The 72,089-nt window shown below is 41.1% G+C and overlaps 2 protein-coding genes and 1 long non-coding RNA gene across 4 annotated transcripts; 2 read left to right on the top strand and 1 right to left on the bottom strand.

Annotated features, from left to right (window-relative positions):
- Positions 1 to 13,671: 13,671 nt before the first annotated feature.
- On the top strand, positions 13,672 to 19,766 carry LOC116190995 (ABC transporter B family member 9-like). The gene is given in 13 exon segments (XM_031520207.1): positions 13,672 to 13,997; positions 13,999 to 14,100; positions 14,943 to 14,997; positions 15,105 to 15,280; positions 15,383 to 15,604; positions 15,737 to 15,975; positions 16,079 to 16,604; positions 16,737 to 17,010; positions 17,110 to 17,785; positions 17,909 to 18,137; positions 18,245 to 18,511; positions 18,597 to 18,860; positions 18,946 to 19,766. Coding segments are annotated over 13 exon segments (4,008 nt in total). The 5' UTR covers positions 13,672 to 13,787; the 3' UTR covers positions 19,714 to 19,766.
- A 1,161-nt stretch (positions 19,767 to 20,927) lies between these two features.
- On the bottom strand, positions 20,928 to 25,344 carry LOC116190973 (SH3 domain-containing protein 3). 2 transcript variants are annotated; one of them, XM_031520205.1, is made up of 10 exons: positions 25,067 to 25,319; positions 24,294 to 24,416; positions 23,682 to 23,751; positions 23,328 to 23,473; positions 22,941 to 23,042; positions 22,587 to 22,784; positions 22,431 to 22,493; positions 22,254 to 22,340; positions 21,467 to 21,541; positions 20,928 to 21,300 (listed from the first exon to the last, which is right to left on the bottom strand). In XM_031520205.1, exons 1-10 carry the CDS (start codon positions 25,124 to 25,126, stop codon positions 21,181 to 21,183), a joined length of 1,044 nt encoding a protein of 347 aa, XP_031376065.1. In that variant the 5' UTR covers positions 25,127 to 25,319; the 3' UTR covers positions 20,928 to 21,180. The 2 variants fall into 2 exon arrangements, with proteins under 2 accessions (XP_031376065.1, XP_031376066.1); XM_031520206.1 differs by lacking the exon at positions 20,928 to 21,300 and adding an exon at positions 21,635 to 21,723 and having other exon boundaries at positions 25,067 to 25,344.
- Positions 25,345 to 35,474: 10,130 nt separating this feature from the next.
- Positions 35,475 to 38,839, top strand: LOC116189160. The gene is made up of 2 exons (XR_004152351.1): positions 35,475 to 35,809; positions 38,601 to 38,839. It is a non-coding gene; the product is annotated as an uncharacterized LOC116189160 (long non-coding RNA).
- The last annotated feature ends 33,250 nt before the right edge of the window (positions 38,840 to 72,089 follow it).

The raw sequence follows: 72,089 nt of genomic DNA, 5'->3' as shown, positions 1-72,089 counted from the left end.
TCCTTCTCCCTCTCTCTCTCTCTGTGCTCCTTCTAGGGTTTTCACGTGATCTCTATTACCAGTCAGCTATCTGTTCATATCAAAGTCCTCTTCTTAACTGAGAATAATTGTTATCGATCAGGAGATATCCTGCCGGAATGTGCTACATTGATCATTAATCCCATCTTTCTTTTAAAATTCTGCAGTTCTGTTGGATTTAAACAGATATATGTAAATATATATATATATAAGTCCCGACGGGTAGGGCAGTGTTCAGGGGAAAAATTGGATGCGATGGCCCGGTAGTGTTATGAACACCGTCTAAGTGGATGGAGGTTATCGACTAGAGTAGAGTTATCCTTGTGCATTATCGTTCGTCTAGGTACAGCAGTTGGGATAGGAGATAGATCTATAGAGAGTCTTACTGAGTTTGTCTGTCTACTATTATTGTTAAAACCAGGTACAGCAGTTGGTTAGGGATGTGCTAAGAACCTGCAGGGAAACACCGTGTGAGGAATCTGCCGTTCGTCCAGGTAAGTCTTAGATCTTGATCTTGAGAGAAGCTGGGTAGGAGAGTTAGATACGGATTATCATCTTCAAACCATCTCTAGGCTATTGGTTCTATAGATCTCTAGAGCTTTCGTCAAGGATAGGTATGGAATACCCTAAGGGTAGGAAATTGATATGCAAAAGTATGGAAAGTCTTGATAAATGTTTGAGAAGACTGGAAGGTTTATTGTTTTTGAAAATATGGGTTTGTTCAAAACTTCTCCACATGCATGCGTAGGATATAATCATAAAATCGATATTATTCTGTCTATAAAAGAGGATCTTTTCATGATAGAATTAACCAAAAATTATCTGAATTAGATTCCCAGATAACACAATCTGTGTCGGTTGTCCCTAGGGTAGACACAGTTGTTAAGGAATTTAAGATAGATTACGATAAGCTTAGGAGTGATTTCCTAGCACTCCATAATGACGATAAGAGGAGATGGCTCCATGAGTCATTCTCTGAAGAATATACCAAGTCTCATATCAGGGTTAGTTGGACAGCCTTTGTGCTAAAAAACTCCACAAATATCCTGTTTTGGGATTGGTTTGAAAATCATTTCGTACCAGAAAGAATGGTATGTGTAACTCAGAAAACCATAAAGTGGGATCTTGCTAACGCAGACCCGGTTGAGTCAACACATCCACCCTTAGGTACCATCCAGATAATCCATCAAAAGGCAGAGGTCAAGGCCTCTCCATTCAAAATGAAAGTGGACGATTCACTGGCCCCCAAAGATATTAAAAACATCTTTGAACAAAATAATTTCACAAACCAGTGTCTCCACACCATAGGTTCCCAGTTGGATAGGATAGAACAAGAAGTCACCAAGCCTGTAGCCAACCAGGTAGGGACCTCTAGTCGTCCAAGCCAATCAAGGCCTTCACCCATAGAGTCTCTCAAAAAACCTCCTTTTAAACCCCATGAGATCCCAATCTCTAGGAAACAAGAGTTTAGACAGGAGCTAGAGAGAAGAATAAAAAACATAAATCTCCATGAAAATTCCACATTCACAAGTTTGCCCAAAATGGTCATCCCGGACACTCCCCTTTCAGGAATAGAGCCAGGAACCCCATTAAGAGCAACAAAAATTACGGCACAAGAGTCTCAGGGCTCGAATGTCAACGCCATCCATAATTCTGGAGATTTAGATGCATTAGTGTGGAAGGAACCCCATAAACCTTACTACACTACCATAAGCGCGCCAGACCTAGTTTTGGAAGAAAAACCCAATATTGTCCAGAATAGGTATAGTGCCAATGCCATATATGAGTGGAACATAGACGGGCAGTCTGAGTACAACATACTGAGCGTCTTGCAGCAAATGACGATGGTGTCCAATGCTTACAAGACCCAGACCCGATTGTCGGACCCAGCCATAGCACACATGCTAATAGCAGGGTTCACCGGCCAATTGAAAGGATGGTGGGATAACTACCTATCGCCCTTTCAACAAAATGAAATCCTGACCAGCGTCAAGACAGATGAATCTGGTGAGATCATCTGGGATGCTAACAACGATGACATCCCTGACGCCGTAGCAACTCTAGTCTTTGCCATCTCCCAACACTTCGTAGGAGACCCCTCTCACCTCAAAGACAAAAACCTAGAGCTGCTGTCAAACCTAAAATGCAAAAGACTGTCTGATTTTAGGCAGTATAAAGACACCTTCCTCACTAGGGTCATGTCTAGGGAGGATTGTAACCAGCCGTTTTAGAAAGAAAAATTCTTAGCAGGTCTGCCAACCTTGTTAGGAGAACAAGTCCGAAACGAAATCAAATCCATAAATCATGGCCAGATACCTTACAAAGAACTGAGTTATGGAGAGCTCATCAGCTTCATCCATAAGGAAGGTATCCGAATGTGTACTCAGCACAAACTCCAAAAACAATTGAAAATGGAAAAGGCCCAGACCAGGAAAGAGCTTGGCAGCTTTTGCCAGCAATTCGATCCCTCTTTTCAGGTCGACAAAAAGGTCGAAAAAACCATAACCTGCAGTGGGGACTGCAGCAGAAAACATAAGTCCAAACATTTCCATAAAAAATCTAGGTTTCCCTCAAAACCACAGACCACTGATAAGGAAAAGGGAAAATCCAATTCCCCCTTTAAGTGTTTCAAGTGCGGGAAAACTGGCCATACCCAGAGGTATTGTTACCTCAACAAAAAGATTCATCAACTGGAAATTGATGATGACATAAAAGACCAAGTTTGCAATCTGTTGATAGAGTCCTCTGACTCTGAGACGGACTACTCATCTGCCAGTGAGGAGAGCCTGCAAACTGATGAACTGGACTGGTCATCCGATGAAAAATCCATAAATGTCTTAACTAGGGATCAGGAATTCCTGATGGGAATAGCAAATCAAATCCAGAACCCTCTGTTAAGAAAACAATATCTTGAGAAGTTGCAACAGGGCACTCTCGAAGGCGAGATCAAAACCCCTGATTACAACCTCTCTGAAATCCTGAAAAGGCATGACCAGAAGCGAGCTCATAAAACCTCGTTTGATGCCCAGAAGGAAATCGATAATCTCAGGAGTGAGATTGCTTGTCTCAAGTTTGAGCAACAACAGCACTCCACCATAATTGGACGTTTGGAAGAGCTCTTTGCTGAGGCAGAAAGCTCTGGACAAGTCCTCATGAAACAGCACAAAACCCAGAGGAAACTCTGGCCCTGGATCAGACAAAAAATGACCAGCAAAGAAACCTAACCATGATAGGGGAACTTTCTCCTAACAGATGGTTGATCAGAGTCACGCTCGTCAAAAACCATAATTTGTTTATCGATGCAACTGCTCTGTTTGACACAGGTGCAGATGAAAACTGCATTAATGAACAACTCATTCCTGCCAGATTCTATGAAAGAACAACTGAATCACTTTCTTCGGTTAGTGGTACTAAGCTCGACATCCAATAAGGTCTTGGGCGAGGTAGAAGTTGAACAGAATAGAGTCCGGTACAAAACATCATTCCTCCTGGTTAAAAGCCTTAAGCATAAGGTCATACTAGGAACCCCATTCATCCAGCTTTTAAAGTCGTTTCTTGTCACAGCATCTGGCATTGAGACGCACAAGTTTGGAACCAAAATAAAATTCCATTTCATCTCCGATAAATGTATTTACAAAACAGACTGATACATTTTGCGCAGGATATGGCCGTGGAATCTGCTCAAGAGTGGTTACACCATTGGCTGTTAGAACTGTGGCAAGACGAAAGTCTTGAGAAAATTCAAAATGATATACAGGACGGGGAAACAGACTCTATGGACCGTATCTTCACTGCATACATCCACAAAATCTGTGCCCTCATCGATCATCCTGTATCCAGCGTGTTATGTGCTTTCTTTGACAGGCATTGCAAAGAGATTCCTCGATGCAACACAAAACCCTGTTTTCAGCACATTAACTCCACTTTAAAAACCCGGGAGGATTATGAGCTATTCATAGGCCACCTGGCATTGCAGGCTCCAGTAAGAGTCCATTTAAACATAAATTTGCTATAACCATTGTTTCATGTCTGTATACAGGAACATGGATCTCCCCTGGTTTGACTAGATTGACAAAAGTTCCTCCTCCAGGAACAAATCACATAGACATCAGGATCTGCCTCCTAAGAAGCGATTCTGCATAAAGTCCAGCCTCACGGCATGGCGGCCTGACCCCAGGCAACAACTCATCTTGGATGATTTATGGTCTTCCATAAAAAATCCTCAAAAGGGTGAGGTTTCCATAAATGCGTTGGTCCTCCACATGGAGGAACAAAGCAACAGCAAAGCTTCCATGCAGCAGGAACTTTGCCTGAAAATCGATTCGCTGCAACAAGAGCTATCCCTCCAAAAAGCTCAGACTCATGCTTTCCTCCAGGACAGGTTAGTTGAGTTCGATAATTTCACAGAGCACTTTGCAGAAATGCAGAGAGAAAATCATGCTCTGAAGAAAAAATTAAAAATGAGTGAAAAAAGGAGAGGTATTCTGGAAAAAGAAAATGAAGGCTTCAAAAAAGAAATAGAAAGCCTATGTGCGGAAAGAATAGAAGTCTTAGAGTTTTCTGAGTCCTGCCTCAGAGAAAAAGACGCTCTTGATGATGAAAACAAAAAATTAAAGCAGGATTTGGAGTCCCTATCAACTCCATCGATAAATCAGTCTGTGGTTCCCCTCATCGGAAACCAGACTGAAAAACTGTTTTGGGAAAAACCCATTGAGGTAACTCTCAGTGGCATCTTCCCCCGAGCAGGAGAAATCATGTTCCTTTCAAAACTTCCTGAAGATATTGTCTTAAAAATTTCTGAGACGAGTCTCCAGAATTTTACTACAACCACCATTTCCTTTTTCAAAAGGCTCCTTCAGTTCTGTGCTTGCTCACAAAAAGGAATTGACGGATGGTTTTGGAATTGGGAAAGAAAAAACCATTTTCAAAATGATTTTCCAAAACCCTGTGACCAACACGAGGAAAATGATGATTTTGAAAGAACTGACATCCTACTCATGAATGGTTGCAGGCATATCCTGGAATTCTCGATCCCCAGGATAAGTTTTTATGTTTTCCCTTTAAAAGATAAATTTTATAAACACCATTTCGAATTTTGTGATCTTCTGAAATATGGAATTCTCAAATCCATAATCTTGAAACCAGAGGATGAACATCGACCAGAGTATCAATCTCTTTTCGGAGATAATGCATGGGGACTAATCAAAAAGTCCTTGCGTCGATCGGCCAGCCTCTTCATCAGCATAGAATCCTCTCCACTAGAGTGGATTTCCCCCATAAAAGTCCAACCTGCTATCCATTACATTTTCATCTCTCCGGTAAGTTCGAGGAGCATTCTCACTCCGGAAGTAAAGTTCTGGCCAGCAGATGGATCGATAACCAACCAGATCAGCGATTGGCGAGCTTGGGTTCAGGTAAATGAATGGCACTGGCGTAATTACCCAGAGCATGTTTTCCAGTTCTCAGGTAACTGCCAAAGGGTTTTCCTGCATATCTCTCTCATCGACTTACCAGCTCAACCAGGGTTTAGCACAAGACATGCTTTCCTGATTGATAAGTTCGAGGAAGAATTCTTACTGGAAGCCCAGAATGATCATCGACAATATGGCATCTAGCCCCAACAACCGAGAGCGTCCGCCCACAGCAACAGCACGTGGACCATTACCGGACAAAAAACCTTTCGGCCCAAAAGGCTATGCCCGACATAGCCAGCGCAATCTCCGGAAGCGTCCCACCACTACTCACAGTGGTACCATAACGGACAAAAAACCTTTCGGCAAGCGTGCCCGACATAAAGCAGCCTCCTGTCACTATTTGCGACAAAAAAGGTCACTGTAGCTACAGTCATTTCCCACTGGAGTCAACAGTAACCCCGCATGTGAGTGCACAGTGTAAAGCTGCACAGCGACAAGGCAATCAACCACTGCCTATAAGAGGCATCTCCCTCCTGCATCGAGAGGAGGACTCACACCCGCAACACATAATTCTCTCTTCTCTCTTTCTTCTAAAATGTAATCATCCGGCTCCCATAACCCGGATCCTCCAACCCCCATTCTGTGTGTAAGTTCCAGTGTAAGCATGGATTGAGTTCTTTCGGACTCTTTCCTTTTCATTTTGATGTCTTTTTCTTTTGTTTGTTTTAACCGCATGTACTCCCTTCAGCCCATCATGGGCTAAGTATTTGAATAAATCTTCCATGTCTATCGTATATTTATCTTGACCGTCTATGCATATCATATCCTTATTCTTCCTGTATTCCATGGTTATCCCCTACGTTGAGGTCTTGGGTGCAAATGGTATCAGAGCCAAGAATAGGTGGGGATAGGATGTATATTCCGTTAAGATTCTCAGATCCAGTAGAATTCGTAGGTCATGACATCTAGGACCGCCTTCATGGCTGGTAGCAACTCATGTAGTGTTCTTCCTATAGTGTATTCTTGCATATCCTATACAATGAACTGAAGCTGGTAAACATAGTAATTAGGCAGCCATAGCGTAGGTCTCCTTAGAAGTCTAAATCCAATATCACAATGAACTGATGCTAGCATAAGAAGTAATGCAAAAGGCTCTAATGTCCATCCAGTCGCTCTAATGGACCCTACACATTCACCGTTCATAGGAACCCGGGGGGAAGTCCTAAGGTGTCCCCGTTTTGTAAGTCCCGACGGGTAGGGCAGTGTTCAGGGGAAAAATTGGATGCGATGGCCCGGTAGTGTTATGAACACCGTCTAAGTAGATGGAGGTTATCGACTGGAGTAGAGTTATCCTTGTGCATTATCGTTCGTCTAGGTACAGCAGTTGGGATAGGAGATAGATCTATAGAGAGTCTTACTGAGTTTGTCTGTCTACTATTATTGTTAAAACCAGGTACAGCAGTTGGTTAGGGATGTGCTAAGAACCTGCAGGGAAACACCGTGTGAGGAATCTGCCGTTCGTCCAGGTAAGTCTTAGATCTTGATCTTGAGAGAAGCTGGGTAGGAGAGTTAGATACGGATTATCATCTTCAAACCATCTCTAGGCTATTGGTTCTATAGATCTCTAGAGCTTTCGTCTAGGATAGGTATGGAATACCCTAAGGGCAGGAAACTGATATGCAAAAGTATAGAAAGTCTTGATAAATGTTTGAGAAGACTGGAAGGTTTATTGTTTTTGAAATATGGATTGGTTTAAAGCAAGTTCTTCGAGTACATGCTCTTCTGAAAATAATTTCGATAATGATTTTGTTCTCAACAGAGAAGAGGTCAATTTGGAATGTTTTGATAAATCTATCGATGATTGGGAAATCCCAAGAATCGCTTCAAAACAGATTTATAAAAACTCAGAATTCCAAATATTTTCAAAAACTGATTACACCATAACCACTGAAGAGCGGGACATTCCCCTAAAAAACTCTTCACAAACCATAAAACTCTTGAACCAAGAGTCATTGAAAAAACATAACGATAAATATAACTTCATTCATATAGGGCTTGTCCAGGTGGGCATAAAACCCCTGACCAGAGAAGGTTTAGATACCTCAGTGCTCCTAGTACTTAGGGATGCTAGGCTTCTGAACTATCATGAATCCATCCTTGGGACAGTCGAGACTAGTCTGTGTGGCGGACCAGTCCATTTCAACTGTTTCCCAAATTTCACCATGTCCCTCAAAGACCAAAACATAACCCATGGCTTGACCTTGCAGATTAAAATGCACAATTACAAGATAGCTTTAGGCTCCATCCCTTTAGCCCTTGTATACAGAGTCCATTACAAAACGATGGTCTCGGCATTTGCAACTAAAACTTTCAATCATAGCCCCAAAGGAGAAACCCTCCTTTTCCAAACCGATATTGCCAGGTCAAACACTGTAGTCCCCAGACCAATTAGGTGGAATGAGGTAACTCTTCCCGATGAGTGGGTCTTAGAAGATGCAGTTGCCCCTGAAAAAATTCAAAATGAGGAACTTAGTCGAGTGAGCCAGTTCCAAGATGGGAGAGTTTCCATAAGCTTTCGCCATAGGAGATCAGTCGACATACAGTCAACCTCAACCCATTCGATAAATTCATCCTTCAGAAGCCCTGAGCTTAGAAGGAGATCATTCAGTGATGCCCCATCGGCAAACACTTTCCAAACAGCTACTGAAAACCCTCTTAGGAATGCCAACCTTAGAGGAATAAGTAGTGTCGCCACCGATATACCCAGACCAATATACTCTGCCCCTATCATAGATGAAACTGAGTCTTCGCCTCCTTCACCCACATTCTCATCCATAACCGATGCGACCAGAATAAATCCTAATCCTGAGATCTATGTGATTGAGAAATCTTTCACAATGGCTTCAGCCGTCCTTAGGAACGACTTCTGCTCCAAAGAAAATGAAAAAAGGAGAAAATGGCTGTATGAGGTTTTTACCCAAAAATACGTAGAAACCATAATGCAGAACAGTTGGATCCATTTCATAAAAGAAAATGAGAAAAACATCCTTTTCTGGGATTGGTTTTACCAGATCTACATGGAAGAAAAGGCTCTCAATTTCACTGAAAATACCATAACCTGGAAACTACCCTTCAACAGAACCGTAGTCTCCTCAAAACCTCCTCCAAAATACGTTGAGCCAAAAGAACCTGAGCAAACCAAAAACCTTAGGTTACTCAACATGATGATCAGAAGCACCCGAGCCTTAGAGCATGAAATCCGGGAGAAAGAAAGGATACAAACAGAGTTAAAGCTTCGCCAAAAACTCAATGAGCTCCATAAAGAAGTGATAACTCTAAAGAAGGATGAAAAGCTGGTTCAGGTCCTGGATGATTCTGAACCCAAACCTGAGTGTAAAAACCAGAAATTCACCCATCAGAAATACCTCCTAAAACCTACAATTAAGGTACATAACTTCCAGATGGAAGCAACTGCCCTGTTGGATACAGGTGCAGACGCCAATTGTGTGAGGGAGGGAATAATCCCATTAAAATACTGCAAGAAAACACATGAATCTTTACGGTCTGCTAGCCATAACAAAATGAAAGTCACTGGAAAAGTTGAGGAAGCAGAAGTTAAAAATGAAGATTCAACATACAAAACTGGTTTCCTAGTTGTCCAAAACTTGAAAAATGAGGTCATCCTAGGAACCCCATTCATTCAGCTCATCAAACCCTTCCTTTTCACCAACACTGGCATAAAATCAGTGTATCTAGGAAGCAAAACCCTCTTTCCCTTCATCACAAAACCTGTAACCAGGAATCTGGACATGATACAGGCAGTTGAAAGGCAAATTGGCTGGGTAAGAGATGAGATCGCTCACCATAATGTTGAAAATCTGCTCCAAAAACCAAATTGGAAATAAAAAATCGATAATCTTAACAGACTGATCCAGGATTCAGTTTGCGGAGAAACCCCATCTGAATTTCAGAAAATCATGAATGACATCTTTGGTGAATACTCCCATTTCATAATTGTATACATTGATGATGTCCTCATATTTTCCAAAAGTCTTGATTCTCATTTCAAACATGTGCATCATTTTATGAGAATCACATCAAAAAATGGCTTGACTGTGTCTCCGACTAAAGTCTGCCTTTTTCAAACAAAAATTCGATTTTTAGGGCATAACATCAGCAGGGGCACCATAATCCCCATCAACAGGTCCATCCAGTTTGCTGATAGGTTCCCTGACCAGATCCATGATAAGAAACAGCTGCAAAGGTTTTTAGGAAGTCTAAACTACATTGTAGATTTCTTCCCTGGCCTAAGTAAGCTCTGCAAACCCCTCCATAACAGGTTAAAGAATTCTCCTCCACCATGGACGGATGAACAAACCAACATTGTGAAGCAAATCAAGCTTCAAATCAAAACTCTGCCTTGTTTGCACTTGGCAGACCCATCTGCAAAAAAGCTTGTTGAAACAGACGCCTCTGAAGAAGGATATGGAGGAATCTTGAAACAATCAAAAAATGGACATGAACAGGTTGTTCAGTTCACATCAAAACATTGGAACCCAACCCAGAAGAATTACTCAACCATAAAAAAGGAAATTCTTTCTGTGGTTCTTTGCATCTCTAAATTTCAATCTGATCTTTTAAACCAAAGGTTTTTACTTCGGATTGATTGCAAATCTGCAAAGGAGATTCTTCAAAAAGATGTTCAAAACATTGCATCAAAACAGATTTTTGCCAGATGGCAAGCTATCTTGAGTGTATTTGATTTGACATCGAATTCATAAAGGGTGAGACTAATAGTCTCCCAGATTTCCTGACAAGAGAATTCCTGCAGGTACCACCATGAGCATGAGGACTCGTTCCTCGAAAAAAGAGGCTACGGCCTCAAAACAGCTAGCCCCCAGCCAGTCGATAAAAAATGAGGAGCAATCCTCACACCATAAGGCCACTGGCTAACCCTCCATTGGACAGATCACTGTTGATAGTCAGATAAAAACCTATCGACAGACTCTCCAACAGGAGATCGATAAGCAGAGCTGCATGCAAACTCTGCCAGGTAAAATTCCTAAACCCAAAAGGGAGAAACAAACTCTTGCAAAACAGAGTTCATCTCCTCATAATCTCGATAATGATACAGTAGTCCAACAATGGATTACCATATTGAAAGATAAACCAGAATTAGCACAAGTGCTGTCTGGAATATCTCATCCTCTGCTGGAGACTAGCAAGGGAGAGAGCTCTAGGCAAATCGCCAAAAGAGCAGAAAAAAGTCTCCAAACATTTTCCGATAAGGAAACCAGCTCTTCAAAAACAGCTCCATGGTTTCCAAAATCATTATTTCAAACTGTTTTGATTATGGAAGAAGGTTTTTACAATGAAAACCCCTTCTTCGCAGCATCAAAATTGTTTCCCGAAAACTGGTATTTCCGGCCAATGGACATTTCAAAAACCCGGGAATATTATGAGAAAATTTTGAGTGATACAGGTTCAGTTGAGTTCAAACACCACCTTGTCCCTGGCTCCTCAAACACCATATCCAACTCTACAGCCAAAATCCTGAGAGTGATCCACCCAAGAGAATGGAATGAGGGAAAACCATACCAAATCCATAAATTCCAAGCCCGGTCCTCGTCAGATCTCCCCCATAATGCCATGTATTCCTACTAGGATTACCAGCAAGCCTGGTACAATGCATTTTTGTACCAAAACCATGAGTTCAGACACACCTGGCTGTTCTTTTTCCATTCCAATAATACAGCCATATTTCCCTTTTGGTTTGCCCATTGGTGGTCTATCTGGGGTCCTATTCCGGACATACTGCCTCCCATAATTCATGATGCCTACACCATGTTTGCTTCTTGGTTCAAACCTCAGGGGAATCAATCCATTTTTCCTGTGCTTCTCCAATTCTACCAGATTTTTGGATTATCATGGGTTCATAATTGGTCTTTCGGATACAAGCCTGATCAACAGACAGGCCTGCAGACACTGGCCAGAATCTTCAAATGCAAATGGTGGGTTAAGTTGAAGGTAGATCATCTTGACTCGCAATTTGTTCTCAATTGGTTCTGTAAAAATGCTCTTGTCTCAGACAAGGCACAAGGGGACCACCAAAGCTTTCTCCAGGTAAAAGCCAGGGCTTCCTCCTTCCTCTCAGCAGCAAAAACTGATAAGGATTACATAGGACGGCTCAGCCAGGTTCTCCTGGAACTCAAAGATCTGAACACTGCTTCGTCTGCATCAGAGTCCCACAAGGAACAAGACGACAGTGATTTCTCATCAGAATGACTAGCCTCAGCAACCGAGAGCGTCCGCCCACTGCAACAGCACGTGGATCATTACCGGACAAAAAACCTTTCGGCCCAAAAGGCTATGCCCGACATAATCAGCGCAATCTCCGGAAGCGTCCCACCACTACTCACAGTGGTACCATAACGGACAAAAAACCTTTCGGCGAGCGTGCCCGACATAAAGCAGCCTCCTGTCACTATTTGCGACAAAAAAGGTCACTGTAGCTACAGTCATTTCCCATTGGAGTCAACAGTAACCCCGCATGTGAGTGCACAGTGTAAAGCTGCACAGCGACAAGGCATCAACCACTGCCTATAAGAGGACTCTTTCTCCAGCATCGAGAGGGGGACTCACACCCGCAACACATAATTCTTTCTTCTCTCTTTCTTCTAAAATGTAATCATCCGGCTCCCATAACCCGGATCCTCCAACCCCCATTCTGTGTGTAAGTTCCAGTGTAAGCATGGATTGAGTTCTTTCGGACTCTTTCCTTTTTATTTTGATGTCTTTTTCTTTTGTTTGTTTTAACCGCATGTACTCCCTTCAGCCCATCATGGGCTAAGTGTTTGAATAAATCTTCCATGTCTATCGTATATTTATCTTGACCGTCTATGCATATCAGATCCTTATTCTTCCTGTATTTCATGGTTATCCCCTACGTTGAGGTCTTGGGCGTAAATGGTATCAAAGCCAAGAATAGGTGGGGATATGATGTATATTCCGTTAAGATTCTCAGATCCAGTAGAACACGTAGGTCATGACATCTAGGACCGCCTTCATGGCTGGTAGCAACTCATGTAGTGTTCTTCCTATAGTGTATTCTTGCATATCCTATACAATGAACTGAAACTGGTAAACATAGTAATTAGGCAGCCATAGCGTAGGTCTCTTTAGAAGTCTAGATCCAATATCACAATGAACTGATGCTAGCATAAGAAGTAATGCAAAAGGCTCTAATGTCCATCCAGTCGCTCTAATGGACCCTACACATTCACCGTTCATAGGAACCTGGGGGGAAGTCCTAAGGTGTCCCCGTTTTGTAAGTCCCGACGGGTAGGGCAGTGTTCAGGGGAAAAATTGGATGCGATGGCCCGGTAGTGTTATGAACACCGTCTAAGTAGATGGAGGTTATCGACTGGAGTAGAGTTATCCTTGTGCATTATCGTTCGTCTAGTTACAGCAGTTGGGATAGGAGATAGATCTATAGAGAGTCTTACTGAGTTTGTCTGTCTACTATTATTGTTAAAACCAGGTACAACAGTTGGTTAGGGATGTGCTAAGAACCTGCAGGGAAACACCGTGTGAGGAATCTGCCGTTCGTCCAGGTAAGTCTTAGATCTTGATCTTGAGAGAAGCTGGGTAGGAGAGTTAGATACGGATTATCATCTTCAAACCATCTCTAGGCTATTGGTTCTATAGATCTCTAGAGCTTTCGTCTAGGATAGGTATGGAATACCCTAAGGGCAGGAAACTGATATGCAAAAGTATAGAAAGTCTTGATAAATGTTTGAGAAGACTGGAAGGTTTATTGTTTTTGAAATATGGATTGGTTTAAAGCAAGTTCTTCGAGTACATGCTCTTCTGAAAATAATTTCGATAATGATTATGTTCTCAACAGAGAAGAGGTCAATTTGGAATGTTTTGATAAATCTATCGATGATTGGGAAATCCCAAAAATCGCTTCAAAACAGATTTATAAAAACTTAAAATTCCAAATATTTTCAAAAACTGATTACACCATAACCACTGAAGAGCGGGACATTCCCCTAAAAAACTCTTCACAAACCATAAAACTCTTGAACCAAGAGTCATTGAAAAAACATAACGATAAATATAATCATTATGTTCCTGTATATATATATATATATATATATATATAAGAGTGTATACCCTTCCATTATTTTCCAAAATCACAAGAAAAAATGAAATTTTTTGTGTTGGACGCTCCTAGCTCTCTTCTTGAACGGTTGATATAATTGTTTCAATTTATTCTTGAATTTTGGAAAACCCTATCAGGCTTAGAGGAGGCCCTAAATCATCAAGAGAAGGATCTATATCCCCCAAACTATGAGAGGCGATGATCGAAATGGCGTGTCGCCAGTGGAAGTGGGAAAATCCTGGCAAGATCACAATGATATGAGCAACAATGACGAGAAGAAGAAGAAGAATGGGGCCAAGGAACAGGCTGCCCAGAACAAAGTGTCTTTCTTCAAGCTGTTCTCGTTTGCAGACCAGCTCGACATGATCCTGATGACGCTGGGGACAGTTGCTGCAGTGGGCAAACGGGCTGTCGCAGCCTCTCATGACGCCCATCTTCGGCAAGATCATCAACTCTTTCGGCTCCTCCGCTCAGTCCGAGGTCGTCAAAGAAGTATCCAAGGTAAACCTAATCAAACTATTATTAATCCATCCATCCATGCATTAATTGATTAATTAACGGCTTGGAAATTCTGCTGCGGTTAATTTAAGGCTTGGAAAATCTAAGTTCTAATTATTATTTCCTGTTGGCTCTGACAATGCTCACGATATGGGAATGTTGTCACATTACGGGTCCCACACCACATCTCCACGCTTCAATCAATTGTTCTTCTTATTTGGCCTTCTTTAATCATGCCAGTGATTAATTTGTCATTACTTGGGCTTAATCACTTGAATTAGGATTAGAGTTTGGAGAGTGCAACATAATTAATTTGGTGATTAAAATCAAAATGGCGTGCGCAAACTACATATCTATTTTGTTTGTTTTGTGTAGGGTCGGGGGGGGGGGGGGGACGCCTGTCATTTCTTCCACGCTAATAAAGTTTAACCAATTCCCGCACACAATTTCACTTTGATTTCTATGGCCGACAAAAGGTTCGATTTGGATGTTTGGTTGAATCATTCCTTTCAAGAATTTTTGAGTAATTGGACGCAATATCGACTGTACTTTCGGGTTCATTCATCTTGTAAGTGGATGGATGCATTATGGTACTAATCTCCAATCGAGATCATTACTTCACTATTCACCTTTCACGACCGCATTCGGCGACCACTACTATATATATTCCAAAAGGACGAGTGCTATGCTGAATCTTCGTAATAATCCTCCTAACCGATCAATTCTTATAAACAGAGGAGTTATGACCTTTTCTTTCTTTTCCTTTTTGCTTGAAATTGAATAATTTAATTCAGGCTGACCCTACAATTTATTTATTTATTTATTTTTTTTTTTGGGAATTGCAGATAGCAGTTTGGTTCTTGTATTTGGCTGCCTATGCTGCTGTAGCCTCATTTCTACGTGAGTGTCTAAGCGCCTGCATGACTAATGTTAATTCATGCCTACCCGTTAAGTTGGCGATTAATTTTTGAAGCTCAATGACACGGTACATATTCTATCCCATGCAGAGGTGTCGTGCTGGATGATAACTGGGGAGAGGCAAGCCACTCGTATTCGAGCCCTGTATCTGAAAACAATACTGACACAGGACGTTGCCTTCTTTGACACCGAAACGACCACTGGAGAGGTCATCGGGAGAATGTCCGGAGACACCATCCTCATTCAAGATGCAATGGGAGAGAAGGTGTATTTCATCGCATGCTCTTATTAAGTTACTCGAAAATTGTTAGCTTTTAAAGATTGAAAATCCTCACCGAAGAGAAGATAAAATATTGTGTTTTGATAGGTCGGGAAGTTTATACAGCTCATGTCGACTTTCTTAGGAGGCTTTGTGATCGCTTTTATAAGAGGGTGGCTCCTAGCTGTCGTTTTGCTTGCTTGCATTCCCTTGATCGTGTGTGCTGGTGGAACCATGGCACTGATCATGTCGAAGATGTCGAGCCTCGGGCAGGCTGCCTATGCCGAGGCTGGGAATGTCGTTGAGCAGACGGTCGGAGCCATTAGAACGGTAAGATCCTCAGAGTCTCATTGGCAGACAAACTCCCCTTTCTTTTTTGCTCCCGAATTCTTAAAATGCTATTCCAACAATTGAAACTCTTATCGTGCATCTATTCCCGATTCATATTCATACAAATTTCAGGTCGCTTCCTTCACTGGGGAAAAGAGTGCGATTGAGAAGTACAATGAGAAGCTAAAAATTGCCTATAAAACCACAGTAGAACAGGCGATGGTCTCAGGGATGGGGCTTGGGACAATGTTGTTGATTGTTTTCTCTACTTACGGGCTTGCGATATGGTATGGCTCCAAGTTGATTATCCAGAAGGGCTACAATGGCGGGCAGATCATCAATGTCATCATGGCCATTATGACCGGTGGACTGTACGTAGCTGATCCCGTTCATTAATATCTTCCCTTTTTCTCGAGGAGAGAGGGTGTGCAGTAATATCTTTTCTTGTCAGTTTGTTGTGTCTGCTTGACTTAGGTCCCTTGGCCAGACATCTCCGTCGCTCAATGCATTTGCCTCGGGGCAGGCAGCTGCTTATAAAATGTTTGAGACAATCAAGAGGAAACCGAAGATTGATGCTTCAGACACCTCAGGGATGGTGCTGGAAGATATCAAGGGTGATATCGAAATAAGGGATGTGTACTTCCGGTACCCTGCAAGGCCTGATGTGCAGATATTCTCAGGGTTCTCATTGTACGTACCAAGTGGAACGACTGCAGCACTGGTGGGGCAGAGTGGGAGCGGGAAGTCAACTGTGATTAGCCTTCTCGAGAGGTTCTATGATCCCAACTCTGGCGAAGTGCTCATAGATAGTGTTAACCTAAAGAAGCTTCAGCTCAAGGGGATTAGGCAGAAAATAGGTCTAGTAAGTCAAGAGCCTATTCTGTTCTTGACCAGCGTAAGAGAGAACATTGCTTATGGGAAGGAAAACGCCACCGATGCAGAGATTAGAACTGCTATCGAACTCGCCAATGCTGCAAAATTTATCGATAAGCTGCCAAAGGTGGTTTTACACTCTTTCTGTCCATACAACTCCTTGGCCTAAAGCAATGGACAAGTTGATGCCAAACGACGACCAAATAAATAACCGTTTGCTTGGTCAGGGTGACTGACCTGGACTTATTTCCTTGTTTAGGGACTCGACACAATGGTTGGGGAGCACGGTACCCAGTTGTCTGGAGGACAGAAGCAAAGGATTGCAATTGCGAGGGCCATTCTCAAGAACCCAAGAATTCTCCTCCTCGACGAGGCCACAAGCGCACTGGATATAGAGTCTGAGCACATCGTCCAGGATGCTTTGGACAATGTCATGGCGAATAGAACCACGGTTGTGGTTGCACATCGGCTGACGACCATTAGGAAGACTGATATTATAGCAGTTGCGCACCAGGGCAAAATCATAGAGCATGGTGAGACAATTTAGTCCTTTTCAGTGTTTCAAGTTTCTTGATGTGTTAAACTGTGGTCAGTCGGGTAACTGAATGAGTAACTTAAACTGCGAACTTCAGGAAGGCACACGGAGTTGATCAAAGACCCCAAGGGAGCTTTCTCTCAGCTTGTCCGCCTTCAAGAAGGATCAAATGAACCAGAAGTAACTGGAGGCCCAGAAGCTGATAAACTAGAACCGAGCTTCAAATTGGACAAGGGCCTGTCACGGTCCATGTGCGGTAGAAATTCGATGAGGTGCTCCATAAGTAGGGGCTCCTCGGGTAGCCGCCGATCATTCACTATCAACTTTGGCATCCCTGGGCCCATCAGCATCCAGGAAACAGAGGAGGAAGAGCAGTCTGAGGGGCATAAGGCAAGGACGACAGAGCAGGACCTAGAGAGGCGGCAAAAGGTCTCAATCTGGCGACTCGCCTGCCTGAACCAGCCTGAGGTGGGAGTCTTGCTGCTTGGAACAGTGGCTGCGGCAATCCATGGGGTTATCTTCCCTGTTTTCGGGCTTTTACTGTCCTCAGCAATCAAAATGTTCTATGAGCCACCACATGAGCTGTGGAAGGACTCGAGGTTCTGGGCGATCATTTATGTCGCGATGGGGATCATCACCCTGGTAGCCATTCCAGTTCAGAACTTCTTCTTTGGGATTGCAGGGGGGAAATTGATACAGAGGATACGATACATGACATTTCAGAAGGTTGTGCACCATGAGATCAGCTGGTTCGAAGACCCTGCAAATTCAAGGTCTGATCCTTCTGTACCCGCTATATTTCCCGTTGTTACATTACTAGACGTCGCCACCATATTCTGACACTTGCATCATGTCCTGAAAGCTTTGTCGTTCTTTCATTTATTTCCTCTTTGCAGTGGTGCTATCGGTGCAAGATTGTCTACTGATGCATCAATCATGCGCGGCATAGTCGGTGACGCCCTGGCCATCATTGTCCAAAACATAGCAACAATTACAGCAGGTCTCCTCATTGCATTCACTGCCAACTGGAAGTTGGCCCTCGTAGTTCTCTCAGTTTCCCCTTTCATGCTCGTACAGGGCTATATTCAGGCGAAATTCCTCAAGGGGTTCAGTGCAGACGCCAAGGTATGCAATTAAGAGGCTTGCTCACCTGCCCTATAGAACCCGACAGTGTTGCGAGGACAGTGGCATCAGTTATAAACACACTGACTATTCATGTCTGGTTTTTTCAGGCGAAGTATGAGGAAGCGAGTCAGGTGGCAAATGATGCAGTCGGCAGCATAAGAACCGTAGCCTCATTCTGCGCTGAGAGTAAGGTCATGGATCTGTACCAGAAGAAGTGTGAGGCCCCTGAGCAGCACGGAGTGAGGCTTGGACTCGTTAGTGGGACTGGTTACGGCTTCTCCTTCCTATTCCTCTATTGTGCAAATGCGTTCTGCTTCTACATCGGAGCTGTACTGGTGAAACACGGGCAGGCTACATTTGGAGAGGTCTTCAAGGTAAAACAAGAAACGGCTTTCTTAGACTATTCTCGACTTATTCATTTTCTTTTCAGACAATCTGAGTACACAAATGTCTTTGCAGGCTTTCTTTGCTCTGACAATTTCAGCAGTTGGGGTATCACACACAAGTGCAGTGGCCCCTGACACCAACAAGGCCAAAGATTCAGCAGCTTCAATTTTCGACATCTTGGACAGCAAACCTAAGATCGATTCTAGCAAAGATGAGGGTATCACCCTCAAAACAATTACTGGAAATATTGAGCTTGAGCATGTCAGCTTCAAGTACCCTACGAGACCGGATGTGCAGATCTTCAAAGACCTCTGCCTAAGCATACCTGCCGGGAAGGTAACAAGAAGAGAAAACTTGCATAAAATTGTCTGTTACAGTGGGGATCTGCTCCAGTAAACAAAATTTTACTTTATTTTTGTAGACTGTTGCCTTGGTCGGGGAAAGCGGCAGTGGAAAATCAACAGTGATATGCCTCATAGAGAGGTTCTATGATCCCAACTCCGGGCGTGTTCTGTTGGATGAAGTGGCGGTCCAAAAGTTCAAGCTGAGCTGGCTGAGGCAACAAATGGGATTGGTGAGCCAGGAGCCGATCCTCTTCAACGAGACCATCCATGCCAACATAGCCTACGGGAAAAAGGGCGATGTCTCCGAGGAGGAGATCATAACTGCCGCCAAGGCATCGAACGCCCACAACTTTATATCGTCCCTTCCCCAGGGCTATGACACATCCGTTGGGGAGAGGGGAGTGCAGCTGTCAGGTGGCCAGAAGCAGAGGATTGCAATCGCGAGGGCAATTCTAAAGAACCCAAGAATCCTCCTGCTTGACGAGGCCACAAGTGCACTGGATGCTGAGTCGGAGCGGGTGGTCCAGGATGCACTAGACCGTGTGATGGTGAATCGAACGACTGTGGTGGTGGCACACCGGCTTACCACCATCAAGAATGCGGACATCATTGCAGTGGTGAAGAATGGAGTTATTGCCGAGCAAGGGAGGCACGATGCGTTGAAGATCACTGATGGCGCTTATGCTTCTTTGGTATGCCAGTGCCTCAAGGTAGGAGAGCAATGGGAAAGGTTTACTGGGATAAAAACACAAAGATGCCTTTCTGATTTTGATGTCGCACCCGAAGGAGGGTTTTTGCGAGGCTTTTGCAGCTCTGCGCAACATATTAATAACCGTATTTTGTAGAGAGACTAGTATTAAAAACCCGCGCTTTGCCGCAACCTTCAAGTTTATGTTCATCATGATGATCGTTTATATTTAACTAAAATATTTAAGAATTTGTTGATTTGATTATCGGATAATTACCGGATAACACAATTATTTTCTTTTTTTTTTGTACTTATAAAAAAATTAGTCTTCAAATTTTTCTAATTTTCTATTTTCATTGTAAATTATTTTTAGAGCTGAACATTATTCCCAACCTTTTCTTAATTGTTCACATTTAGCCCTCTATCATTTTTCTTTTCTCCAATATATATATATACTTGAAAAAAAACACTTTTAGTGTCAAATGAATAGAGTCGGTCAACTTGCTAGATTTTGCATCAATTAATTGCTAAGATCTATTTTTCTATAATTTCATAATTATTATATATGCATATAATAAGAAATAAAAGTAATTTGGGAGTTTTCACTAGATAATTTACTAGCTCTAAACCATGGATTCATTGGGACATTTTTATTGATTGGGATATTTTTATTGCATGAAAGGATAATTTTTCTTAAAAACTTACTTTATTAAATTTTCCCAAAAAAATATTTCTATGCTTAATATAAAAAGGAAACACAAATGAAAAAATAAGAAAGAATTTTGTAAAGGTGAAAGAGTATTATAAAATAAAATAAATCAAATAGAAAATAGGTCATTCTTTTTCTAATTCTTGTAGGTCTGTATTTTAGTACTAACTTAGTAGTAACCTAATAGGGCTACTCATATAAAATAAATTATATCTAAAGATATCTATATGTTTTAACATATAAGCTATAATAAAAAATTGATTTGAGTCAATATATTAAAACCTCACTCCTAAGAGTAGACTTGTGTTTGCTACTCTCTTTTATGGAGCCTTTTAAAACTCTACTTTAGCTTATATAGAAGATAGAAGATGTGCCCCTAGTTCGATTAACCAATTCATAGTTAGCAAAGAAACGTCCTAGCGAGCTTGGTTTCATTGTGGACCAATAAAACCGCCAGAATTTGTGACATACAAACCTAATAGCAGTAGTTTGTCTTCTTTGTCCAAGCCCTACTTTTAGAACAAGCAAACCGAAAGCAAGCCCATTCAATGCAATGCGGTTAATTCTGTAGTATATGATACGGACAACCTTTTGAGATAATCCCGAATGGCACTCCAAACACAAAGTTTACTAAGCAAGGACAAAACTATTCCATGGCATGGTAATTATCAACTGAGTCTAAATATATTTATGATACTCAAATTCAGCAAATAATGTTTCGTCATTCAAAGAATTACGTACTGTAATTCACATCAAATATGTTTTTTTTTTTTCTAATATAACATTAAGAGACAACACAGCATGATTGGAAGAAACACCTAACAGCTGATAAGAGAAGCTATTTGCACACAACAGAACAAAAGGTACCTTTCATTTTCAGGTCACATTTACGAAACCAAAGTCAGTCCAAATTGATCAATACGCTTCTGTCGTGCCGTTACTTGTAGGAACCCTCTGTCGCTTCTCCACGTATGCCGAGGGGAACCATCCAGCTTTGCCCTTACATTCGCCTTCTGACCATCCTGATGGACTCACCTGTCAAGTTGTACAACATCTTTTACTCCATCGAATATTAGAAAATTAAAACTGGCCATATGTGGTGAAACTTTGTATGTGACTTGCTCAGAGATGCTCTTCAACATCATCTTGTTTACTGCTGGGTCAACCTATCTATCCAACAAATTCATCGACAGAACAATACCTTTCGAACAACTACATAGTCACCCACTTCCAGGCTTAGTTCTTTTTCTGTCTCGGCACTGAAAGGATGCATTGCCTGCAATAGCAAACATGAAAACAGTCAGTGATCTCTGAGGTTCACAATTTTGTTCTCCATCGAAAGTTTTGACAAATATTATGCAGTGCCAACCTCTATATATGAGAAAAACTGAACGTTACAACAAAATACTGAAGAGCCTTCAAATTGGTTGTAACTTCCAATATCCACTCGATTGGTAGCTGTAGAATAATTGTAATTTTTTTGAGTTACTACTGTTTAGTGGGATTCATACATATTCATTGGGCCATTTGAGAAGCCATGCAGGTGTACACTCCATATGGAGCCACCTGCACAGCCTACATGACTGTATACCAATCATGTAGCCTCAGTAGGGCGAAGCCCAGGCATCCGTCATTATCAAATATTTTTAAATGCTAAGATTATTACAAAGAAGCGATGCGTCAGCAAATTTCAATTTTCACCTCAATTTCTCAAATATGAATTTCTTACTGCTGTTGATTATCTCCTAGGAAAAGTATTCAAAAGCATTTCTCTTTTAAAAGCTGGAAAGTAGAGTTTCACCTTATCCAAACCTTAACTTCTTTACTTTCCAAACTTATGCCACTCAACTCAAATAGGCAATTGCATTAATCTCCAACACTCCTTTCCTTGGAATACTCACTATAAAAGTATTTTAATAGAGTTACTGGTTGAGCATTAAACATTATTTCTATAACATAGATAAATTTTCTGAATTGTTTAGACAAACCTCAGCTAAGAAGTATGATGTCTTCTCTGTGTGAATCTCTGTTGAAACAGGAGGAGCAGACTCCTTATGCTGCTTCTCCGAAACCATCTGCAGACAAGTTCAAAATCAAGATATAGCACTACATTTCCTTGGTAAAAGAAAACAAACTCATTGAGAAAAATATGGCCCGGAACCAACCTCAGCTTCAACCTCACCAAGTATAGCAGCTACTCTGAGATGGAAGGTCTTTTCTCCTTCGACCTGCCGAGATGAAGCCCAACAGAGAATGTAACAGAGGGAAAATGAATCATCAGAAATATAAATTGACTTTATGGTATATTTTTGGGCATCTACCATGGAAACTAGCCTCTGGAAAGTAAGCCTTTGTTGCTGTGCTTCTACAGCAGCCAATGCTGATGCAGCTTCCTTACCAAGAATTGCCATGTTAGCTTTAATTTCCTGCATCTTCGCTTCAGCGACATGCAGCTTGGCAACATTGTCAGGAATGGGAGATTCGCGGACCCTTGCTTGCCTTCTAGAAATTTCTGTAGCCTGCAAACTTTCCCAATCCATCATTAAGAATGACCTCACGCACTAGGCCACACAAACCATGAAATTTAGCAGAAAATGAGTTCCAGCAGAAACTCAGTGACAGCCAAGATTCATTGATGGAAAGAAAATAATAAGGACAACATAGTTTCTGATTACCTGCAACTCTGCTTCCTGTCTCATACGGCTATAACGTTGAGCGAGATGACGGGCATCTTCTAAAGGAGCGCCCATTATCATTGCTCTCAGGGGTTCCAAAATCTGAAAATGGTAGAAAGTTAAGATTCATATTGAACAAGATTCAATGTGGTAAATATTGAATTGGCCCTATAAATGTAGAGCTATATACAATTAAAACCTTTATACAAGAAATTACAATTTCAGGTAACTTTGAAACACTTATATGACCCAAAGTGGTTCCCTAGGAAATGATTAAACGTGTCGATATAAGCAAAAGACATAAGTTGCAGAAAATCTGCACCAAGAGGGGTAAAAAGATGTTAGTTTCAGACTCTATTAGATGGAAGAAGCTGATAAAGCACTGACCTGAGAATATAACAGCTTATTATAGTCTTCTTGTTCTTTTTCTACATGTTTACGGGCATCACCATATATAGCGGCTGCCTTTGCTAAAATATTGTCATTAATATTTTCAGCTCCGTACTTGCAGCAGTCTTCAGATAACTTGGACCCTGACCAATATAGATATTAATTGAAAACAGCAAAAATGAAACTTTAAGTATAGCCAGAAATCAATTGCAAGGCTACAAAAACTTTTAAAAAAATGCTACTTGATTGACAGGGCAAATGAGAAGAAAAAACTAAACTTAATTTACTAACATAATTATTTATAGAATAAAACACATAAAGTGGCTGCTGAGGAAATCGGGCTTGTGATACCTGTCTCAATATTTTTATAACCTATTGCTGTAAATCCTTCTGCTGCCTTTACAATATCTTTTTGAAATTCCTGAGATATACAAGCGACAGTTACAAAAGTAGTCTGAATAGAAATTTTCCAAGATCTCAAAGCTGGCACTTACAGAAATGATCAGTTAGGCACCACTATCAAAATTTAAAAAAAAAAAGGAGAAACAAAGCAATTTGGTGCTTTGGAAGGCGAAAACAATACATAGCATACTTCGCAGCATACGTGAACTTGAAATGTATAGGATCTTAAGGATCAACATTTATTTATGTGCGAAGCCATTCCTTTTCAAAGTAATCTCTTGATTGAATTCCATAATTTACATAACTTAAGATTCTTGATGCCAGCCTATTCCTGATACTAGCACGATGTGCATCGTAATGAGCAATTCACCAGCTCTGCTCGCCGATTGCATTGTTCTCTATCAGGAGTTACACAACATTCAAAGTGAAGGAACGAATGTATAGGCAAATTTGATTTATCAACAGCAATATAAGAACCACCAATTCAACTAAAGGATTATAAAATGACCACCCTGATCAGGATAAATCAGCACGACAGTTGAAGAGTTTCGACAACTTTACCCTTCCTGCTCGAGTGGCCTTGTAAAGTTTATCTAGCTGTTGATGTCTCTGCATCTCAATTTCGTCAATAACCATCACAGCTGAACTTTCATAGCCAGTCCCACTGAACTGCTTTATAACAGCCTGCATTCCACATTTGTAGCAGAGTCAAAACAAAAAAAAAAGCCAATTTCATCAAAAAGAAAGCCAACATCCTCGAACTTCTCTACGAATACCTCTTTCAACAGCTAAAGCATATATACCAATCCAAAAAGTACAATTGCAGGTCTACTCTACAACGCGAGCATAAAACAATTAACACCTATCCAAAGATGAATTTGGTAATTTCAAGCTGGAAATTTGCCAAAAACGGACAACATAAAGATGATATCATAGTTAACAGGAATCCGATCCGTTTATCTGAGAAATGAGATGGTAAGCGATTTATCTTCTGCAGGATTCGGTCCCCCTCCCCGTTGTTGCCCCATGCTCAACTCGAATATCAAATCACCACTTAAGGTTCTCGAATTATACATAAATCCAGCAAATAATCCCTAAATTCCACACATTTTCAGAGCGAACGCATCAATGTCACACTAGCAACTGCCTCCACTGGACTACATTGACCTGATCCGACCGCATAATTGAATTGCCAATAAGAATCACCCAGAATAAGATAATTGAACAAAGTCACGATTTGAATTCACCGTTTCAGTTCAGACGCTGAGTAGCCAGCTACAGACGCAGAAACAGATGGAAGAAACGGAAAAGTCAAAAAAGTGGCAGCGGGGGACCTGTTGCTGTTTGGTGACTTGCTCTCGGAGCTTGCTTGCTTGCTTCCTCAGAGCATCCATTGTTGATCTCTTCTCCTATCTGCTCGAAGAAGATTCAATGCCTTCTTTTGCAGAGAGCTGAGTGACGTCTTCTTCCAACTCACAGCTGAGCTGCGGATGCGAGAGAGAGAGAAGACGGAGCAAGAAAGGAAAAATTATCTTTCGTATCTTGAAGTTTATGTCTGGCTAAATCACACCCCGAAGTTTGACATCCCTCGCAACTTCATACCTTGAAATTGGGAAAATTCTCGTTTGGAATACATTTTTCAAATTGGTACTAGCAATAGATCGATCCATATGAAGGAGATCTGCTTTTCAATGGATGCTCCTCTATATTTACATAAATGTACAATCAAGGCGAAGGTTGGGCTTAGTTATAAAACTAGACGAAGGCCTGTACAATAGTAGTTGCGAGGGATGGTGAAATGATGATTGAAGCATATAAATAATATAAAATGTTTCCATTTAATAAAGGTTTAGTTAGTATTCTTTTTCTTGAGTTTGTGACCACATATATGGTTAAGATATATTTCTTATTAATCCTATTTCGGTTAAAGTTATTTGGATAAATTACCAAAAAGAAACTAATTTTTTAAATATTCTCAATTTTATCCTAAATTTTATTTTGCAACATAAAAAACCACACGTTTTCAAAATGTTTCATAAATGACCTACAGTTACAACTTCCGTTATCATTTTCCATTTGCCTATGTGAATGCTATAGGACCCACCATATTTACATATCATCTCATCACTCTCATTATCCCTTACATAAAAAAATCTAAATTACAAAAAATTTCTCAATTTTGTCACGAATTTTATTTTGTAATTATAAAAATCATAAGTTTTCAAAAAGCCTCAAAAATAACTTCAAGGGCCTATTATAAGAAACATTTGACGTCAACCGGAGCCCGATATGATTATTTAGTTATATATTTGTGGAGAGAATATTGGTTGGTCCAACCTCACCAGCACATAAGTCTATATGGTGAGGAAATGTTTCATGTTTATTTTTAGAAAAGAAATGTTTAGCATCTTCTCTCTCTTCCGTCCTCTCTCACTTCTCTCTCTTCCTTTGTCTTCTTTTGTTCGACTTTCATCTCTCTTATGGTTCTTCTTCACGACCATAACCGATTGTGTGCAAAAAATAAAAGTTGTAGAGCATTCAATCCGATCAATTCAACTATTTATTAGTACACTAGGAGCAAATCAAGAAGGGAACTTGGACTTTGTAAACCCAAATTCTAAACTATCTTCGATGCCCAAATTCTCCTAACCCCAGAACAAAATCATGGATCATATATCATCCAAATCTATAAATAATCCGATCCTGCAAGAACTTGGAACAATCCGATTCCTGTGGGAATAGTAATGGAGAGGAAAAGGTGGGATGGAGGGACCGGTGCTTTGAGGAGGAACAAGCTGAGGGAATCCGATCACAGGCGACTAGCTGGTGGCCGGTTTGCCACATATTCAGAACTCCCGAACTGTGGTTTCTCTCGCTTTTTTAGAGAAAGAGGATGCAGTGGTCATTGAACGGAATGGTGTGACCATGTTTTGTAGAGAGAAGACGAGAGAGGGGAAATCGGTGATAGGAGAGAGAGAGAGAGAGAAAGAGAGAAAGGCAGAGAGAGGATAGTCGAAGAAGACCAAAGGTGACAGAGGACAGTGAGATATGAGGGAAGAGAGAGAAGCTACCTTTTTTTTTCAAAAGAAGTAACAGAACTAACTCATTGACGGAGTTAAGTGGAAGAGGCATCGATGGGCCCCACATTTGAGTTGGCAAATTTTTATTGGTATTTTCTCACCATATGGATTTATGTGCCGGTTCTAAACATATGCAGACCAGGCAATCCAAGAAAGAATTGAAGCAAATAGGTCATTTAAGAGCATAAAGTAATGAACGGATTATCATTGTACTCGGGATTCAGTTTGATTGGATAGCAAGGGCAAGTATACAACTTCTAGATTTATACTCGAGATAAATTTTTGCACATTTTGCTTCTCGAGTTAATATTGTTTCTTCAATGTCAACCCATGGATTGGTGTTTCGAGATAAAATTTTGGACTTTTACGATCGCATCAATAATATAGCAAAATAAAGAGGTTTCAATCGTGGATCTCTCGCAAAACAAAGAGGTTACAATCGTTTCTTGTTATTCTTGAGGCTATTTTCGAGACATTATGAAAATATATGATTTTTTTCAATACAAAACAAAATCTATGACAAAATTGAAAATTGTTTTTGAAAATTTTGGGTTTTTTCTAGGGTTAATCACGTCAAAAATTATAAACTTGTACTCAATTCCCAAATCTAGCATAAACTCTCAAATTTCCCAAATTTAGCAGCACGTTACCCACATTAGACCAAATATATGATTAGTCTTCAATTCAGTTACGGTATCTGACATGGCAACTAACGGCTCCCGACTTGGATTTATGGTCCCACTCATTTTTTTAAGAAGATCCTAATATTTCTCATTTTTCAAATTTGGCCCATATTTTTGTCTCTTGTCTTCCTCCTACAACCTAAGCAGCGGTCCAGTGCATCACCCACCTCGTTGAACTTTTGCGCCATCTTCGCCTCAGCCATGCCATTCCCTCCCTCACTGTTGGCAAACTCACATATTTCCATCTCTATGGAGATCGAGCTCAATCCAACAAGTCCGGCGGGCAAACTTCCTTGTTTCCCATTGTTGACGTCATCCAGAAATCTCTCGAGAATGCCTTTCGAGCACACCTCATTGGTAAGTGGGTTCCTGCCGGACTTTCTTGTAAGAACTTCCCCGATTCTCATGCAATTCTCGTCTCCGTCCTCCTAGCTGCCCGTAAAGGGAAAGTTAAAGCCCTAGTCGTCCTGCTCTCTGTTGTCTGGCGTTAGATTGCAGAAGAAGACAAGTAGCTGACAACTCAATTTGAAGTTGAAGAGGCGGAAAGCCTGTTCGGCGAGCGAGTGCACAATCATCAGTTTCATGTCGTAGCTCTTGAATGCCACCTTACCCGAGTCCAGTCACCTCGCCTGAGGGGTTGAGGGCCGGCGAAGGAGCCCCCAAACAGGGGAAGAGGGGAAGGGGGCCCTGACTCTACTGGGGGCTCCTCCCTCCATCCCTCAACCCCTCGGGCGTGGTGGCCGGACTTGGGCCACCTTGCCTCGAGGGTCTAGGGCCGGCGGGGAGCCCTCAGCTGGGTTGGGCACCACCCCCACCCCACTTCTCAAGTTTTCCAAAATAGTTAGGTCAAAATTTTATATATATATATATATATATATATATATGGATCTTTTTGGAAAATCGGCTAGGTCAAGAGGATCACTTGTCATTGTTCAATTGGAGCTTAAAAATCATTAGGCCATGTTGGCAGACGGTAGTTGCCACGTCAGAAACCGTGACGGAATTGAAGACGGATGATATATTTGATCTAACGTTGGTAACGTGCTGGTATATTTGGGAAATTTGAGAGTTTATACTAGATTTGGGAATTCAGTGAAAGTTCGTGATTTTTGGTGTGATTAACCCTTTTTTCTAACGGGTAGCGAGAATGATTAGATGATATGTAAATCTGGTGGGTCCCGTAGCGTCCATTTAAACAAAGGGATGAAAATTATAACGGAATTTGTGACGGGAGGTCATTTATGAGACATTTGGAAAACATGTGATTTTTTTAATTACAAAATAATATTTAAGACAAAACTAAGAATTTTCTAAAAACTTAGGTTTTCTTTGTAATTTACCCTTTACATTCTCATATGGTTGCTGATTTGTGACAATATAGATAGGTGAATGTCTATTTTTGTGCTTTTAAGAAAAATAAATTCTCATAGTCTGTAGGAATATGATAGTTTGTGCATTATTTTTGTGAAGATGCTGAGAATGTGTATCCACAAATAATGATTCGTATTTTATGTTATTTATTAAAACCATGATAGAGGAATTTTCATCTTTCATACCCGGAAAACTTATATAATTTCATAAGTGATGTGGCACAGTAAAACTAAGTCATTCGTATTGTGATTGGTAAAAACTTTAAGAGTCGCTCGATTATAAGCTACCTAAATTCTACATGGTATTATCAACATTTCGCTCTGACTATTATAATTATATATAGATATATAGATTTATTTGATTAAGTACTGAAAAAGTTAGCTAGTATTTGATAAAAGTTAATCGGATAAATGCTAAAATGTTAGTTATAATTAGATAATGGGAAGAAATGAGTAGGAGGTAAGGATGAGAGTTTTTTGTTTTTAACGAGGGATTAGATGTTTTATGGAGCAATTACTTTTTTACACAATCACTTAGCTAAGCAATTGGATTATAACTATTGTTGAATAAATAAATATATAAATAGCATTGAATAGCACCGACTATGGTTAGTTCAAGCGGTTCTACATTTGTTCTCCTTAATTGAGGTCTTAGGTTCGAATCTTGGGAATGGAGAAAATTCTTTATTGTGAAAGTTTTACCTCTTAGTGGGTCGAGGCAGCTCCAACTAAATTAGTCAGGACCCGTTAAATTTCTGTATATCAGGATACACATCGAAAAATAGCATCAAATAGCAAATGTTTTGACCATTGTATCAAACTAGTTGTGCTTCACTTTAATTTACACACATCTTCTTTTCCGTGCATTGCATGGGTAATTTTTCTACAGAGATTTGTTAAACATTTTATTTTAAATGTGATTATAATTTTAATCTCTTATGGAGAATTTTTTATGCTTTTTAAATTTAATTATAGTATTATTTTGAGTAAATTAATTTTCATAAACTGTCCAAGATCTAAAGTATATATAATTTTATTGTTAATTATGCACATAAATAATTAATTTGATATGTACAATATAAATTTTATTTGCTATAATAATTTTTCAACATAAATTTAAAATGATAGGAGTTTTGTATTGCAATATATCAATAATATATTGAACTTTGTACTTATAAGTTTTAGTCCGTTTATGTAGATCGTACAGTTAACCTATTACTTGAAAATTAATTTTTTTAGAAATAATATTTTCCAAATAGAGGGGAAAAATACTCACATAGATTGATTCAAGTAAATTTTATGCATGACTCAAACTATATATAGTTGTAGTTTTATGCACATAAAATAGTTAATTTATTATATATAATATAAATTTTATTTGCAATAATTAATTTTCTAACATAAATTTAAAATAATAGGAGATTCGTATTGCTTTAATCTAATAATATATTGAAATTTGTAGTTATGTAGTTTTAGTTCGTTTATATATTGTACAGTTAACCTAGCAATTAATAATTAATTTTTTACATATAAAAATTTTCAAAATGAGGGCAAAGCTACCTACATAAATTAATTCAAGTAAAGTTTATTTACTGAATTTGTTATTTTCAAGTTAAATTTAATATAAATATTAAACCTTATTTATTTTATAGTTAATTGATCTTTCTTCCCCTATATCAATAGAAATTTACTTGTATAACCCTATTCAAGGTTACAACTTTATATATATATATATATTAGCATTTGTACTAAATCCATGGATCTATTTTATGGCCAACAAAATTACACTAGCATTTTTTTGTTTCACTGTAATTATGTTTCTACTAAGTACACTCATGGGACCTACCCCTCTATTTTAACAATTTTTTAAAATTGACTAATATATATATATATATATATATATTTCTTAGTTTGCATTACTTGGGATTCGAAATCTAATGTGCCTCGACTAATTCGTGTTGGAGTTGGGTAGGTAAATTAAGATAATGCACCTCAACTAATTCAGGTTCGGTCGAGCCAATTCATTAAAGAAAAAATCTTCCTAATCATGGAATTTTTTTCATTAACAAGTTTCAAATCCAAGGCCTTATTTCAAGGAAACAAGTTTCAAACCACCAAAATCGACATACCTCAGTGAGATAATTTCTTTTATTTAAGTATGAAAAAATGTATTTCAACTGATCACCAATTTTTTTTCTATACGTACCCTAGTATCCGAAGCCCAATGAGTCTCGACTAATCTAGTTTTGTTGGAAAATCGAATTCCAAAAACCCCAAAATCACACATGCTAGATCATCGAGAGATTAACCGATCGAAAGCATACGTGAACCCATACCGTGGGTTACTCCAGTAAAGGATAGGTATGTGGTCTTCCAAGTCAATACACAAGGCCGTGTTAATCTGGGGAGTAATGGGGTCTCAGAAAACTACATTTTAATGTACGACTCAGGGATGATAAACCCTCAATTGCATCTGAGTACCTAAGATTATGTAATTTCTAATTCAACTCATCATAAAACCAAAAATTACATTGCGGTATCTGCACTTTAGATTCCATAGTTTACGGAGATATTATTAAGGTCCATTATCTTAAACTTTATTAGATCACTTAATCGAGTCTACAATTAGGATAACCCAAAATACATGACAATTAGTACATATGTCGGGCTACATCATTGAATAAAATTCGACAATCTATCACTTGGACCAACATATAATTTCACCAAAGAGTTATGTATTACAATTAACCCTATAAGTACTCTTTAATTGTCATCCTTACAAACATCTCAAACAATCTTGTCCATTGAACATATTAATATTGGACCAAGGTGATCTTCGCCACATATGTATCGTGACTAGACCCATCAATGATCACATATATCAATACATCTAATGACATATATCAAATATGTGTGCGCAGTATGGAAATTACATGTAATGTGATTTGAACATGCCTATTTCACCGAAGAGTTATGTATTACAATTAACCATATGAGTACTCTTTAATTGTTATCCTTACAAACATCTTGTCCATTGAACATATTAATATTGGACCAAAGCGATCTTCGTTATCGAGACTAGACCCATCAATGATCACATATATCAATACATCCAATGACATAGATCAAATATGCGTACGCAGTATGGAAATTACATGTAATGTGATCTGAACATGCCTATTTCTTCGAAGAGTTATGTATTACAATTAAACCTATGAGTACTCTTTAATTGTTATCCTTAAAAACATCTCAAACAATCTTGTCCATTGAACATATTAATATTGGACCAAAGCGATCTTCGCCACATATATATCGTGACTAGACCCATCAATGATCACACATATCAATACTTCCAATGACATAGATCAAATATGCGTGCGCAGTATGAAAATTACATGTAATGTGATCTAAACATGCCTATTTCCAACTAGCCCACTATAATCCTCAATGAGATCAAATAGAATTAATCCAAAGTGTAATAAACTATAAACTGTAATCTGTATAAACTTTATTATGTAGGAAATATCCATAATGTAATACTACAATCAAAATACAACCTCCCACGAGACCATAGTATCCTCACGAGACATAACACCCATATGAGCAACATGCTCATGAAAGACCGAGGGTGTTAAAGCTTTGGTGAGTGGATCTGCAAGCATGGAAGTAGTACCGATGTGCTCTAAAGATAACTGACCACTCTGAAATTATTATTGGAATATAAGACTGTCAACTTATTGTCATAGGATAACTTTAATGGTCTTTCAACACTTTACATAATTCAAAGCCAGTGACAAAATTTTGCAATCATACTCTATAATTAGATGCCGCATAACAGCTATGAACTCTGCCACCATCATTGAAGTATTAGTAAACGTTTGCTTATCACTCCTCTAGGAGATGGCTCCTCCAACCAACAAATAAACATAGCCAAACGTGGATCTTAAACTATTTGGACATCTATCAGAATCAGAAAACTTAATGATCTCAAACTGAATTGATTTATTGAGCATCAAGCGTTTTGTTCTTTATAAATAACGGAAAATCTATTTGGCTGCTTACTAAAATTGATCCACACCGGAATTACTTAAGTACTACGCAATGTCCAAATGTGTACATACTTGTGCATGCGTTAGATTCCCAGACTCCCATTGCACATGCATAGAAAATCTGCGATAACTTTAATTGTTCAAACTTATTCTTGGAGCACTGATTGAGTCTGAACTTGTCTCCTTTAGCAATAAGAGCAGCTCTTGATTTGCAATCTTTCATGCAAATAAACTTACTCACACTAAACTTATGGTATCTATATCCATCAACTGCATTCGTCTCGAAACCAAATGAGATGATAACTTGATGAAATTTATGACACCATTGACGAGATGTCAGCTTTAGCCCGATGAATTTTCTTAATTTGCAAACCACTTTCTTTGGGTCTCCCGACATAAAGATTCATGGTAGCATATGTTTTCGAGGTTGTTGAATTTGTTCTTCTGGAATAGCTTCTTAAGAATGGATAGGGAGCACTTAAATTTTGTCCTATTATTCTGAATTTATTGCCTGACCAATATCAAAAACAACAAGTTTAGGAAGAGAAACAAAATCCCTTCAAGGACAACATCATTAACATTAGCTCCCCCCAAATTCAACATCCTCAAAAACGGCATTTCTCGTAAAAGAATCACTAAATAGCGGAACCATAAAATCTATAACCACTGGATCTATAACCACTGGATCTTTTAAAGTAGCCAACCAAATAGTAATTTATGGTCTTTAAGTCCAGTTTATTTCATTTGGCCTATTTGTCTTACCTTAGCTGGACAACCTCGAATGCATAAATGCTTTAAATTAAGTTTCTTGTCCATCCATAATTCATAAGGGGTTTTCGATACTGCCTTCTTTGGTCACTTTGTTAATTAAATAAGTTGCGGTCTTTAGCGCCTCTCCCTAGAGTAATTCTATCAAGGTCATGTGCGACTAATCATGCTCCTCACCATATCCTTAAGTATCTTGTTTCGTCTCTCAGCAATACCATTTATGTTGTGTCTACCTAACATGGTGTACTGGGGGACGATATTTATTCCTCTATGGATTTAGCGAAAGATCTTAGATAGTGTTCACCTAACCCATCAAATCTACCATGGTATTCACCACAATCAGATCTAACGACCTTAATCATCTTGCCAAGTTAGTTTTCAATCTCGGCCCTTATAGGACTTGAACACATTTAGTGCTTGAGACTTCTCACTAATTAGGTATAGGTAATCATATCGAAAGTAGTAGTCTCTAAATGAAATATTGTTGACCATTCCAAGAAACCATAGGGAAAGGTCCATAAATATCCAAATGGATTAGTTATAAGACCCCTGAACTATGATTATCACCTAATCTCCTGAAGTTTGTCTATTTCCCCTCTATAAACTCAATGCAGACTTCAAAGTTCATCAAATCAGGGCAATCAAGAATTCCAACAGACGCAAGATCATTTACATTATTTAGACATGTGACCTAGGTGCGGTGCCATAAATTAATGAAACTCTCATCGTTAATTTATGCTTTGTACCACGTGAAATTGCATGCAAGATTTCACTCTATGAGGTAATAGTATTAAACAAAAAATAGATTATCACAACTAGATAAAGAACTAGTACAACTAATATCTAAACCAAAAAATAAATTGAACTTGCTATTTCTAAAAGAATAAGAAGAACCAGATTTGTCCAATTCAGAAGTAGAAACCTAATTTCATCTAAAAGACGAAACAATATAAGCCACTTTCAGGTCCAGTAAATACCAGTCCTTAATAATAACCAAAAATGCCTATAGCCTCAACTTTAAACTGATCCGTCATCGCCCCATATAGACGCATCTTTCAGCATCCATTAACATTTGGCATTTCAGGCAACCCTACATGGACACACTTATGTGAATAGTGAATAATATCAATGGTGTAACAGGATTTGCCATCATCAAATTTCTATATGGCATAATAAACATTAAAAGTTATTTGTTCATCCATAACTCTTAAAGTGAGCTTACCTTGTTCCACATCTATTAATGCTTTACCTGTCGCAAGGAATGGTTTGCCAAGGATCATGGGCACCTCTCTGTCCTCTTCCATTACCAGGACTATGAAGTCAACTGGAAATATGAATTTGTCTACCTTCACCAGGACATTCTCGACAATGCCCTTTGGATATTTGATACTCCTGTCAGCAAGTTGCAAGGTAACATGAATTTCCTTACATTCTCCAAATCCAAGTTTCTTGAAAGTAGACAGAGGCATTAAATTTATACTTGTACCTGAATCGATAAGAACTTTCTCAAAATGGAAATTCCCTATAGTGTAAGGGACAATGAAACTCCCCTGATGTGAGACCCGACTTTTTCACAAACTCATGCATATAGTGTGTGTGTATATATATATATGGTGTGTATATATTGATGGCACTAAAACAGTTGGAAGTATATATACTATGTATATATATATTTATGGTGCAGATTGTTAAAAATGGGCTTGAAAAACATTAGGAGCCCACCTGGCCCAAATAACTTCCCTTGAGCCCATAACTTCCACCGCCTCCATCATCTCAGCATCTTCATTTTACTTTTGGTCTAGAAGCTTCCCTGTTCGGGCAAAAAAAGAAGAGAAACAGAGGGTGTGAGAGAGAGAGAGAGAGCTCCATTGGAGAGGAGAGATGGGACAGACGATAGGGGGTAGAGTGGGTGGCCGGGAGCTCGGGATGAAACTCATGCAAGAGAGGGTTGAGTTTCAGCTCTGTTCACGGGAAGAAGAACAGAGCAGACCCGAGTAGAGAAACAACGCGAGGGAGAGATGACGGGCAGAGCAAGATCGAAGAAGAAGAAGAAGAAGAAGAACAAGAAGAGTAAGAGGAATGATAGGTTCAGAGAGTCTTCTAACCTAGCTTGCATTCGGGTAACGGGTATGTTTAGGTATTTTGCTGAATTGCTTTCTCTGATGTCATGAGCTTTTCTTGTATTTTATTGTATTATTCTTGTCGTTCCTTTGGAGTAATTGAGCTAGCTGAGTTATTGAATTTGGGAATTGGAAAAGTGGGTTGATTTGGGGTCATGGATTAATGGCTAATTGAAGTAGAAATGCTGATGCTCTTGAATTTCACTGATAAATTGCTTGATTTCCGCATTTTAATTTGGGTGGGCTACAGACTTGGTAGATATACATATATATGTTTGTGTATGAAACTTTTTCTTTCATTTGTTAGGCCTTCCTTTATTTAGTGTTAATTGTTTTAATGAATTAGGAAATAGGAAGGGTATCTTGAGTGTGTAAGTTTAGTTACAATGGGCTATATCGATATTACATATTATCTTGTTTGCTAAGGAGGAAGATCTCTTGGCTTAAACTTTAATTATACTAGTATTTTATTACCTAAGTGGATTGTCTAGATGAATATGGCGAAGTTGATTGGCTATAGTGAAGTTGAATTTTAGTTTGCCTTGAAATTTGATGAGGATAGACTGAATTAAGTTAGATGTTTTGATGTGTTATTATGTTAGGATATAAACTTGGTTGGTGAGGTTATTGAGGAGAATTTTGCTGTTGTTTTGAAATATTTAAAATCGGGTTTAAGCACCTTATTATCAGTTGCTCTTATTGTTTGAGTTGCCTATGCGAAATTGATTTTCTTAAAAAATAGTTTCAACAGTGGCAGATAGGAGTTTTGTTTAATGGATGACTTAGGGAGATATACCAAACTAGCTGATGTGTATTAAAAGTATTATAAGAGTAAATGTTATTGGTCGATTTATTTCTTATTAGAGTCATTGAGCTGCCCTGTGAGTGCTGATCTAAATATTTTGTTTAGGTTAAATGGTATTACTCTATCGATTGTTAGTTGGCCCTTTTGATTTATGTTGCTTTGTTGAAGTTAGTCAGGGTGAGAATTTTGCAAAGAATGATTCTATTACCTTAGAATGATTTTGATGAGGATAAATTTCTTAATCATGAAAGGTACCTTGTTACTGGAGGTAGTTAGGACAAGGTACAAGTTGGAGATGATGATATTAGTTTCTTCGGATATTTAAGATATGTAGGCTGATTTAGTTAGTTTGCATTGATACCTCAATATATATATATATATATATACACACACACATGTTATGATGAATCAGTAATCCTGATAAATTACCTAGAGTAAGAATTTAATAATAAGAATTTTGTTACTACCTTATAGTGTTTGGTGGCTAGTGCTATTGTTGTATTTAAGTCTTAGCTTCGTTGATCCTCTAAGGCCATCGTGGGATGATTTAGTATGAGAATTAGTGAAGAAAATGATAGCTAGGAATAACTTGTTTTTCAGGCTATACTCGTGATTGATAGGAGCTGAGGACATCGATTGTGCACCCTGAAGGTTAAGTTTGGTGAATCATTTTTGGTGTTAGGTGAGTACTTCATGTCATTGTGAAATGATATATATATATATATATATATGTATGTTATGTGAGTACTTTATTCCCTTGTAAAATGATATACTATAGTTATATAAATTATTTAAGAGAAATATTGTGATAGTTAGAGATTAAGAAATGGGTTTTGTTAGGCTATGTAAAAGGTTTTGAGAGATGTTTCTATTTGTGTTATTATCGTCTATTTGAGGTTATGTGATTACTGTAAGAGCTTTAGCTGGTAAATAATTGTATGGAGGGTATAGATGGCTTATATGCGGATATAAGATAAGTGATGGACTCTGACGTCATTATATGAGACATGAATCGTATGGGTGTTAATTTTAAGGAAAGTTACCGATGAATGGGTTAGCTGGATTATACTTCTATGGTTTGCAATTTATCGAAAAATATGTATATTGGTTGTGATATGCTTCTACTGCTTGTTTTTGTATGACTATGTTGCCTAATTGTGCTATATATGGTTTTCGTGGATAAATGGTGATTGTGTATGTTAACGTGACTTGGTTGACTATAACCATGGGGCCGCTGGACTCGGCGGGATAGAAAATGGGGCTTTAATGGCCGCTAGACCCGGCGGAATAGCAAGTAGGACACAAATGGCCGCTGGACCCGGCGGAATAGCAAGTGGGACACAAATGGCCGCTGGACCCGGCGGGATAGAAAGTGGGACACAAATGGCCGCTGGACCCGGCGGGATAGAAAGTGGGGCACAAATGGCCGCTGAACTCGGCGGGATAGAAAGTGGGGCACAAATGGCCGCTGGACCCGGCGGGATAGCAAGTGGGGCACAAATGACCGCTGGACCCGGCGGAAATAAAAAAATGGGTTTGGATGAGATATGCAGGGTCACGGTACCGTCTTAAATTGTCGTAAGGGAATGCGACCCTATGGCTATATTGATTGGTTTTGTTGTATATTGTTTGTCTTGTTTGATTGCTGGAGATGTGATGATTGTTGAGATTGTTTGAAATTGTTCTGTAAAAATCGTGTTTGTTGATGCTTGATTTAGTCAGTGTGTGACTGTTAGGTGATGCTGAGTTAATAGTTAATTTTAATATTATTATATGGTTATAAGATAATTGATTATTTACGAATGAGTTTAGTAATTATTTGTATGTATTGTATAATATGCTGTGTTGGTGAATTAAATGACGGATTTGGGCATACTAGTATTATCTTTGCTCATTTTTTAAAAAAATATAATTCTAGTTAATAATAGTTCATTTCACTTTGGAATTTTGTGATCACTGAGACCCAGCTCACACCCTATATATATTTTTCCAGATAAGCTTCTAGCTGCGCGGGAGAACCATTTTTGATATCGGTGATCAGCTCGGATAACTAGATAGGGACCTTAATTATTTGATAGACACTCTTTTTTGTATAGAATGTATTTGAAAATGTTATGACCTGAAACTTTTAGCTAATTGGTTTAGTGATGTAGCTTTGCTGGAATTATATTTATATAAATAAATACATGAGAGCTTGTTGGATTAGTTATATGTTTTAGGGAGTTATGTAAAGCATGTTTTATATGAATAGTTATGGGATAAGAGATATCGAAGAAATATAGGGAAAACTCTGCCGAAATTTCGAGTCGTGACACCTGATCTCTTTGTTTGCGTGGTAAGTTAGCAAGTCCTTCTGGAGAATCATAGAACACTCCCTCGTAAGCATCACAGGCTCCCTCGTAAGCATCATAGGCTCACTCCCATCAATCTTCCTCTTTTTAGTGAGCAAATCCTTTATGAATCTGGCATATGAAAGCATCTGCTGGAGTGCTTCTGCAAATGAAATGTTAATTTGCAGCTCTTTAAAGACATCTAGGAATTTAGCAAATTGGACGTCCAGCTGTTGTTGCTTCAATCTTCCTGGAAAAGGGACAGGAGAAACATACGATTTCACCTCTAGTGACTTCTGCCTTGGTTCCTCCACCTTTTGCTTACCTTTATCTTTTTCTAGACTCTGCTTCTGGGTTTGAGCTTTTCTATTGACTGTGTCCAATTCATTGCCACTCCTCAATATTATTCATCTTTATCGTGTTACAGTATTGGAGGAATCCTGGAATATGCTTATCAAGACTTTCGTTGGGATATCCTCCAAACTGATTTGATTGAACCATCTAGATGAGTGCCGGCTTCAGTTCAAAGTTATTAGCTAGAATAGTGGGCCTTCTGATCGCAGAACCCATAATAGTAGGTATTGCATAGTCTCGAAGTGCTCTGGTAGCACCCTGTATCTGGTGGTTGATGTCTTTGTCTGCCATCTCAACTGCCTGCAATTCTTCCCTTCTTATGTTCTCACTTCTCAACTGGTGCAAGGTGCGCTCTATCTCAGGATCTAATGGTAGAAGTTCAGCACTTCTACTCATGCGCAGATAATGCCTGCAAAGAGAACAAGAAACAAACACACAGTAAAGTTCTCTTAAATTAACAATAGAACTAAAGATGGTCTAATATTAAATTAATCCCCAGCAACGGTGCCAAAAACTTGATCCACTGCGAATATATATAAAGATAAGCGCCAATTCTACTGGCAAGTGCACTAGGTCAGATCAAGTAATATAGTGGTTAATAGAGTGTCGATCCCACGGGGATTAATTAAGTACTAAACCTATATTAGATTATATTATTATCTAGGCAATCAAATTGAGAGAATTAACTAATTAACTACTAACCAACCTAAATAGTCACAAAGAACAGAAAGAGAATTGTATGAAAATATATCAATTAGAAGTGGGAAAAAGAGAATCCACCCTAGTTTCACTAATTAGATTGTCATCATGATATATAGATCAATAGTTATGTGGTCATTCAAGTGAGTTTATCAAGCCTTTAAAAATAAAGTCTTAAACCCCTAATTAATTAATCAGCTCCCGCATCTCTAATTAATTGTGGACTCTAAATTACAATCATACACCTTCCAGTGCTATGATTGCATTAATCCCTGGATAATCTCTAATTAAATTAATTAACTCAGCTTCTGCATTTAACTAATTAGTATAATCAAGAATTCCTAACAAAACCTATATCAACTCCCATATCAATAGTGTTTCTAATGATTATAACCAATTAAGAATTAAAATTGAAATTATAGGAATTGCGATCATGAATCATCCACACATATATTAATCCTATAACATGGCTACAATCATCATATTAGCTACCTAGGGTTTCATCATATTCCTACAAGAGAAGCTTAGAACATCATGGAATTGAAAACACAATTATAATTCAAATGAGTCATTACAATAAAATTCATATTCAGCAGTAAACTCAAGATATTGAATCCTAAAATAAAAGCCCAACAATTCCTTCAAGGAGTAGTCTCTTCCACAATGCTTTGCTTCCAATCAATTGATCAAGGTGACGGCTCAAGAGCAAGACTCTCTCGAAGACTCTCTAGGTTAAAAGAATGGTAAAAGATAGATAAAAAGAAGGGGTCCTCACAATCTTGTCATAAGGAGTATTTATATCCAAAATAAAAAAAGATTTCCAAAATATATAGGCTGGCTTCAAATTGCACAAAACTCCTCAATATTGCTCGTAATTCCATCTAAGTCCTCAAAGACCTACAATATCAAACTACACATAATTAAGCACCAACTTCTTATAATTTCTATAAAATTAATAATAATTTGACATGAATTGCACAATAAAATATGAGTATAATATGCCCTTATCAACTTCCCCACACTTGAACCGGTGCTTGTCCTCAAGCAAATAAATAAGACCAAGGAAAGAAATCTATCATAGAGAGTACAAATTTTCATATTCACTGATTTAAGCATATCATATTTCACAATTTATGACTCGCTATTTTGTTGTGCCCACTACTCAAACCAAACTGGAAACATGTGATCAGAGTACTACAGTTGAAATTAACCAGCTAATCTAGAGAAAACAAATTTTAATCCAAGCGTTTAGCCTAAGATTTCTATTTCAAAAGTAGATACTCAGTCCTAGAAAGAAAAATACACATTTAAACTTCACAGTTGTTAGCAGGCATATGATCCTTCTAATTATCCCTCTAAGTCAACAAGGTAGTGAAAGCATATGGTATCTGCTTCGTCCCTAGGTTTTCTTCCTTTTTATTACAAGTCTTAATTCATTTTTTGTTTTTGCATTCAATTTTTCCTTTCTGTTTCTCAAGCAAAATGTTTTTTTCAAGTTCAATTTTTGTTTGAACTTTTGGCTTTCCGCCTTTCTTGTTATAGTGAGTTCATTGAGTCGGCACATCCCGGGCTTATCACCCAAGTGACCGGATTTTAAAGGGACCCCTACGAACTCTTCTTCACTCTAACATTCAAGTTAGGATACTCATAACTCAATTCTTGAGTCATTGGAGTAAAGGCTATGCTTGCTTGTTTTTTTTTTTTGAATGCTCACTAACACTTTTCAGACTTCTTTTATAGAAATCACTAAGTACAAAGCTTCTTCTACCTCTTTCACTAAATGTTAAAGTGCTATTAGAACAATTAAAAAGAGGATATACTAACTAACTTTGCCTAGAAGTAGACCTGTTTATTTTTCACTTAAGGACTTGATCGACTCTTAAACTTCAAACTCTAGGGCTAAAAACTAGGTAAATTTGATTTCTAAAGATTTGACTAATTAATTTTAAATAAGTACAAAAATCACAACAGTGGTGAGTAGGGCGCCTAAGTGAGTTAATTTTTCAAACAATTCCTGTACGAACTCGAATGTGGACTCTCGTCGGGGCCCGCATGCGCGCTTTTGGATCGCGCGGCTTGATGGATTGTTCCACCTTCCCGTAGGGACGCGTGAGAACACACGTGAGAAGGAGTCGCCACTTATCATTTTACGACCCGAAGCTCGAGGGCAGATAAGTTACCCGGGTCTAGGGGTATGGAACACCTAATTTGCTAAGGCATTAGTTTATTCGGAACCTGAAAGTCCGAATTCGGGGGTTCACATTACGTGCGGGCCTATATCCCGCACGCCCTTTCGGTACTCTGGTTTGCTGTGCTTGCATTTTTATTTTTATTTACCTCATGAATTAGGGTGCACTCGATTCGCACGTTTTGACACCTTAAATTCGGTGAGTTAAACGATGTCGATTGAGAATTCGAGAGAAAAGTAAGCCCGCATGTCGAGAAATGGGTTCACTATCTTTCGTTACAGTTCATCGAACCATAACGGTTGACTCCATGCATGAACCGAAACCGCGAGCTTTTGGGGTTTACTTTCCTATGAGCAAACGTTGAATTGATTCAATTAATTCGACTCTCGAACGTTTCGCTCACTGAATGGGATTTTTACAACAACGAGTGTACAAATAAATCCTTACAATGTGCTATCAGAATAAATACAATAAATACAATAAATTACAATTTACAAATGATTGAATCCCATTCGATTTGCTTTCGGTTAATATTCCGCTCGACTCACCGTGAGTTTAGGAAAAAATCGAAAAATGCAAATCAGTGAGCTCTCAGTAAATAGGGCATTGAACCTTGTGAGTGATAATTAGGGCGTTGGACCCTGTGATTGGTGATTAGGGCGTTGAACACTAATATTATTCGGCCTAGGGATAAAGCTCGACCCGCATGACAAGCAAGTGCAGAAGAGAACACGTAACATGTTAATAACAGACAAGGTGTTTGTTATTGTCAAGTGTACGTGTTTTAACAAATTGTTGATCCGGGGTATTTTGGCATGCAAATCCTACCCTATACAAACAAGCATGTGCCAATGTTTTAACATTCGGCTTGGGTTTGAAAACTTGACATATCGGGTGTTCGTAGTCAGGTTTTGTGTGTGTGGATTGCTTTTACAGTGATTCGATATTGTGACACTAAAGTTATACTGAATTTATCCAAACTTGTGTTTTGACTCTAGATTTGGAACCTAGAGTTCCACCTAACTATTTTCTAGCATTTGGTTAAGTCGAGTGAAAATGATTAGTCAGGTGATCGTATTTTGATACAGAATATCCGACTAGCGCCCTAAACTATTCTAGGATGATAGAAACTCATCAGTGGAAATAAGAAGGGCTATGCAGATGAACCTGCGCCTGAACAAGTAGCCCATTCCTATTCCGATACCGTCTTGTTTCTGTCAAACTAACCCTAGGATGTCGCCAAATCAGAAAATGATGCTCTTGCCCTAGATTTGAAAATTTATTTTCAGAAAAGGGAAACAGTGCGATTTTGAAAAGGGCATTAACACCGTTTTGTAATTCGTCGACGCGAGTTACGGATTGATGTCCAATTCGTGCAAGGTTGTTTATGGTTGAATGAATTAACCGTGTGAGCGTCCCGATTAACCCGTTCGTAGAATTAACGCTTAAAGTTATTGCCGAATGCATTAATTGTGAAAACGATTCGTGATTCGATGACCGAGACGGATTTACAAGGATCGAGGATAATTTGGTCAAATAACCAAAAATACCCTCATAACCAAATGAACCCAAATAAGTCATCGATATTCGAATCCATGCATGTTTGCTTGAAAGACATTTCATGTGAGATTCTCGATTTAAAGGAACTTGCAAGTTGCACGGAATCCGAGAACGGACTTTAAAACGGGAAGAGGAAGCCTCAGGGAACCCGAATAACTCCATGAGACTCTCGGCCAATTCTCGTTGGAGAAAGCCGAGAGGTCTCATGACCCGTATTAGGTTCCATGAAGTTTCCCCGTCTTGTTTTGAATCATTTCTCGCATGCTCAAATAACAAACACGATAAATGACACATTTTGACAAAAGCCGGTATTGCCATAATTTGTTTAACGCATTTAAACATGGAAGCATGCAGAAACACGTTATTTATGGAATCGATAAAACACTATCGGCTTCATGCATGTGGGAAAAATAAAATAAACTCGGAAACTAACTTGGATAGGGCCAAGAAGACATATTCTAACCCGAAAAGAGCAAAAACAAGTCTCGATCACTCTATTTCAAGAGATGGTCGAGAGTTGCTTTGCTTCTCCCGGGTTGGAAATGACTTCTAAAATACGATCCAAACTTTTTTCCAACATGCAAACAAATTATTCGGTAATAAACATGCATAATATAACATGACAGTGTATAAAAATTAAGTTTTGCTAGCTAAACATACTTAGAACGCCATATTACTTCATAAGCATACAAATAATGTAAAAAGTCCTAACTTCTCTAAGTCAAGAATGTTATACCTTGTCCCGGGATACGAGGAAAGAGTCGGGAAAGTGTTTGAGAGTCGGGTGACTCGGTGGAGTCCTTGGATGGACGTTCGAATGTTGCAACGTGCGGCAACGGACGTTGGAGGGCGTCAGGCGCACGGGACGAGCAGGCGGGACGTGCGGGAGCGCGTGGGCGTGCGGGAGCGCGTGGGCGTGTGGGCGTGCGGCTATGCGCACGGCTAGCGGGTAGCTACGAGTGTACAGTTTATCCGAGGGCACGTCCTTCGCCCGAAACGATGAAATCGACCTGAAATGATAAGCAAATGAACTCAAACTGAAAATTTGAGTTCAGAAATGAAATCCTTAGGTCCAAAACATGTGGTCCATGGAGTTTGAGAATTTTCAAATTTAAGTCGAGATGATGAACATCGGTTTCTAGCTTAATGATTTCGGGTTTTGTTCGGTGTTTTCTTTTCGGTTTTTGAGTACTGAAGCTTGCTGGTTCTTGGCTGCTGTTGGTTATGGAGTTTGAGAGGATTTCTAGAGGAAGAAAGCTTAGAGAGAGTGTGCAAGAAGAGAAGTGATTAACTTAATCACTTTTGGACAATTTATAGGCAAAGCTAATGACACAATTAATGAAAGCAAGTGCCCTTAACCTCCATGCTTAGCAAATTTCGGCCACTTAATGAAGATGAGGATGAATATGAGCCATGCATTCTTCATGTGGAAGAGCCAAGAAGCATTAATGAGCATTGATGAAGGCTTGAGTGTTGTCTTCAATTTCCTTGGATATTTTGGGTTAAGTGAGTGCAAGAGAAGAGGAGGAAGAGGCCGAAACTTTTGGGGCAAGGGGCGGCTGCCCTTGGGCAGCCCGTGGACCCCACGGCTCAAGAGGAAAGACTGGGAGAAAGCTCGGGTCTCGATTGGTCGCGCATTCGAAGTTCGTGGTTCGAATTGAACGTCGAATTGTTGACATGCACGGGAAAACGGATTTAATGAGCCCAAGATTGACACTTTCCGTGGAAAAATGTCCCGGGTCCGTATGAGGCTTGGAAGCCGGCTTTGCTCATTTTAAGCATTCAGAGTGAGGTTACCCACTTCTGACAGCATATCTTGTATCTACATCTCACGTCGGTCATTTAGACATAAATTGTCAAATAACGTGGGCACTTGACCCTTAAGCTGGTAATATAAATATGAAGCTGGAGATGACCTAGGAGGCCGAAACTAGATTTTTCAGATTGTTTTCTGAGTTGCTTGGATGATCCGGAGATCACTATGATCTCTGGTTGTCGAGATTGGACCTCTAAGGACATGAAAAGCGCATCTGAGACCCTTAAAATATTGCTTGGGAGGTCGAGATGAGTTGTGTGATTCATTCCGACGATTCCACATTGAGCCTTGAGAAGGCTAGCACTGTGTAAGGTAGGCATCCGGCGTCAAGTTTCCCTAAAAAGGACCTCCGGATATGCATTTCTGTCAAAAATTGCCTTTTCTGCTCTTCGGAGGTTACTCGGGAAACCGAGAAGGGTTTTGTTGTCTATTTTGCCCAATTGCGAATGTCCGCTGGAGTTTCCAGGGCAATGCAGTATGAACTTCGTTTGCCGTAATTCCGTCAAATCAGTCTCCGGTTATGCATTTCCGAAGAGGGGTATGCTCGTTTTGTCACTCGGAAGTCATTTGAAGTGTCTGTGTGGCTTCCAAGAGAAAATCTGAAGCATTGTTCATGCTCTGTATGCTTGTGGGGCATGGTCGAATCTGACATTTGTAATTAACTTTTCTCTGGAAAACCGGCATTTTTGGACTTCCACTGAAAAGTTATCTGTATACAGAAAGTTGCTCTATATAGAGCAGATGATTTGTGAAATGCGTTTGAAGACACTTTTCCTCTATTTGGCATTGATGTTGATTTTTGAAGTCCAATATTGGCTATCTTCTGACGATCGAGCGAACTATCGGAAAATAGCACTGTTCGTGTGAACTCTGGAAATGCTGGTTTTGGATATTGTTCAGCTTTCTGGTCACTCTGTTAGCTTCTAATGACCAAGGCCGTTCTTCTGTCGTGTGCATACGTTATTTGCTTGATTTTGCTAACTTGAGGTGAATAGTGATTTTCTTGCTCTGTTGAGCCTTTCAACTGTATCTACACTCGAGTCATGGTATTGTATACTGTCGATGAGCCTTGTTTGCTTGATGGACCAAAATGAGGTGCTGACAGCTTGCCCCTCTTTGGCTAGATGTTCGGATAGAGGATTCGGTCAAAGACATAAAGAAGAACCCCGTTTTGGTCAGAATGTTTGCTTTGACATCTCCCTTGACAATCCTTTCCTCCCTCTTTGGATATGTAGGGAATATTGTACCTAATGCAAAGAAAGAAGAAACAAAATAAGACTTGGACAAGCTTTGCAGAAAGTAAAGAAAAGATGCATGAAGTAAGGTCGCATGGGTGAGCAGACCCGGTAAGGTTGCAAGAAGCACGAGCGAGCGGGCTCGGCGAACTTGCAAAGCATGAGAGTAAACTCGCACGGGTGAGCAGACCCGGCAAGGTTGCAAGAAGAATGAGCGAGCAGGCTCGGCGAACTTGCGAAGCATGAAAGAAAACTCGCACGGGTGAGCAGACCCGACAAGGTTGCAAGAAGCACGAGCGAGCAGGCTCGGCGAACTTGCGAAGCATGAAAGTAAACTCGCACGGGTGAGCAGACCCGGCAAGGTTGCAAGAGGCACGAGCTAGCGGGCTCGACGAACTTGCGAAGCATGAAAGTAAGCTCGCACGGCTGAGTAGAGCCAGCAAGGTTGCAAGAAGCACGAGCGAGCAGGCTCGGCGAACTTATGAAGCATAAAAGTAAGCTCGCACTGGTGAGCAGACGCACGAGCGAGCAGGCTCAGCAAACTTGCAAAGCATGAAAGTAAACTCGCACGGGTGATCAAACCCGGCAAGGTTGCAAGAGGCACGAGCGAGCGAGCTCGGCAAACTTGCGAAGCATGAAAGTAAGCTCGCACCGGTGAGCAGACCCGGCAAGGTTGCAAGAAGCACGAGCGAGCAGGCTCGACGAACTTGCAAAGCATAAAAGTAAGCTCGCACGGGTGAGCAGACCCGGCAAGGTTGCAAGAGGCACGAGCGAGCAGGCTCGGCGAACTTGCGAAGCATAAAAGAAAACTCGCACGGGTGAAAAGATCCGGCAAGGTTGCAAGAGGCACGAGCGAGCAGGCTCGGTGAACTTGCGAAGTATAAAAAAAACTCGCACTGGTGTGCGGACTCAGCAAGGTTGCAAGAAGCACGAGCGAGCAAGCTCGGTGAACTTGCAAAGCATGAAAGTAAACTGGAAACTTGATGCAAAGCCTAATGTAAGTGCAAATGCTTGGGAATGGTATGAGGTGTGGAAGGAATCATTGTGATTCAATTTGGGCATTGTGCTTGTCGACGGTGTAAGAGATGCTGTAACAGAATGCTTTGTTGCTCGTTGTCTGGTTGCAGTGCATTTGAATGTATCGATTGATGCTTTGAAGACTTCTTTCTCAGATCGAGATTGTCACCCTTGCGTAAGGCAGACATGTATCCATCAAAGGAAGACACACTCAAGGACCCACGTTCCTATATCTGTGTACAAGAAAAGAGAAGCTAATAATTTTTGTCAGTCGCGTGCTATAGCCGTAATGGAGATGTGCAAAGAAATCCAAGTAACAATGCTTCAGGGATTTTGGACTCGGTGACCATTTGAAAGGTGGTCGTGTCCCACAAAACTTTGGCTCAAAAGAAAAGCTTTTTGCCAAATGGGGATGACCCGTGGAATTTGCATTAAGGTAAAGGGAGGGATCTTTGGGATCCTTCAGATCAAGGATACAACGATTCGACCCCATGTCGAAAGGTGTCTCATGCCCGGAGAGTCAAGGAGAGTTTGCTTGAGTCGTAGACTGCCAAACCACTACTCGTTGTCGCTTCACACTAAGTGTAAGTGTAGCTGTCATTTCGTGGTCGAGCTGCCAAAGGCCCCGAACTTTTGTCTAGGTTGCAAGACGCGTGACGACCTAGCGGGGTATTTTTTATTTGACATTTCCCTCGTTTAGAGCTCACCATTTGCTACGACTGCCCGTATTGGGTCTGATCGCACCTCTCGGTTCCTCTAACTTTTGTCTAGACCGCCCTTTTCGGGTTTTCAGCCTAGCGAGGATTTTATTTTGTACTCTCCTTCTGCCACGACCCCCCTTTGCAGGATTTTAGACCATGCCCCTCATTCCATAATTTTTGCCTAGGTCGCCTTAAAGAGGTTTTCAACCTAACAGGAAATTTATTCTTTTTCTCTCAAAAGTTCTGAGAAATGGAAAGAGCAAAAGAAGGGTAGTACAAGAATTAGCAGAAATGAGAGTGCTAGGATTGTGCGTGCAAAGAAAAGCAAAAAGCAATGTGCATTGACGAAGCACCCGCCGTGGGATGAGATAAACACTATCAAGGATAGTATTTCAAAAGAGAATCAGCATTGACCAGAAGAGCGTTCTCGTTCCCGTCTGTTGGGAATTGGTGTATGTCTTAGAGGCAATCTATCATCAATTTTGTAATATGATATGTATTTCATTATAATACGAGGCATTTCTGTTATTGTGTAGATTGTGCTAAATATGATTTTACACAATAGTGTCCTTGGAATAGTAGGTTCTATAGGCATCAAGTGTGACTTGGTCGTGAGATCCTATAATTACCGAACATTATTCCCAAATGTCCCTAGTTAAAGTATTATCGTTAATTAGGACAATGATAATACGATTAGACTGGTGTGGGTGTTGATTGATGACCAAATCTCACAGGTCATGGATATGGAGATATCAAGTCACACCACATGTATACATTAAGAGTAATGTGTATTGAACTGACCCGCCATGAGATTGCTACATGGATTGTTACGTGACTGTCATTAGCATATCTCAAAGTGACTATAGTGTAATGGTCCTTTGACTTGAGGTCACCATGGATTCCTACATGTAATGTCATATACTTTGATACTATCAAATGCCACCGTAACAGGCTGGTTATAAAGATAGTTATTGGATATATCATAGAGCATGGAGAGGAATGTGAGTGACCAAGATAGGATTTATCCCTCTTACGAAACGGGAGAGATATCTCACGGCCATTTGGTGATTAAGTCTAAAAGTGTATGCATACCCAAATGAGTCGATATAGCGATATCGAGTTCATTTGTTCTGATAGACTTACCCGGTAAACCAAGAAAGAGAGATATTGAACCATACAAGGATGTCATCGACCATGCCTTGGGCTCAATAGAGATATAGAGGACAATGGATTATATTACACAGTAATGTAGGTCACAAGGTTCATCGAGAAATTAACTTTTCGATTACTTGAGTAACAGTGATGCATTGCTAGATGCCGCTCACTGTTTGTAATATTGAAATAGAGATTTCGATATTACTATTAACGTAATTGGGAACCTACAGAGTCACACACGACGACTAAATCGAAGGGATATTTTGAAACAATAAAATTGTCTAATAGAGATTAGATTATTTAAGGTGCGACCGATTAATCGGATATTTAATGAGATTAAATTTACCGATTAATTAGACATAATTTATTAGACCGATTTATACGTACACATAGGGCATTCACATGTCTACATTTAGACATACACATGGGCCATACATATATCTACATTTATACATACACATGGGCTAATTAAATGATGCCATTTACCTGGACACATGTCATGTGGGGAGCCCATGTAATTCTAATCCCACATCGGTGGGATTTGAATTTTCTTCCCTTCCTGTTTGTTATATATAAGGTACAAAGCATACAAATATATATAGAGATGAGATATATATGTATGCATGTGTCTGTGTACGTTTACATACACAAATATATAAGATATACATGTATGTATATAAATGGGCATAATTGAGTTGAATTGTTCAACTCGTTAGGTCCAATTAAGTCTAATAAATTTCGAGGGTCGCACCGGTGTTTCTTTCGAGTGTTGGTCGCTAGTACCGTCGATCTCGAAGACTCGTCGACAAAATCGGTGTGGATACCGGTAGAGGCGTCACGCATGGGACGCTTGGTCGGCAATTTTAAAATTTCAGGTACGCTTTTATTTACTCTTATTCTTCTAGTAGGTCTTGGAATTAGTTTCACGGGTAGGAAATTTTGAATTTATGTTCCTTTTTTGCTTCCGTTGGCCCCGTGAAACTAGCAATTGGTATCAGAGCCTAGCTAGTTAAAATCTGAGTAGATAATAGCATAAAATATGATTTTATGCTTGGTATTGATATTTGCGATGCATGACTGTTAGACATGGACTAGGTCCTAGTTGTGTTAGTATAATAGTTATACGTGTGGACTATTATGTAATGGTTACATAATAGTGTATGGCGAGATCGATTAAATGTTAATAAAATCCCTCAAAATATTAAGTCCATATCCTTCCACAGTGTAGCGTTCGTTAAGACCAAGATCAATGAGTGTGTAGACCTTGCCCTCGCAAGATGCCTTCATCTATCCTAGTAAGACGTGGTGTTTACAAGTGGGTCGAACTTAACTGAGCAAACCTAATAGGATTAGGAGTTCAGAGGCATGTAGTTGGGCATCGATCTACAAGATAGATTTGAATAAGGAGTTATTCACCCAACTAATAAAGAGTTACATGTGATGCAATTGGGAAAGTGAGTTCCCTACCTAAATAGCCAGTTTTGGGTGAATCAGTCCTCGCTGACTCAGAGCTTGGTGAGATATGGATCTTGAACTACTATGAGAATGATATTCTCTGAATCAATGTTGAGGGTCATTAATTTTATATAAATAGTGGGAGCAATATTTAATAAAATCCTCATTAAATATTGTTGTGTCATAATACTTATTTTTGCATATTTCTGTGGTAGTTACCATGGCAGGGAGCACTTCTAGTACTTTTTGTTTGCAATCCGTCCTTGATAAGGACAAACTGTCAGGGAATAATTTCCTAGGTTGGTTTCGAAACTTGAGAATTGTTCTCACCCAAGAAAAAAAACTATATGTCTTAGAGCAACCTCTTCTTGCGCCACCACCTGACGATGCCCCCCAAGCTGAGAAAGATGCTTATAGTAAGCATCATGATGATGCCGTAAACGTCGGATGTCTCATGTTAGTCACCATGGACTTGGAGCTTCAGAAGTAACACGAGAACATGAAGGCGTACGATATGATCGTGCATCTCAGGTAGCTCTATCAAGAGCAGGCCCGACATGAGAGGTTTGAGATTTCTAAGGCACTTTTTCAAGCAAGGTTGACTGAAGGCAGCCCGGTAGGTCCTCATGTACTCGATATGATTGGTACGTCGAGACTTTAGGAAGACTGAGATTTCCTCTAGGTCAAGAGTTGGCCACAGATTTAGTCCTATAGTCACTGCCCAGCAGTTATAGTTAGTTCGTCATGAGCTATAATATGAATGACTACAATAAACCATTGCCTGAACTGCTTAACATGTTGAGAACAACTGAGCATGATATCAGCAAGGGGAAGTCCATTCTAATGGTCCAGGGGACCAAAAGAAAGGGCAAGGGCAAGAGTAAAGGCAAGAGGGCTAAAGGTGCATCCAAATATGACTTGGGTAAAGCCAAGGTGGTGAAGAGTAAAGCCAAGGTGGTGAAGGATGATTAGTGTTTCCATAATGGCAACACTGGATATTGGAAACAGAATTGCAAGGTATACTTGGAGGAGTTGAAGAAGAAGAAAGGAAGTGAGACTTCCACTTCAGGTATCCATGTTATAGAGATTAATGTATCTACTACTTCTACATCTTGGGTATTAGAAACCGGGTGAGGTGCTCATATTTGTGGAAATATGCAGGACCTAAGGGACAGTAGATCGTTGGCAAAAAGCGAAGTGGACCTATGAGTTGGAAATAGAGCAAGAGTTGCTGCATTAACTGTTGGGACTTATCACCTGGTTTTGCCTACTGGGCTAGTATTAGATCTTAACGACTGTTATTATGTACCTACTATTAGTAGAAACATAATATATGTTTCTTGTTTGGACAAGAAGGGATTTTGTTTCACTATCAAGAACAAGTGTTGTTCTATGTACATGAATGATGTATATTATGGTAGTGCACATTTAAGTAATGGTTTATATGTTCTTGATCTAGATATGCCTATTTATAATGTGGAAACTAAACAGCTCAAATCTAATGATTCGAACCTGACTTACCTCTAGCATTGTCGTTTAGGCCACATTAGCGAGGGTCGCATCTCTAGACTCCATAAGGATGGATTATTGGACTCGTTTGATTTAGAATCGATCGAGACGTGCAAACCTTGTTTAATGGGAAAAATGACTAAGGCCCCTTTTACCGGAAAGGGTGAGCGAGCTAGTGATTTTCTGGCTCTCATACATACCGATGTATGTGGACCAGTAAACAAGCTTACTAGAGGTGGGTATCTCTACTTCATTACATTTATTGATGATTTCAGTAGATTTGGATATGTGTATTTGATGAAACACAAATCTGAATCCTTTGAAAAGTTCAAAGAATTTAAGAATGAAGTGGAGAATCAGTTGGGTAAAAGCATTAAAGTTCTTCGATCAGATCGCGGAGGTGAATATTTGAGTTATGAGTTCGCTGACTATCTTAAACAGTGTGAGATTTTATCTCAACTGACTCCACCTGAAACACCACAGTGGAATGGTGTAGCTGAGAGGAGGAATCAAACTTTATTAGATATGGTTCGATCTTTGATGAGTCATGCAAACTTACCTGACTCCTTCTGGGGATATGCTCTACAGACAGCTGCTCTCATATTAAACAATGCTCTGTCGAAATTAGTTGAAAGGACACCATATGAGATGTGGTATGGGAAGCGTCCCAAGATGTCTTTTCTAAAAATATGGGGTTGCGAAGCTTATGTGAAGAGATTGTCTTCGGATAAGCTTGGCCCTAAATCAGACAAATGTTACTTTGTGGGGTATCCTAAGGAAACTCGATGATACTATTTCTATAATCCCATCGAGGGCAAAGTGTTTGTTGCTCGAACTGCGGTATTCCTTGAGAAAGAGTTTCTCTCCAAAGGAACTAGTGGGAGGAAATTAGAACTTGTGGAAGTTCTACCACAAAATGACATTGACCAATCGACGGGTGATGTTGCAGAACAAGTACCACAAGGTGTTGTGGCACAATCTTCTGCACAGGTGACACAGGAGCCTCGTAGGTCTAGTAGGATACGTCATGAGCCCGAGAGATATGGATTTCTCGTGACTCAAAATAATGACGTATTGCTCATAGATAATGATGAGCCTACAACCTATGCAGAAGCCGTAATAGGCCCTGACTCTGAGAAATGGCTAGAGGCCATGAGATCTGAGATAGAGTCCATGTACAACCAAGTATGGACTTTGGTTGATCCACCTGAAGGGGCAAAACCCATTGGGTGTAAGTGGGTCTTCAAGAAGAAGACTGACATGGACGGTAATGTGATTACCTTTAAGGGCCGACTTGTGGCAAAAGGTTCTAGACAAGTTCATGGTGTTGACTATGATGAAACCTTTTCCCCGGTGGCTATGCTTAAATCCATTAAGATCTTACTTGCAATTGCAGCTTATTATGATTATGAGATCTGACAAATAGATGTCAAAACTGCTTTCATGAACGGGAAGCTCGTCGAGGATGTGTATATGACACAACCTGAGGGTTTTGTCGATCCACATAGTGCCAGAAAGGTTTGTAAGCTACAATGGTCTATTTATGGGCTGAAGCAAGTTTCTAGGAGCTGGAATCTTCGTTTTGATGATGCAATCAAAGAGTTTGGTTTCATTAAGAATGAAGATGAACCCTGTGTTTACAAGAAGGTTAGTGGGAGAATAGTGATCTTCCTGGTGTTGTATGTAGACGACATACTTCTGATCGGGAATGACATTCCTTCCCTACAATCTGTGAAGACTTGGTTGGGAAGGTGTTTCTCTATAAAGGACTTAGACGAAGCTACCTACGTGCTAAGTATCAAGATCTATAGAGATAGATCCAAGAGATTGCTTGGCCTAAGTCAGAGTGCATACATAGATAAAGTGCTTCGGCGTTTTAGCATGCAAGATTCTAAGAAAGGGTCGCTGCCTATGTTACATTGGCATAAGCCTTTCAAAGGCTCAGAGTCCTTCTACTCATGATGAGAGGGACCGCATGAATAGGATTCCATATACGTCAGCTATTGGATCCATCATGTATGCTATGTTATGCACTCGATCAAATGTCTCATATGCTTTAAGTATGACGAGTCGATACCAATCAGATCCAGGTGAAAGACACTGGATCGCAGATATCAAGTCACACCACATGTATACATTAAAAGTAATGTGTATTGGACTGACCCGCCATGAGATTGCTACATGGGTTGTTACGTGACTGTCATTAGCATATCTCAAAGTGACTATAGTGTAATGGTCCTTTGACTTGAGGTCACAATGGATTCCTACATGTAATGTCATATACTTTGATACTGTCAAACGCCACCGTAACAGGCTGGTTATAAAGATAGTTATTGGGTATATCATAGAGCATGGAGAGGAATGTGAGTGACCAAGATAGGATTTATCCCTCCTACGAAATGGGAGAGATATCTCACGGCCATTTGGTGGTTAAGTCTAAAAGTGTATGCATACCCAAATGAGTCGATATAACGATATCGAGTTCATTTGTTCTGATAGACTTACTCGGTAAACCAAGAAAGAGAGATATTGAACCATACAAGGATGTCATCGACCATGCCTTGGGCTCAATAGAGATATGAGGACAATGGATTATATTACACAGTAATGTAGGTCACGAAGTTCGTCGAGAAATTAACTTTCTGATTACTTGAGTAACAGTGATGCATTGCTAGATGCCGCTCACTGTTTGTAATATTGAAATAAAGATTTCGATATTACTATCAACGTAATTGGGAACCTACAGGGTCACACACGACGACTAAATCGACGGGATATTTTGAAACAATAAAATCGTCTAATAGAGATTAGATGATTTAAGGTGCAACCGATTAATCGAATATTTAATGAGATGAAATTTACCGATTAATTAGACATAATTTATTAGACCGATTTATACATACACATGGGCCATTCATATGTCTACATTTGGACATACACATGGGCCATACATATGTCTACATTTATACATACCCTACACATGGGCTAATTAAATGATGCCATTTACTTGGACACATGTCATGTGGGAAGCCCATGTAATTCTAATCCCACGTCGGTGGGATTTGAATTTTCTTCCCCTCCTGTTTGTTATATATAGGGTACAAAGCATACAAATATATATATAGATAAGATATACATGTATGCATGTGTCTGTGTACGTTTACATACACAAATATATAAGATATACATGTATGTATATAAATGGGCATAATTGAGTTGAATTGTTCAACTCATTAGGTCCAATTAAGTCTAATAAATTTCGAGGGTCGCACCAGTGTTTCTTTCGAGTGTTAGTCGCTAGTACCGTCGATCTCGAAAACTCGTCGACAAAATCGGTGTGGATACCGGTAGAGGCGTTACGTGTGGGACGCTTGGTCAACAGTTTTAAAATTCTAGGTATGCTTTTATTTACTCTTATTCTTCTAGGAGGTCTTAGAATTAGTTTCACGGGTATGAAGTTTTGAATTTCTGTTCCTTTTTCGCTTTCGTTGGCCCCGTGAAACTAGCACCGTCCATGTCATTGAGAATGATTGCCCCTCCGTCGAAGACCTCCATGACAATGAAGGGACAGTCGTACTTATAAGCGAATTTGCCCCTAGAATATGGGGCGATGTGCAAGACTTTCCGCAAGACGAGGTCGTCAGGGCTTAACTCGCGGGGACGAACTTTCTTGTTAAATGCTCAGGCCATTCTTTGATGATAGCACTGACCGTGGCAAAATACTATTAGTCGCCTCTCATTGATGAGATTAAGTTGTTCGTAGCGCTGCTTCGTCCATTCTGCTTCCTTGAGCTTGGACTCGGCAAGGACCCTCATGGAGGGAATCTCCACTTCAACTAGAAGAATTGATTTCATGCCGTAGACCAAAGAATACGGGGTTTCCCCGATAGACGAGCGGACAGATGTCCGATAAGCCAAGAGTGCAAACGGGAGCATCTCGTGCTAGTCCTTGTAATTTACCGTCATTTTTGCGATGATTTTCTTAATGTTTTTGTTTGCTGCCTCTATCGCACCATTCATTTGGGGACGATACGGAGAGGAGTTGCGATGTAAGATCTTGAACCGTGCACAGAGCTCGTCATTGAGTTTGTTGTTCAAGTTCTTGGCATTGTCCGTGATGAGAGTCGCAGGGACCCCATAGCGTGCAATGATGTCGCGCTTGAGGAAGCGTAACACGACCTTTGCAGTAACCGACGCAAGAGTGATAGTCTCGATCCATTTAGTGAATTAATCGATAGCTACCAGTATGAACAAGTGTCCGTTAGATGCTTTCGGGCTGATAGGACCAATTACGTCCATCCCCCACATTGAGAAGGGCCACGGAGCTGCCATTGGATGCAGTTCATTGGACAGGGCTTTGATTTGATTCACGTAAACTTGGCACAGATGACAGTGCCTGACATGCTTGACGCAGTCAGTTTCCATTGTGGACCAGAAGTAACCAAATCGCATGAGCTTCTTCACTAGCATGAGCCCGTTCATGTGCGGTCCGCAATTTCCTTCATGCACTTCTTCCATGAGACATTGTGCCTCATTTTCGTCGACACACCGTAGTAGTGTAGCGTTGAATGAACGGCGGTAGAGAGTCTCACCGCTCAAGAAGAAATTTGCTGCAATGCGCTAAAGAGTTCTCCGGTCATGACGATCAGTAAAAGCAGGGAATTGGCCAGTTTGCAGCAAGTGCTTGATATCTGCATACCAAGGTTTACCATCGACAGCGTCGATTACATCGCAATGGGCAAGGCCCTGAGCAATCTTGAATTTGAAGGGCTCGATGAGATTCTCTTTTGTGATGCTCACCATGGAAGCGAGCGTTGCGAGTGCATCGGCAATTGGTTCTTCATGCGTGGTGTATACGTGAACGAGACTTTCTCGAAGTTCTCCACTAACTCCTCGAGATACTTGTGATACGGCTGTCAGCACCCCATTTTGGCCCACCGGCTTCCTACACGAGAATCCTCGACCAAAGACCGGATTACTATCCATCACCCGGCAATCAGAGGCGAACGTGCGGTCACAGAGTCATGAACGACAGGAGAAGAGCTGGGTCCATTAGAAGAGCAGAAGAGAGCCATCAGAAGAACGAACGAACAAGGAATCCCCAAAACGACGGGGCTGGCACTGTGGCACTATTCATCATCGAGTCACCGAAGCACCGAAAGGTGCCCAATATGGGACTCCAAAAATCCCTCTCAGTGCCAAAGTGACCAACGACACGTCCGGACGCATTTCCGGGGCAAGCCACATGAGCCGGGACACCCCGATCTCTCACGGACGCCTTTTCTGACAAAGCTCCCGGGGCCCGCTCCTCTGACAAGCAGACGGCCCCCCAAAACAAGTCTACATGCACCCAGGGACCACCAAGGTTGAGGAACAAGCTTCAGATGACCTTCCGGAACTCGACTCGATTTCCCGAGGGACGTTTCAGTGGTCATGAACGTCTCCCGGTGAGCCTTTGGGGCACGTCCACGAAGAGCACAGATCACAACGAGCCCCGAGCACCTCAAGACATTCAGAGAACACTGAGAAAACCCCGGTTAAAGTCCCTAGGTCTTCCCGGGCCAACGGTCCTCGACCGAGGGCGACGAGCCAACGATCTCCCACGGGGCAAAAGGATCGCCAAAATGAATGTTAGGATGCACAAAGAGCAATCGGGGACCAGGGGACACTAAACTCCGCTCCGAACATCCAAATAGGGCAAAACCGACTCTCGAGGCGCCGAGTCGCCCGAACATTCGTTCACACGACGCATGGCGATATTAGGCTCATTCAAATCCTCGTCATTCAAGCATTCCAAATCTATAAATTAATTGGACATCGGAGATCGGATGCAAGCTCAATCAAGTTTCAAGCGTTTTCCGGCTTTTCTCTTATTCGAATGGGACCCACGGCTCAGCCAAGCCAAGCCACCAAGCCACGGCTCGCCCACAATCAGCCACGGCTCCGACATGACAGCCCCAAGCCTCGGCTAATCCCTAAGCCACGGCTCAATTCGGTGGCTCCAAGCCCCAATGGCTCAATCCCAAGAGCTTCCCTCAACCACACATTCAAAATATCTTCTTACACCCATCACTTCCCTTCTCCCATCCATCACCTCCCATCAACTTTTCAAGACAACTTCCCCTCCTTAATCCCTCTTAAGAAATTCGGATGCCCTAAGCACCATTTAATTACACTTAACTTCACTCAATCTTGTCATTAAGCTTGCATTTATAAGTCCATTGGGTCATTAACTTAATCACAACTCAACTTCCATCATCTCTCTAGCTTTCTCACTCTAGGAGAACCTCCAAAGCCCTCCCAAACTTCAGCATTTTTCCAGAAATCGTCCAGCTCTCCCTCAGCCCGTCCAAGGCCGAAAATGCCGGAAAACTCAACCGTTTTCCGGCGACCGCCATCCAACCTTAGCCAACTTCAACCAAACTTCATATCCCACACGTATTCGACCTCCCGAGTCCATTTCCGGTGTTAGTTTCAGCATTTGAAGCTCCCAGCATGCATTTCCAGCCCAATCCAGAATCGGGTCCCTAGGGAGTTTCCCGGTTTCTAGGCGAGTTCTTCCTTCCCGACTTATCCGAGCCTCAAAAAAACTTCATACCCCACATGTATTCGACCTCCCGAGTCCATTTCCGGTGTTAGTTTTACGATTTGAAGCTCCCAGCAGCCCGAACCAGCTCTGTCCAGAACTGGGCTCCTTAGACGGTTTCACGGCTTTCCGGGCTTCTTCAACGCCACTCCTTCCCACGACCATGGCGAGGCGTGCCATCACTTCATAGGGGTTCCTCACAACCCTCACTCTTCCTCGTGACAAGGTGGTCGCGTGCCGAGAGCCGTTCAACCGTGCACCACCGCCATTTCTCTCCTTTCTCCCTTCACAGATTTTTTCCAGTTTTTACTGGTTTTCTTTGCATCTCTCTGGAAAATCAACATGTCTAATCCTCATGAAACCACTGTAGGCATGATCCTCAGTCAGTTAGGAGTCCAATGCCACCGACCTTGCACCAAAAGACCACCGGGAGCCTCCCGTAGAGTCGTTTCTTCATCGGGTGCCAGTCAGGTTTGTTCCTCTAGTCGTCTTTTCTAACCCGAACTTTTCAGGAGCATACAGGTCAGCTTGGGTTGCATCTCGCTACGAGCCACCTATCACCGTGATCCTCAATCAGTTAGGAGTCCAATGCCACAAACCTTGCAGCAAAATACCACCGGGAGCCTCCGGGACAGCCATTTCTTTCCGATCTGCCCAGTCGGGTCAGTTCCGCCCAGTTGGTTCTATTTTCTGCTAGCTAACCCGACTTTGTTTTTGATTTCCAGAAAATCTACATGTCCAATCCTCATGAAACCACCGCAGGCATGCTCTTCTGTCAGTTAGGAGTCCAATGCCACCGACCTCACATCAAAAGACCACCGGGAGCCTCTTATGGACCCATTTCTTCATCGCGTGCCAGTCGGGTCTGTCTTGACCCGACTGGGTCTGTCTTTTCGTTACTGACCCTACTTCGTTTTTTATTTCCGGAACATCTACGCGTGCTCTCCTCCCAAAACCACCGCAGACACGATCCTTGGTCTCTTGGGAATCCAATGCAACTGGCCCCGCACGAAAATTCCATCCCGATCAACCGGTACAGCCCCGACAAGCCGGACTGCCAGTCGGGTCTGCCGCAGACCCGACTTCACTGATTCGGGTCTGTTCGTTCCAGCCGAGTCTCCCGACTCCCTTTGCCACTTCTCCGACTCTTTCCCGCATCCCGAGGCTAGGTATAATCACTCCCGACTCAGAGAAGTTAGGACTTTTACATTTTCTTTGCGTTTGTGGGGCGATAAGGCGGTCCATGACCGATTCACATGCAAGTTTATGTTTTTATGTGTTTTTACATCGTATTATGCATGTCTTCATCGTATATAGTGCTAGCATGTCGGGAAATAGCTTGAATCGGAGTCGAGGAGACATCGTTGGCTCGGGCGAACCAAGGGAGCCTCTCGGCCTCACCCCAAGGGAGGTGGCCGAGAGCCCCTCTTGGCTTCCTCGGGCCATGGATGGCCTCCTTTCCCCGACTCAAGTCATTTCCCGAGTTTTTACATTTTTTGCTTCCCATGAGTCGGTGTCGTTTTATCGATTCCTCTAAATATCGTACTTGTGCTTGTTTGCATGTTTAATTGCGTTCCTAAGATCATGGCGGCACCGGCTATGTAAAAATGCATGTTGTCATCGTGTTTGATGTTTTATGCATGCAAGAAACGGTCAAAACCGATTCTTGGAATTGATTGTAATCACAATTTTCATTTAATCGTTGGCTTCACGTTAATTCGTATGTTAGATGCGTTAGTATCGAACAATCATTCCATTGATCCATAACAATTGAGGTTTGAGGTCTCAATCATTAAAACACTCCATGAACGGGAAATGGGACGTGTCATTCGGTTAATTAAATCACTTGGATTAAATAATTGGACAAATTAAATATTAATTCGTAAACGCATCGATGGTTCATGGAACGGCGGGAATGCCCTTTTCCATTAAAAGCCCACAATTTCAAAACATCGAGACGCGTAACACGAATAGAATCAACGTCTAACGAATACTCACGTGTTACGACTCGAGTCCGGGCCCGATTTGAGGCGGCTCAAGTCGAAACGCGCGAGTCCTTCTTAGACTCCTTCGTGTCACACGATCTTCAATTCACACACGAACATCACACGTTTTACTATCCAAGGGCATAATCGTCATTCCGTGATTCACCGATACCCTAGGCGTTAGGGGGTTGGAAACACCTTGATTTACGAATGGAAAAGGGCAACCTGTTCGGGTGTGAGTTTCATTCGCGCGACCCATTTCGTTCATTTTCGGTGTTTCTTTCTTCCTATCGTAGATTCGGTGGGGAGCATTTTACTTCAGCTACAAAACACGAGAAACCGGACTAATCATACATTTGGCCTAATCAAACACTAGATAATGGATAGGCGGAATGATAGATTCCAATCTAGAGTCAAAACACGAGTTTGGATAATTCGGTGAAACCGTAGCGACACTTAACTGAATAAGAGTTCTAAAACAAATCCACACATATAGTTAGCTTAGAACCATATCCTAGCCCGCCCTCTATGTTTGCCTAGGTTAGATGCATTGTTTGCTAATCAACCCCGGTTAATAACTGATTAAATCACGTACATTCGACTCAATACACCACTTGTCTGTATTCACCGACAGTTGTCAGTTATTGTCTGTATTATGTCAGTTTTATCAGTTTTCTTCTGTTTTGACTTTGCCTATGATGATTTATAGCGGTTCGGGCCCGAGCCCATAGGTTACGTGTTGCATGGGGTCCAATGCCCCCGAACCATCGAACACGAGGTCCAACGCCTCTTAACTCACCGAGCGCGTGCAACCCGAGTGCGAAATGGGATCTAGCCTCGAGTCACCATCACACTTCAAATATGGCCTATGTGGAAGGCAATTTGGATTGGATGTGTGAAACGTGTTTAGATATCACCCGGGAGCTCGATCGGTCCAACGGTTACAGTGGGAACTAATCGGTTCTCCTGTAAACCGTCGGTTCGATTGGACCCGACCCCCGGCTCTTTGAGCCCGCGTTGTCTTAATTTATTTATCGGTCATTCAAAACACACGGTGAGCCGGAGCGGAATATTGGCCCAATGCAAACCGATCGGGATCCATTTACTTATTCGGTTACACTTTGTAATTATTCGAGAGAACATTGCGAGGATTTTATCTGTACACTCACTCACTCATTTGTAAGGATCCCCGATCGGCGAGCGAGAGGTCCGAGTGTCGAACCGGCCAAGTCGGTCTATTGTTACCAAGAGGTGAGTAAGCTCGAATACTCGCGGTTTCGGTTCGCGCAGGGAATCGACCATCACGGTTCGATGAACTGTAACGCTAAGATAGTGAACCGATTCCTCGACGTGCGAGCCTACTCATCTTTCGGATTCTTGGTCCAACTTGATCAATTCATCGACTTTACGGTGTCAAAACGGGCGAGTCAAGTGCAACCCTAAATCACGCGGTAAATAAACAAAATGGTAAGCCTAGCAAACTAGAGTGCCGAAAGGGCGTGCGGGATATAGGCTCGCACGTAATAGAACCCCCGAATTCGGAATTTTCGGTTCCGCATGACCACTGCCTTAGCATTTAGGTGTACCCCGTACCCCTAGACCCGGGCGACTCAACGGCCCTCGACCTACGGGTCGTAAACAGTAAGTGGCGACTCTTTCTCACGTGCGTCCGTCGCGCATCCCCGGGAAGGTGGACACTCCCAAGCCGCGTTTGTTTAGGCGCGCGCATGCGTGCCCCGATGAGATTAAATTCGGGTGCGCACAACGGCACCAGCTTGGGATCCCTCGTCTTCCACTACTTAAGCGTCTGAAAGATTGTGAGCATAGAATCTCCAAACACTTCAAGCTCCTTGACTTTGAGGTCGATCGCCGCTTGCAAGCCAAGGATACATGCCTCGTACTCAACTATGTTGTTGGTGCAAGGGAAGTCAATCTTTGCTGCAACCGGGAAATGGCGTCCTTCAGGGGATATCAGCACTGTTCCAATACCAGATCCGGTGGAATTGACTGCACCGTCAAAGTACATCTTCCAACCAGGGGTTTCCTCCTCATCATTCACTTGGAGGATCCCTTCGTCTGGAAAGTCAGAGTTGATTGGTGTGTAATCATCAATCGGGAACTTTGCTAGATGATCTGCTATCACTTGGCCCTTCAATGATGTACACGACACGTACTCGATGTCGTACTCCGTTAGTTGACAACGCCACTTCGCTATGTTCCTCATGGAGGACGGACTATCGAGCAGGTACTTCAGGGGATTCGTCTTGGACAACAAACAGATGGTGTGGTAGAGAGTGTACTGCCGGAGCCTTTGCATGACCCACACGAACGCGCAACACATTTTCTCTATTTCAGGGTAGTTAGACTCCCCTTCAGTGAACTTCTTGCTCAAATAATAAATTGCTCGCTCTGCGTGTGTGGAATCGTCCTTTTGTCCTAACATGCACCTGAGGGATTGCCGACGTATTGTCAGGTACAAGATGAGAGGATGATTCGGTGTCGGCGGGACCAACACCGGCGGCTAAATCAGATACGCCTTGATTGTATCGAAAGCTTTCTAACACTTGTCATCCCACTCAACTATTGCATTTTTGCAAAGTAGACGGAAGAGTGGTTGGCATTTGTCTGTGAGATTTGCGATGAAACGCGCGATGTAATTCAGCCGTCCTAAGAAGCTCCTTATTTCGCGCACTGTCGATGGGGGAGGCAGCTCCATGATCGCTTTGACTTTATAAGGGTCGACTTCGATGCCCTTCTCGCTAACTACAAACCCTAGCAATTTCCCCAACTTGACGCCGAAGGTGCATTTCGCCCGGTTGAGTCAGAGCTTATACTGCTTGAGACGCTCAAATAGTCATGTGAGATTGACCAGATGATCTTCTCCTTCCTTGGACTTCGCGATCATGTTGTCGACGTAGACCTCAATCTCTTTATGCATCATGTCATGAAAGAGAGTGACCATCGCCTGCTGATAGGTTGCCCTGGCATGTTTTAGACCGAAAGGCATGACTAATTTCAGAATATAAATGACTAAGCGCATGAATGCATGAGATCCATGAGTTTGAAAACACTAATGCCATTACATCAGTTCGATTCACGTTTCATAATTTACAAAGACTGTCAGTTCGAAAAAGGAAACATAAACATTAAACCAACACCTATTACAACCCGTAGCTGAGTGAGTGCTGCGCGGGTCCTGTGCGGTCAAAAGCGCTAACAAACTAAACCTAAGAATGGGAAACCTTGCACGCTTTCACCCGCGCTCGGTCCAGCGTAGCGCTCAAACGTGTTATCTCCCTATCTTGGTTCGTTATGCGTGCACGAGTCTAAACCAACTCCCTCTGAAGCTCTCTGTAATCTGCAAGCTCTGCACGAGTATCAACAAGCTCACAGCGGAGTCGATCTCGCTCCTCCCTGATGGACTGCAACTCCGTGCGTATGGCTCCTTGGACTGAGCTCTCTGCGTCTAGAATATCTGCTTGCAGTGCGTGCAGAATCCGTGGCGTGCGTAGTCGACGAACAGGTGCAAGTCCGTGCGAATAGAACTGCGCTACATACGCTGCAGTAGCTGAGAAAGCTCGCTCCTCGTCAGTGGGATGCTCCGGGAAGTAAAGCTCCTGAGAGATGCGAGTGCCCCACAAGCGTCGAACTTCCCGAACTCGTAGAAACCTATTCGGGAGTGAAGCTGTAGCGTCTGCCCACGTGAGCTGGGATGGAGTGCGATCCGCGTCTGTAGGAATGTCCTGTAGGCCGCCGAGCTGTCTGATGACTTGGGCTGGAAATATGAGAGTGCTCCTTAAATGATTGATAAGGGGAAGTCCTCTAACTGAAGGACATCCAACGGTCACGGGATCGTCGGGATTCCAACGAGCAGCCCATAAGAACCGTGCTGGGGTGAGCTCCTCGAGGAACTGGATCCAATCGGTGTAGTCGCGGTCGGAAGGTTGAAACACAGGGAGTAGACGAACGATGAGTGAGCGCTCGTCCGTGATGCATGAAAAAGGATGGGATGAGCTGAATGGCCTGATGTGTGCGAGAAGCCAAATATGAAGAAGATGTGGAGGTCCTCTCATTCTACCGCGTCGAGACTCCCGTACATAGTCAAGAGACCGAAGGGTCTCAGCCAAGACGGCTTCCACATAACTATGGCCTCCTACCACTTGGAGGATGACTTGGGCAAGTGCCCCGTCTATGAGGTTCAACGAGTACGGGAACATAATGGTCCCGAAGATGAGTAAGAGGAACCCGTGACAAGCGTCACGTTGATAGGACTCTCCCGTGGCGTTCAGAGCATTGGCATGTATGAAGTCTATAAGCCATTCAGTCCTAATGCCATGCTCCCATCCATACTGAAGCTCGCGACGAATTTCTTCACCACGAAGACCTAAAAGAATGGCTAGTCTACTCTATATCGTGGCAAATTGGTTGGGTACCACGATGTCGCGAGTCGACATGGGCCTCTGAATAAGTGCCGTGTATTCCTCTACTGTAAGAGCTAACTCTGTTCTCTAAAAGCTGAAAACGGCCCGCTGAGTGTCCTAAAAACCGATAGCAGTTCTGGGCAGGGTCCAGTCAATGGGAGAATCAGCAAGTAGTGGTAGGTCTCCTATGATGAAGAGTAGGAATGCACGGTCAACTAGGCGAAACGAACTCCAAAGGCGTGTGATGTCCGCAACTGGCGTGATGATGATATCAAGCCTAAGACAGGGATGCGGGCGATCCATTCTTACCTAAATGGAAAAGATGTTGGTTTAATGTTTATAAACAAACTGATGTAATGTCTTAATTTGTTTTGAAAAGATGCATGCAGGTACAGGAAAATAAACTATAACACGAGTTCTTTACATTGTACAACACTCATTCAGTGCAAAAAACAAAAGGCTCGCCTAAAAGAAAAACTACGGGCCGACTCAAAGACTCAACTTTTGGGTCGGTTGACGGCATGAAGGTTATTTTGGTCCAGCATGACGGTCTCTGTTTTTGCATGGTTTCAGTGTTCTACTGGAAAAACCACTAACTAGTGATGGGGGCTCCCGATTCAAGGGTGTCAATTCCTTGAAATCAAGCGAGGATCTTTGGGGGCCGGTTTGATGGCAGAGCCGACTCGATCCGTTCCCTTACTCGGAACCTCTGACTAACCTAGCTTCCTAGATCGGTGCCCGTAGGATTTCAGGCATTTGGTACCTAAAGTGATGCGATGCAAGTGCAGAAAAGTAAATGTGCATAAAATAAATGTACGGAAAGCGATAAATAAACATGCAAGCAAAGCAAACGAATCGAGCTTGAACCCGTTAAGTGTGTCCTCAGTGGAGTCGCCAAGCTATACGGGCCCAAATGTGGACTCTCGTCGGGGCCCGCATGCGCGCTTTTGGATCGCGCGGCTTGACGGATTGTTCCACCTTCCCGTGGGGACGCGTGACGAACACGCGTGAGAATGAGTCGCCACTTATCATTTTACGACCTGAAGGTCGAGGGCAGATAAGTTACCCGGGTCTAGGGGTATGGAACACCTAGTTTGCTAAGGCATTGGTCTATTTGGAACCTGAAAGTCCGAATTCTGGGGTTCACATTATGTGCGGGCCTATATCCCGTACGCCCTTTCGGTACTCTGGTTTGCTGTGCTTGCATTTTTATTTTTATTGACTGCATGAATTAGGGTGCACTCGACTCGCACGTTTTGACATCATAAATTCGGCGAGTTAAACGATGTCGATTGAGAAGCCAAGAGAAAAGTAAGCTCGCATGTCGGGGAATGGGTTCACTATCTTTCGTTACAGTTCATCGAACCATAACGGTTGACTCCCTGCATGAACCGAAACCGCGAACTTTTGGGGTTTACTTTCCTATGAGCAAATGTTGAATCGATTCGATTAATTCGACTCTCGTACCGTTCGCTCACTGAATGAGATTTTTACAACAACGAGTGTACAAATAAATCCTTACAATGTGCTCTCAGAATAAATACAATAAATTACAAATTACAAATGATTGAATCCCATTCGGTTCGCTTTAGGTTAATATTCCGCTCGACTCACCGTGAATTTAGGAAATAACCGAAAAATGCAATTCAGTGGGTTCTTTGTGAATAGGGTGTTGAACCCTGTGAGTGATAATTAGGGCGTTGGACCCTATGATTGGTGATTAGGGCGTTGAACCCTAATATTATTCGGCCTAGGGATCAAGCTCGACCCGCATGACAAAAAGGTGCAGAAAATAACACGTAACATGTTAATAACAAACAAGGTGTTTGTTATTGTCAAGTGTACATGTTTTAACAAATTGTTGATCCGAGTATTTTGGCATGCAAATCCTACCATATACAAACAAGCACGTGCCAATGTTTTTAACATTCGGCTTGGGATTGAAAACCTGACATATCAGGTGTCCGTAGTCATGTTTCGTGTGTGTGGATTGCTTTTACAGTGATTCGGTGTTGTGACACTGAAGTTATACTGAATTCATCCAAACTTGTGTTTTGACTCTAGATTTGGAACCTAGAATTCTACCTAACCATTTTCTAGCATTTGGTTAAATCGAGTGAGAATGATTAGTCAGGTGATCGTATTTTGATACAGAATACCCGACTAGCGCCCTAAACTATGCTAGGATGACAGAAACTCATCAGTGGGAATAAGAAGGGCTATGCAGATGAACCTGCACCTGAACAGGTAACTCGTTCCTATTTCGATACCATCTTGTTTCTGTCAAACTAACCCTAGGATGTCGCCAAATCAGAAAATGATGTTCTTGCCCTTGATTTGAAAATTTGTTTTCAGAAAAGGGAAACAATGCGATTTTGAAAAGGGCATTAACAACGTTTTATAATTCGTCGATGCGAGTTACGAATTGATGTCCAATTCGTGCAAGGTTGTTTATGGTTGAATGAATTAACCGTGTGAGCGTCCCGATTAACCCATTCCTGGAATTAACGCTTAATTGTGAAAACGATTCTTGATTCAATAACCGAGACGGTTTCACAAGGATCGAGGATAATTTGGTCAAATAACCAAAAATACCCTCATATTGAATGAACCAAAATAAGTCATCGATATTCGAATCCATGCATGTTTGCTTGAAAGACATTTCATGTGAGATTCTCGATTTAAAGGAACTTGCAAGTTGCACGGAATCCGAGAGCGGACTTAAAACGAGAAGAGGAAGCCTCGGGGAACTCGAATAACTCCATGAGACTCTCGGCCAATTCTTGTTGGAGAAAGCCGAGAGGTCTCATGACCCGTATTAGGTTCCATGAGGTTTCCCCGTCTTGTTTTGAATTATTTCTCGCATGCTCAAACAACAAACACGATAAATGACACATTTTTGATAAATGCCAGTATTGTCATAATTTGTTTAACGCATTCAAACATGGAAGCATGCACAAACACGTTATTTACGGAATCGATAAAATACTACCGGCTTCATGCATGTGGGAAAAACAAAATAAACTCGGAAACTAACTTGGATTGGACCAAGAAGACATATTCTAACCCGAAAAGAGCAAAAACAAGTCTCGGTCACTCTATTTCAAGAGATGGCCGAGAGTTGCTTTGCTTCTCCCGGGTTGGAAATGACTTCTAAACTACGATCCAAACCTTTTTCTGACATGCAAACAAATTATACGGTAATAAACATGCATAAAATAACATGAAAGTGTATAAAAATTAAGTCTTGTGAGCTAAACATGCTTAGAACGCCATATTACTTCATAAACATACAAATAATGTAAAAAGTCCTAACTTCTCTAAGTCGGGAATGTTATACCTTGCCTCGGGATATGAGGAAAGAGTCAGGGAAGTGTTTGAGAGTCGGGTGACTCAGTGAAATCCTTGGATGGACGTTTGGGTCTGATTGGATGGACGTTCGGATGTTAGAATGTGCGGCAACGAACGTTGGAGGGCGTCAGGTGCGTGGGACGAGCAGGCAGGACGTGCGGGAGCACGCGGGCGCGCGGCAGGCGGAACGCAGGCGGGCGGATGCTCGAGCGCACGGCTGGCGGGTAGCTACGGGTGTACTGTTCACCCGAGAGCACGTCCTTCGCCCGAAACGATAAAATCAACCTAAAATGATAAGCAAATGACCTCAAACTGAAAATTTGAGTTCAAAAATGAACTACTTGGGTCCAAAACATGTGGTCCATGGAGTTTGAAAATTTTCAAACTTAAGTCGGGATGATGAACATCGGTTTCCGGCTTAAGGATTTCGGGTTTTGTTCGGTGTTTTCTTTTCGGTTTTTGAGTGCTGAAACTTGCTGGTTCTTGGCTGCTGTTGGCTATGGAACTTGAGAGGATTTCTAGAGGGGGAAAGCTTGGAGAGAGTGTGGAAGAAGAGAAGTGATTAACTTAATCAGTTTTGGGCAATTTATAGGCAAAGCCAATGACACAATTAGTGAAAGCAAATGCCCTTAACCTCCATGCTTAGCAAATTTCGGCCACTTAATGAAGACGAGGATGAATATGAGCCATGCATTCTTCATGTGTAAGAGCCAAGAAGCATTAATGAGCATTGATGAAGGCTTGAGTGTTGTCTTCAATTTCCTTGGATATTTTGGGCTAGGTCAGTGCAAGAGAAGAGGAGGAAGAGGCTGAAACTTTTGGGACAAGGGGTGGCTGCCTTTGGGCAACCCGTGGACCCCACAGCTCAAGAGGAAAGACCGGGAGAAAGCTTGGGTCTCGATTGGTCACACATTCAAAGTTCGTGGTTCGAATTGAACGTCGAATTGTTGATATGCACGGGAAAATGGATTTAATGAGCCCAAGATTGACACTTTCCGTGAAAAAATGTCCCGAGTCCGTATGAGGCTCGGAAGCCGGCTTTGCTCATTTTAAGCATTCAAAGCGAGGTTACCCACTTCTAACAGCATATCTTGTATCTGCATCCCACGTCGGTCATTTTGATATAAATTGTCAAATAACGTGGGCACTTGATTCTTAAGCCGGTAATGCAAATATGAAGCCGAAGATGTCCGAGGAGGCCGAAATTGGATTTCTCATATTGCTTTGTGAGTTGCTTAGGCGATCCGGAGATCACTGTGATCTCTGTTTCTCGAGATTGAACCTCTAAGGACATGCAAAGCGCATCTGAGACCCTTAAAGCATTGCTCGGGAGGTCTAGATGAGTTGTGCGATTCATTCCGACGATTTCATATTGAGCCTTGATAAGGCTAGCACTGTATAAGATAGGCATCCGGCGTCAAGTTTCCCTAAAAGGGACCTCCGGATATGCATTTCCGTCAAACACGGCATTTTCTACTCTTCGGAGGTTACTCGGGAAACCAAGAAAGTTTTGCTGTTTGTTTTGCCCAATTGCGAATGTCCGCTGGAGTTTCCAGGGCAATGCAGTACGAACTTCGTTTGCCGTTATTCCGTCAGACCAGTCTCCGGTTATGCATTTCTGAAGAGGGGTGTGCCCGTTTTGTCACTCGGAAGTCATTTGAAGTGTCTGTGTGGCTTCCAAGAGAAAATCTGAAGCATTGCTCATGCTTTGTATGCTTGTGGGGCATAGCCGAATCTGACATTTGGAATTAACTTTTCTCTGAGAAACCGGCATTTTTGGACTTCCACTGAAAAATTGTCTGTATACGGAAAGTTGTTCTGTATAGAGCAGATGATTTGCGGAATGCGTTTGAAGACACTTTTCCTCTGTTTGGCATTGATGTGGATTTTTAAAGTCCAATATTAGCTATTTTCTAACGATCGAGCGAACTTTCGAAAAATAGCATTGTTCGTGTGAACTCTGGAAATGCCGGTTTTGGATATTGTTGAGCTTTCTGGTCACTCTGTTAGCTTCTGATGACCAAGGCCGTTCTTCTGTCGTGTGCATACGTTATCTGCTTGATTTTACTGACTTGAGGTGAATAGTGATTTTCTTGCTCTGTTGAGCTTTTCAACTGTATCTACACTCAAGTCATGGCATTGTATGCTATCGATGAGCCTTGTTTGCTTGATGGACCAAAATAAGGTGCTGACAATTCGTAAACAAATGCTATCAATAGTATTCTTTATATAATCTCTAGATTTCAATAAAAAATTTTGACAAAAATTTGGCCTAACAATTGCCAAATAACTTAAGGACAATTACGGTGCGTTTGGTTTGAGAGTTAAAGTAACTTTTATTTTGATTGTGGAAAAGGACAAATGTTGTGTAGTGTGTTGAGTTAAAGTTAAAGTTAAAATTTTTTGACTTGGGAAATGTGTATTTTTGTTGTGTAGTGGGTTGAGTTAAAGTTAAAGTTAAAATTTTTGTGATTTTAACCTTGAAAACAAACGGGCCTTTATAGTTCAAGGTGACAAGGAAGTATAACCATTTATCAACAAAGACAGGCATCAGATGTCATGAGTAACAAATTAAATCACAGAATTCACACATCAACACTATACTCAGTTTTATCCTCCATTCGTTTAGTATCTCCCTTCCCCACACTTAGATTAAACAATGTCCTCACTGTTCCTAATGTAACTCCAGTAAAACAAAAATCAAAATAAAGAACATAAGAGAAAGATATACTAGTACTTCCCAGATTTCGAAAAATTAAGTTGAAGAAATTAGAGTTCCAACCGGTATAGCAATAGAGAGAGTTAGTAGTTTTTATCCACCCTTTTTGTCCTAGGACTGTAGTGAGCACCATGTGCTTCCTTGTGCCCCACTCCTCAACTGTAATCTATACCATAAATCGAAAATCTAAAATAAACTAATGTTAGAGAGTCAGTAAAAGAAAATAAAACTATTTTACAACAGCGTTTAACATGGGCTGTCTCCCATGAAGCTCTTAGTTTATAGTCGCTAGTTCAACTCTTCAACTGGATTTGCTCGATCCACCGTAGTGGCATCACCATCAATGTTTTTCTCTTCAAAGTAATGCTTGAGAAGATGACCGTTTACTTTAAAAGTGCGG

The sequence above is a fragment of the Punica granatum genome, chromosome 1 (genome assembly GCF_007655135.1).
Source record: "Punica granatum isolate Tunisia-2019 chromosome 1, ASM765513v2, whole genome shotgun sequence".
In the NCBI taxonomy this organism is placed as follows: Eukaryota; Viridiplantae; Streptophyta; class Magnoliopsida; order Myrtales; family Lythraceae; genus Punica; species Punica granatum.
Note: the sequence above shows the minus strand (reverse complement) of the source record. Positions and strands in the feature narration are given on the sequence as shown.

Bases quoted from the DNA above. Each gene is read 5' to 3' on its own strand.
- LOC116190973 (XM_031520205.1), bottom strand. From the start codon at position 25,126: ATGGATGCTCTGAGGAAGCAAGCAAGCAAGCTCCGAGAGCAAGTCACC. The intron at 23,043-23,327 runs GTCAGTGCTTTA...TACCATTTTCAG, and splicing joins ATAAGCTGTTATATTCTCAG to ATTTTGGAACCCCTGAGAGC. The intron at 22,341-22,430 runs GTTGGTTCCGGG...ACTTGTCTGCAG, and splicing joins TTGGTGAGGTTGAAGCTGAG to ATGGTTTCGGAGAAGCAGCA.